The sequence below is a fragment of the Rhipicephalus microplus genome, chromosome 3, assembly GCF_043290135.1.
Source record: "Rhipicephalus microplus isolate Deutch F79 chromosome 3, USDA_Rmic, whole genome shotgun sequence".
Taxonomy (NCBI): Eukaryota; Metazoa; Arthropoda; class Arachnida; order Ixodida; family Ixodidae; genus Rhipicephalus; species Rhipicephalus microplus.
The window spans coordinates 59,946,140-60,007,087 of record NC_134702.1 but is presented as its reverse complement, the minus strand read 5'-3'; the positions used below and the strand labels follow the sequence as shown (position 1 = coordinate 60,007,087).

The following is a 60,948-nucleotide window of genomic DNA, read 5'->3' as shown; positions in this document are numbered from 1 at the left end:
ATCTATTGCATACGGGTAAGCCTGTCCCTCACGTTTATTTTTCAGTATTGCAACTCATGCTCGGACTTTTCGACAACTCAAAGCCTGCTGTTTCAAGCACTTGAAACAATATATGAATAGAGACGTTGCCCTATGACCTCATAACAACTGCTACTTCTATCTCACTTTTTAAACTTTACTTGACTTTCGTTTTTGTTCGCTTGGCTAAGAGGTATGGCGGCGGAAACCTGTCGCCACGTCACTTTACAGTTCTGACCTCACAGTACTGTGACTTGGGCATCTCCCTCGCATAAGCACAAGCCTAAATTCTTATAGACATTGTTGATATTTTACGCGCCCGTGCTTCTGTCGTACGTGTGCTTCACTTAGTCAAGGTGTACAATTGTCATAGCAGAAAACATTGCATACGAATGAAAACAACGTAACAAAAATGCCCGACAGCTGAAAAGAAGTTTCTGGCTGTGGTCACGTGTTGCAAGACCTATTTAAAACTTGTAGATAGTTAGGTTAGGTTCGGCTAGGCTAGGTTAGATTAGGCTAGGTGACTAGTATAACGTGCTACAAGTACAACATATGCGGAAGCTCACAGTAGCCGTGTAAAATTAAAAAAACAGCGAAACCAGTTGATCTAAGCTGGTTTCGATTGAGCTGATTGTGGCCTTCTTGACTGATGCTAGGTATTTCGTTGGCGTAAAATGTAGAGACTAATCAGAGACTGTCAAAGACCCTACAGTAGTGTCCAAGCACCAGAACTAACGCGCAAAGCTGACTCGGGCACTCAAGATCAGGAATTTCGTCGCTCGTATATACTCGACTGGCGCGGGGGCCCAATTTCGCGCTTCGGCTGCGTAGACTGTCTCCGTCGTGGGCGTGTCTGATAAACAACGGCGAATCATACGCAACGCCACGGGGGAGGTCTGTGTGGACACCCGACGTTTTAACACGAGCTTTAAGAGCCTCACTCTTATAAACGGGCTTCGCGATATGTGCAATACCAAAATGTCACGTCATATTGTTATGCAGGTTAGAGCTATGCACCCGCGTAACAGTGGCCGCATTATGGCGCGACGGATAGCTCCACAAATTATCGGCTCAGTAATAACCTGCTCGGTGCAATGAAAGCGCTGCAGTGCCTATTTTTTAACATCCGTGTTTCATTCTTCTTTGCGGCAGATACGTGGATACCATTGTGGTTAGTACGCACAACTTTGCCGTAGCAGGACGAGCTTTTCCTCCCTGCATGTACGACAACGGTGGCATCATGGACGTTGTCGACAAAAACTTGGTGCGTAAACAGCTCGCTCAAAAGTTTCCCCATATCTTTCAGATGTGCGTGTCCGAACTTGCCTTGAAGGAGGCGCCGGCTACATTCTGTGAGAAAATGATTTCTGATTCAAGTGTAAAGACTTTTTTCTTCTTTAGAAAATTGATCCGTATTTGTTTTGCAATTGAGCAAACTTTAATTTACCCTGTAGTGATTAATATATTCTTATCTTATATGTAATTGGATTTGATTTACCTGTGGTACGAACGTCCAGGCCACACGCAATCGTGCTTCTTTTTGCTATCACGCTTACGGGATTCACAGATTTTGACATTTTTAAAAGCTTGATATGCTTGCGTGTTGTTCTGCATTAAGGCCAATTTGATGTGTCATACCCTTGGATACGTCAGTGCGGGGTGAAGCAGCAACTGGTGTAACAGAAATTTCACTGCTCCGAACTCGTAATACAGAAGTATTGTAGAATGACTATTCGAAGACGGCATGGTTTGCGTTGCCTGTAAACCTAAGGGGCCGTACTTATGCGCGTAAGGCAAATGGCGACAAGGTAGTGCTTTCGATCTGTTTCATTCTTTTAGGTGGATGTCCTGAACCGCATCCTAACGGCGGCTCCATTTCTGAGTGCCCGCCTAGTGCCAACCGTGTCGACTGTTGGCAAGAAGTACGTTTTCGAAGATGCGAGCAAAACGGGCGTCGGGGACCGTGTCGACCTGACCAAACCGGTGGAGCGCTTTTCACTCTACAAAGTACGCTTGTTTATAAGGGAGAGCAGTTAGTTCGTAACAATTACAGCATACATGCCTTTCGGGTATTATTGTTGTCGGACTCGCATAAGCATGGACGTCGCATTCGGGAGGTTGACAGTTGTCTCGGCGTTCCCTGAGAATCGCGTTTTGAAACTGTAGCACTTAAAGAACCCTAAATTTAACAATGACGGCAGCACGAGCCTGATACTCTTGACAGATCTCCCCAAATACGAAAATCGACTGTGCAGTGGAATAATGCTCGGCACCCGCCACGATGGCCTATTCGGTACAGGTGTTTGATTGGTGGCACGAAGATTGCGGGATTGAATCCCGGACGCAGTTGCCGTTCCTAGGAATGCTTTTATGTGGCCACCAGATCGAAACTAGTTTCTCACATTGTCTTTAACCTCGTTGTGAACGACGCCCCGCTGCAGTGGTCTAGTGGTTAAGCTACTCGGCTGCCGACCCACAGGTCGCGGGATCGAATCCCGGCTGCGGCGGTTGCATTTCTGATGAAGGCGGAAATGTTGTAGGCCCGTGTGGTCAGGTTTGGGTGCACGTTGAAGAAGCCCAGGTGGTCGAAATTTCCGGAGCCCTCCACTACGGCGTCTCTCGTAATCATATGGTGGTTTTGGGACGATAAACCCCACATATCAATATCAAATCGTTGTGAACCACAATCAGCCACTTCTTACCACAGCTGCCAGTATATTAAGCGTAGCCTAATTACTATTCACAACAAAATATAAACGGTTCCTAAAAGAGCATCCACTTGCTGTTTTTTTTCTCCATTCACGTAGCTTTGTCAAGAGAAGAGTTCCTGGATGATACAGTTGGAGAGCCTAACGAAATGTGAGATAGCCTTCAACAACAACAAGGAATGGATTGGTTTCGAGAGCCCCACTTCTGTCGCCTTCAAGGTGCGTGTCTTTCTAAGCATGGACGCCCACTTCATCTTTTTTACACGTGTGGTTTACTTCCTCAGCGCATTAGAACTGCCAATAATGACGGTAGCTGAGAGCTACGTGCGTCGAGTGTTTAAATATGTGGCCTACTTGCGCACTGAGATCTGAATATGGACAAACGCCAGATATGTACAAACGCCTTCTTTCTGATGAATGGCTCAATTAAATGCACTCGTACCTCGCGAGACACATAAATTTACATTAGGTTTAGTTTTTTATCAGATTCGTGGATATTTGCCAGTTTTTCTGAAGGTAAGTTTGAAGAAAACATCCTTTTTGGAAAGAACAATTAAAAATTAAGGTTCTTTCAAGGGAGCCGTGGGACTGTCAATGTTAACGCTACGTGAGAAACAATGAAGGCAAGAAGATTTTCGTGAGGTGCTTGTTTCTTTGTCAGACACCACCAAATAGACACAACAGTGAAAGCACACGAAAAAGTAGTAATTGCGACGTAGGTTTGAAATTGAAGTGCACCAAAAGAAGCACTGTTTCTGTTGGTGCAATTCAAACTCACTTCCTTCTAAATCATTTGGTATGTGAGAAAAAAATATATCAAGTCAGTCTAGTGCCGCATTTCGATATTTGTTGAGTGACATCATCGCGTTTGGCACACACTTAATTTTTCTTTCGCTTTAGCTTTTTCTACGAAATGGGTAAGTACTGGTCAAAAAAGAATAAAAATAAAAAAATAAAAGTAATAAAATAAATTTCAAAGGCACAGGCATGTTTGGAAAGCTTAGACGAGCACTCAGGTAGCATAAGTGCAAAAAGCGTGAAGCACACCTGTTGCTCTCATTATTACCAAACTCATCAAACCACTTAGTAGAGATGAATGGGAAATGAAGATTACGCACGCGTCTGAATATTGCGAGGACCTGACTTTTTTGCCTGGATCATTCAGCCTTTCTTGCTTGCAACGAAATCTGTCCCCACTAGAAAAAGCTAAAAATGTACCGGTACACATATATTTCGCTAATTTTTAGAGCTTTCTTGTTTCCAAGGTGAACAGATGTACTACATGACTTTTACGTTGGACAATCTAGTGAAAACTTCAGTTGGGTAATATGTTATCTGCCCCGTACTTCATCCAGGCGTGGTTATTAAGGATGCGTACAAAGTGTAGTGGCCTGCCAAAAACGCTAGGTAGCAGAAATAGTTCGGCAGATTTGGATGTGAGTGGGCGAGGAATGTTTTGTAAATGAGTCAAAACATCCGCGCTGAATTTAGTTCGAAGTTCATCAGACGCAGCAGGCCATAAACCTGTTTTACTTGTATGTAGGCTTGGAGTGGTATTGACGATCCGTTTCAGCGTGCACCTAATAAATAGATATAGAAGCCGATGTTCACCACTTATTCTGGCCCCCTCGCTTTTTGTACAATCAGAATTTGCTGAAGTGGAGCGCCCCATAGAGAACAAGTAACGAGTACCGCTCCTAATTTATCCCCACTGGTGCATCCTAGAAATCCGGTGCAACGAAACGTGCACGTTTAATAATCCCGAACACAATGAAGCGATACTGCCTTATTCTTACCGCTTGCTGCGGTCTGTTGGCGCACTGTTTTTATGCCTGTAAGGTTTCATATCACCTATGGGTCACTCGATTCTCGTTTTTCGTCCTGTGTTCAAGAGATTAACACAATCTTGGGAAACAAATGCATAGAAGTCAAGACTCACACCTCCTGTCTATCCGTTTTGCATCTCAACATTCTGCGCTGAGCGCTCGTACCTGTCGTACTAATATAGCCGCAACTCAGCATTCCCTGCGTTATGCAATTTTCTTTGCCGCAGACTGAACTGGTGAAAAAGAAGCATCTCCTGGGCATCGCTGTACTGCACATAGAGCAGGATGACCTGGAAGCCTGCTCGACTGACAAGAAGCCGTACTTGCTGAGTGCTGTTCACGACGGGCTCCATGTGCATTAAGCGAACAATAATAAGGATGGCCACATGTATATGCCGATTGAAAACGTTTCAATCAGAGTGGATTGTAACTTCTTGTTGGTGGCATGTTTCAATATGAGTAATTTTCTGGCGTTACCGACGATAGTGTATAATCCGCCCTGGTGATTTAGCGCTTACGACACTCGGTTGCTGAATCGAAGGTCATGGGTTTGATCCCGGCCTCAATGGCCACATTTTGATAGGGGCGAAAGGCTAGATGCGCGAATTATGTGCACGTTACTGAACACCCAATGGTCGAAATTCCTGGAGACATTCGCTATGTCGTCCCTGATATCAGGTCATAGCTTTGATATGTTAAACCCTAAACAACGTTATTTTGCTGCTAAATAAGGAGGGAGGTGGAGGGTGCGCGGAATAGAATGCACTATTATTGAGGAATAAACTAAGCAAATAGTAACGCAACGAAAGCTTGAATCAATGATTACAGGTGCGTTCTTTAACAATTCTGATGTACTAAAGAGTCATAACTCCTATTATAACGGAAATCCAAGTTAAATAATGTGTTGACGTAGACTGTTGGTGTAACATTTCAGAAACCTGTTATTTTTTTTATTTTGTGCCAATGGAATGGTTAGTTTGAACGAAAAGCACGTTCTATCGTGATGTTAGGGCAACTAAACCACCCTGCTCTGTAAAGGGCCTTGTGACGTAGCATTCGTCATGCCTGCTTTTAAGGCCGCGTTCACACTGAGCATTCCAGCCGCCGAAAGTGCTCCGAATCCGGTTCGGCGGCGGCGAGATCCGCCGAAAGGGCCCTCTCTGCGCCGATCGCTCTCGGACCGATTTTTGCGGCATGTGCCGCCGAATCGGTCACCGCGGACCAATAGGAGCGCTAGACAAGGAATTTTGAAAAATGGCGGCCAAGGCCCACTCACTTGTTATGCTACAGTGCACGTAACTGAATGTTGAAACCAACGGGAGTTTAACCTACTCTGTGCCTACTTCACCTCCGTATTTCGTGAAAGAGGTGACCGAGCTTGCTGTTGGCATGACCGAGCTTGTTGCTGTCTTGCAAAGCAAAACGAACCCACCAACGCCGCTGGCGTCGGTGGTTTTTCTGCTCTTCGTGCATTACAAGACAGCCACTTGCCAGCAAAGTAAGCAGTACTGTCTTTTCTTGCTTCTTGAGTGCGAGAATCGTCGAAGTATACACCACTGGATAGCGTAGTAGCGTTTGCGAGCCGCGACAACAACCGGTTGACAGCGCATCCATCCCGCGTTCGCCCCGTAGTAGATGGCATATTCGGCGGCACGGGGTGCGTCCAGTGCGAACGACGCTGTGTTTCGGCGGCAGGGGAATTTCGGTCGCTGTAGAAAGCGGATGTTTCAGTGTGAACTAGGCATTACTGCTATTTGGCGGGTGCTGTGGAGCATGGTTAGTGAAAGCGGAACTTCAGTTGTTGCAGTGAGTAAAGTGACAGACACTTTTTTTATCAATAGAACTGTTGCGGATTCAGCTGCAGTGATGCCGAACGTAGTCGAACCCCTGACTGTGTATTCAGGCAGATATCAAGACATTAGTGGCATAACATAGCCAGAAAAGAAAGAGGTGAAAAACTGCTATTAGCAGAATGAAAAGTGTAAGTGCCTCAGACAGGCTGGTTGACGTTTCGATAGGAGGAGCTATTCTTGTCAAAGGTGCCTTGTCATCGTCGGAATGTTAGTTTTAAGGAGGCTAGTATTGACGTCATCTACAGTGTTGTTTTCTGTCGTGAGTAGTATAAGTACTAGTAGTTGTACTGAAGTCCTACTACGTCATCGTGATCTTGTTCTAAAATTTCACGCTGACGACGCAAACTGTGCCATACTCTTATCTCGATTTCTGGGTTACTAAAACACCTTTGTTTAAATAAATGCAATTAAAGGGGCTCAAGCACTGACCTTTCGCTCTGGCATAAAATATTATTTGCCTAAAGATATGATAACAAAGGTATGTTGGTTTTATGAGGAAAGAAGCTGATGAAAGCATAAACTTTGTGCAAACATTTTATTTTTATAATTTTTGAACAAAACACAATGTAAGTGCAGTGTCAGAAATGACAGATATTGTTAAAGCAAGGGAGTACATTATTAAATACACTGAAACAATATATTTCCTCAGAGCACAATGAAATTACTATACTGCTTTCTGTACACTCGCAGGTGCGAAAAATGATTCGGCATAGAATGTCCTAGCTATATCTAAAAAGTGAAGTGTGGAGCACGCATTGTGTAGTTTCCCAGTTATAAATGCACTATGAAATGGAATATTCAAAACTAGGAGCGCGAATAAATGGCGTACAAGTGCAGGTCAACTGGCAACAATATCCCCGCCGAGCTGAACTTTGTGTATATTTAGGTGCTGGATTGGTGGAAATGCATTGACGCATGTGACCATGCTTCCATGTTTGAGTTTAATTTAGTTCACTGTACAATTTTCACTGCTTATTTTTATTGGATTTTAAATATACATGCTGACTTATGGATACAACTACATTGCAATTTCTTAGCTGAAAAGAAGGGAAACCTTCCAATCTGCATTGTATACTATTAGCAACGTTATTGTTTCTTAAAGCAGTCGACTTTTGCACGGCATTAAATTTTCTGGCTGTCAGGTACATTATTTTGTGAATATGTTTGATCACAGAAAAAAATAGACGTAGAATGTGAGATAGAATAGTGGTTTTTCCGCCAATATTTCTTTATTTATACGTTCTGAATGAATGAAATTTTCGGTGTGAAATAGGGCTGCGCTCAGATATATCGTCCGTTAACATGAGTGCACGAATGTTTAAGTAACAAGCAACCTTTAATGAAGAATACGTTTTACGCGAGGCAGTGAGATGAGGACTGAAGGATGAATTTTAAGCGGTGCACCCTTGACTGGTAGTTTAGTTAATTTGAATGGTGACTAATAATAAAGAGCAACAAGCGATGTAGTGCTTATAGAGGTGATCGAAGCGTTGCTTGTTAGGAGCAAGCGCTTATAAAAAATTATTGCTCTTAAGTTTCTCAAGTTTCCTTCGATGTATAGTTGGCCCCACAAGGTATGCCTTCGCAATTAGAGTGTAGCACATGTTCACTGATTTTAAGCATTCAGTAGCCTTCCAGGCCATATACAAAAATGCGATAACGGAGTGGTAAGCACTGTCTCACTAATATCTCCGTGCTTGTGATTTGTGGAGCAGCAGGATTTTTAACTGGTATATTGAAAGACAAAGCAGCATTCCTAAGCGTGCCGCACAAAACAAACAGAAAGCAATTTTTATGTTATTACATGTTGCTTATAAACACGCTTTTCTTACCATCAGCAAAATGCGCTATATATGACCGAAAATGCAAAGCCGATGCCACTATCTTCGCCTCGGAGAGCACTACGCTGCTACTAAGAATTAAGCATGCTCAAACATGGTTCTATCAGACCAGCATGATGTTTCGAAAACACAACCACAAGAAAGCACTATATTGTCGAACGCATCATCTGCACATATATTTTCTTGGTTCATAGTGTGAAACACCTTCGGAGAGGGCACATTCGACCTGTTATTCAAAAATTGGTGACACTAATGTCTTCGTGGTAAATTCAACATCTGGAGTTTCTTGAGCGAAGAACAAGCATTCACCCGAATGTACATCATACAATGTTCAATGTCGGGAATTGACGGTTCGGTAGCTACACTCGTTCTAAAAATTTCACAGCCTTGATAGATCCAGATTCATTCACAATGGTGTCGCACAATTCAGTCCTTCCCAGCATGGCGTCCTCGAAGCCAGAATCCCTCCGATCGTGGCACTGAGATGGCAAGTGACTGTGTTGGTTCCACTTCGAAGCGATCGATGAACGAAGTGAAGATACGGAAGCGTCACTGTTCCGGCTGGCATGGTCATGCTGACAGTAATGTAGCGCCAAGTTCCAAGGTGATTCGTAGTACGGCACACACTGTGAAGACGGTGCGTTGACGGGACCCTCTTGCGACGACTCCGTGGATGTCAGCGACTCTAGCGTGGTCGTCGTAGTATCGGTAGAGCCATGCCTCGGAGAGTGCCTCGCCAAAGCAAAGTGAGACTTCCTGAGTCCTCCTGAGCAAGAAATCCTTTGTGGCGAAAACGTCACGCTCATTTCGTGTTCGTCGAAGGCGAATGACCGTCCTCGTTTCAGAACTGGTCGGCGACTGCACGAGGCCACTGGGGAAGAGATGTCAGCGGACAAGTTTCCGTAACTGTGAACTTGCACGACGCTGTCGACTGCGGGGCATCTGTCGTAGGTTTCACCATCACGGGCAAATGACACGCTGCTGTGCGGCTCACGTACGTAGGTCCTCAGCTGGCCGTCCTGGTAAGAGTCAATGTTTTGACGGGTCCAGACTTCTTTGGAAAAGCTGCTGTTGTGAAACCTGTCGTACGTTTCGATCGACTCGTCCCGGTTTGCGAAGCGGCCGCGCATGCGAAAAGACATGCTGCGATCACCTCCGGCATTCGCCGTTGGCTTCACCGCACTAGCTTGTGAGTTTCGATCGAGCATTTTGGGCAACCGTGCCGGCGTAAACTTGCCATCGAAGGACGCCCGTCTGTTGAACCCACTCCTCATGGCAGCTACACGCAGGCTGCGTGTGGTTCTACCCTTGTAACGCGAGTGCTCCTGCTGCCATAGCCTCGGCTCCTCCGTCGTGTTGTCCGCAAAGAGTGGGTGTTGCACGGCGGCGAAAGACTTGCGGAAAGACGAACGCCGCGCGTCAGTGTTGACCGCGACAATCTTCCAGTCACCCGAGTCACTCTGACACAGGGAATGCGTAACGAAGGGCGTTCGGTAGTCGACACTCTCTTCGTGGCGCAAAGAAACAGGGATACCAGACAACTTCAAGTCGTCAGAGAACTTTCTCTCCTCTAGTGGGTCTTGGTGACTGAAATGGTAGCCCCGCGGAGAGAAGAAACTCGGCTTACGCGTCAGCCGGGTGAACATCTTGCGCACATGTTTGCGCATAGCCTTGTTTCTTATGACGTAAAGGTACGGATTGATGAGTGAGGAGCAGAAGAGGAGCAACATGGCGATGGCAGGCAAGTTATAAAGCGCCGTATTGCGTGTATGGGCGTGTGGTTCCACCAGAGTCATGGAAAAGAAGGGAAGGAAGCACGTGGTAAACGACACCACCACCAAGACTCCAGTTCGTACGGCTTTCCACTTGTCACCGAAAATCGAAGACGCTTGACTAAGCGAAGAGGTTCGTTTAGACCAAGCCAATTTCTTCTGCAGGTAAGGTGACTGGTGGTTTCCGACTTCCGGTCGCACTGTAGTTGGCTGGCTCACCTCGTTGCCGATGGCGGTGAAGTTTAGGCGAGTGCAGGCGCTGTTACGGCGGGCCGCCTTGAACATGGAAGCGTATATCCACGTGATGCGAACAAAAGGAAGCAAAAAGCCCACCACGCAGAGCACGCAGGAGTAGGCTACGGTGAGAAAGCCTGCGTCGTGCCAGGTTACGGTGCACATGGCCCAGCTCTCCTGGTACTTAATCTCAGAGACGCCGAAGAGCGGCGGCAATGCGATGACAATGGCGAAGAGCCAAGTTGATACGATGAGGCCACTTGTCCGTTTCTTCGTGATGGTCATCGAATAGTGCAATGGACTGTTGACCGCGCAGTTTCTGTCTACGGCTATGAGGAGAATGGAGAAAACGTTCGCTAGCGTGAAGCACAGGGAGAGGGCACCATGCAGCTTGCACCAAACGTCCCCGAATATCCACTCTCGAAACACGATGGACACGAAAACGAATGGCAGAAGGATGAAAGTCTGTAGGAGGTACACGATTGCCATGTTCAAGACGAACTTGTTTGAAGTCATGCGCACCGAAGGTCGCTGGTAGAAGAGTACAAAGACGAGTCCATTGATAGCAACGCTGGTAACCATGATGACGAGCAGTAGCGTGAAGTGGACTTCGAGACTGATGAAGCTCAGTGACGGCGATGATTGGTCGTCTTCTACGTCGACCGCGGTGGCTGAAGCAAACGCATTCGCATCACTGGACGGCACAAAGGGCAGAAATATCGACGGAGAATCACCCAAGGCAACGGTATCAGGGAAGGCTGGTGCGTGGCTTCGGGCTGTGTGATTGACGTAGATTACACCACTATGAAGAGCAAAGTGTTGTTGAGGAGCACTCAATTCCATATTCTGTGTTCACCGCGGGTACGACGATTAAGTTTGGTAATATTCCATTGGTCGTACTGTCGTGCCTTCATGGATACCTGCGAACATGAAACAAAAAGAAAAAATTCATGTTAGTGTGAGCACCGATGACACTTGCTCAAATTTTACCCATGCTATGCATGTGTAACTTATCAAGCGAATTGTTTACGAACCCAAGACATGCTGTCACAATTTGTATAATTTTAAATGTTTCTTTCGGTAAAGTCGCTATGATAATTGAAATCAAAACATGTTACGGACAGGACAATCAAAATGCATATAGTAAAGTTTATTGCATACTAGTAACCACAGTTAAGGTAAGTACAACTGCACCGGGTAACAAACGGCTTCAATAAGGCGTCCAAATATTATGGGATGTACAAACAAAACCTGCATTACTAATTTCATGCTTCACTGTGTCGCCGCAACTAGCGATCCCTGATAATGTGACGAAATTCCTTTGAACGCTTTCTCACAACAACTTAACATTCAGCCACTACACATTACACCTCGAAGCCAGAATTTTCACCTTCGGGGCCTTGTTCGGAAATCTAAGACCAATGTAACGATGAAAATTAGACTATTTTTTCAATAAAGACAAAAGGCCTTGATTCATTTGTTCACCGTCCTCGTTTTTCTTTCTTTGTAAAACTAAAATACAAATAAAATTACATGTAGAATTTAACTATGTGAGATATAGAAAAAATGTTCCGCACACCACAACTACTACGAAGTTCTTCTCAACACGTTTGGCCGCATCGCAACGACTTTTATAAAATATGATTGTGGGTTCTTTTTCCCGCTACGACCGCCGTGTTTGGCTAAAAATGCCATGCAAGGCCATTGCCACTGTTATAAAAAATTCATATAATTCTTCGCTTAATAATTTATAATTATGTCAGTTCACGCTGGCAATGCAATGAGAATCAGTTTGCGAAAAAAAGGAACTCAATGAGCACGTGCTGCATCAGAAGTGAGTAAGCATAAAACAGGAAATCTACATAACGTAATACAAGATAATATTTACTTGCAGCGCAGTATTTCTTTTATGAACAAGCATGACTTCCCATCATAATATTGTTAAACTTTCTGGTAATTGATCTTTCGAAATGGACCCGTGATAACGCATGGAGAGTTTTTGATGCCAGTTTACATGCTCGGGGAAAATTAGACCAGATAAGTTTTATGAGCCTCCCTTCAACAATGAACGAAAACAAAGAAAATATCCTAGCAGTTACTAATATTTCGACAGCCTAAGGTGCCACTAAAAATAAAATATACAGCAAACCCGTGTTGCACCACAGTTACCTGGAAGTGTCTCGACGATACTTTTGTTTTCTATTTTATCTTCTCTAAAAACGGCAAAAAAGACCACTAAATAAACACGAGTGTCTTAGCGCGGAGCGTTATAGCGTCGTGCAGCTGAGGAGTGGGAACGGAAAATTGGGGCTTGCGATCGAAACGTAAAACAAACCTGGAAGTGCTGTCGCAACAGCAGCGACCACCATTGGCGTCGTGCTCTGCATGCTGCGAGCTTGAATCACCGGCGCCTTTCTGAACATGAATCCGCCAGAGGCTTTTGATGTTGGTCGTGATGTTGTATTTATAATTGAAGTGTACACATTCGTGACATTTTCATTATAAAGTTCTAAAAAATTAGTTTGTTATTCGATAAATTTGGGTTTCTTCACATATTCTTTGCTTTGTTTGTTATAAACCAAGTCTTGCAGACAGGTCTGTACTTAATAAAATGTTCATCTAACGTTTTTTTTATAAGTTCTTATACAAATTGTAATTGTGGCTTCTTCTTTGTTAAAACATTTAAATTATGTGTACATTACTGTCCTTTGCGCTTTATCGTCTGGGATGGGTTACGGCACCTTGTCAGGCATTAATTTGTCTTTTTGCCAACCGTGCCTCTTACTTGTGTCTACTGTACTTTGTGTACGGTACTTTGTACTTTGTAATGTATGTAGAATCTGTACGTGCCAGCTAGAGCCACACTCTCGCTTATGCTACGCGGTGCAGTTTGAAATAAACAAGCGGATTGCGGAAGACGCATCGTTACGAAACGTAGTGTTCAGAGGAGCCTGGCATTGGTCTCAAAATCGGTATATAGTTGATAGAAAGCAATGGTATTTCCTTTCGGTATTCGAAAAGATGGCACAAACGTCATGTTCCCCCATTATTTGCATGCTTCACCAATAACACGAGTGAATACATTGCATTGTGTTCTAATTTTCTGAATTTCGGTGTGGCCTCCGTGCGGTCGCCCACAGAGTCAATCTTTTTCGAAGACTTTAAAAACCCTCTTAAATCAGCCCCTGTAAACCCCCTCGATAAAGGTCCCAAAGCCTCTTTTGACTTTTCTTCGAATCTGAACTTCCTTTCACTGCCTTTGTTCGCGGCCATTTCGTAAGCCTCTGTGACTGGCGAAGCAGTTTAGGTGTTTAGAGCATGATGAGCTAAAAGACTATAGGCCCGTCCCCCGCAGATGTATTCAATGTATTTGTCATATTTTGTACACTTAATGCGAGTAAGAGCTTTAATCTCTCAAACCTAGTTTTCTTCACCGCTAGCGTTGGTGAAGGGCGGTACAATTAGGTAAAAAGAGATAGACAACAGGCATGTCTAAGTAGCGGTGGTCGCCTCACTGCATTTTGAGTGATTTTGGGAAAAGGAGAGGACAAGAGGTGGAAAGAAATCAAAGCAGAGCGCTCAAGCTCCACCATCGCCACCATTAGAGCCAGCTTCCTTCGCTGCCTCTGATTGGATGCGCTTCCTGATTTGGCACAACACGTCACCGACCGCTTCATTCTTATCAGCACGGCTGTATGGTTGCTTTTTTTGTGCCCTTCATTGTATAAGGTATGAAAATGAGACATTCCAGTATATTTGTTTCTTATTCGCTGAATGGCGCTCGCCAGAGTGATATACATCTATACTATATGACTGACAGCTCGTTCTTTTCAGCTCGAGTGTCCGGCGAAGCAAGAAATTGTGCTTCAGTAATTTGAGTGCAAGAAATAATTTACTTGGAGGTGAGGTCGAATTAAGCCAAATGTCTAATGACCACTGCCTCAGTTGAGAGTACGACACAGGGTTGGACATGTCAGGAATCTCATTTCTATCTTTGTTCGAGTTCACGGCAGCTTACTAATATGAGTCGGGTGCTGGTATAGTTCGCATGATCACATTTCAAATAATGCATCTCTTCGTGCACGAATTTGCCACAAAACATTATTCTGCATAAAAGTACGCATACACAACAGAGACAGAAAAAACGCCAGGCCTGCGTGGTACAGGCGTAGCACAGTCGTAGCGAAAGCTAGAAGAGCGGCCTTTCAGAGCCTTTTGAAAACACTCAATGGGTAACTACTTCAAGCATACTTGTTTTGTACCAACTAGGGCATTAATAACAAACTTTTGGATAGTATAGGCCGTCATTTGCTATGCTATTTTTTGTCATTCTTCCGAGAAGCGTCGTTTACACGTTCGAAATTAAAAATATACCAGAAAAGTTTTTTGAGCCTCTCTCTAAAAATGAACGAAAACAAGGAAAATATCCTATAGCCTGACTTGCGCAGCCACTGCATGAACAATTGGCAACAAAATTTATTGCAACTCTTTAGCGAATACCACGCTTCTCAAAAGAATGACGAAAAATAGCATAGCTAATGCCAGCCTATTACTCAAAAGTTTATTATAATGCCCTAGTCGGTACCAAGCCAGTGTGCTTGCAGTAGTTACCAAATGAGTGTTTTGAAAAGGCTCTGAAGGGCCCCTCTTCTAGCTTTCGCTGTGGTTGTGCTGTGCCTACCGCGCAGCATAGTTCAGAGACATGGCATTTTGAAACATATTGGCACTACGAACTGTCATCACGAGGGATTTGGTAGTAACATCGAGGATTCGGTGAAATAAAAATAAATTAGGAATAACAAGTTATAAAAAGTCAGAAGGCGGCCGCTCCAAAGTACGTGCGGTTTCGTAAAGCGACAGAATTAGCAAGCGTCAAACACGCTAAGAAGCTTGTCTTTCAGCGGTGCAGTAACAAAACAGTGACCAGACGGGAAGAAAGAAAGTTACAGAAAAACTTGCTTTTCTGCATTTTACTCTTCACACTGCAGGTTTGGAAATTATAATAGAAGAGCGAAGAACTTTAAACACCGGCAGTCGCTAATTAAAGATACAAAAGGCAAGCATTGAACGCGGTCTGCACGTTGGATTTCCCAGCGCCAAACTACACAGGGTGTTAGTGTTAACTAGCTAAACTGTTTACCCTCATATTTAAAGCCGAAGCGCTTACACATAAGCAGCGAAAGAGGTCACTGAATGCTAAACGTTACGTGACCACTTGGTTTTAATCCACTCGCATCGCGTACCCCACCGCTAATACACTGGGGTATTTGCAGTGTTGCCAGCAATATACGTGTAAATACAGTATTGGAACGTACACATATCTCAAGAAATACAGGCTGCTCCAGCCAACTCTAGCCATAGCAGGTGCTGCGGAACTTGAGAACTGTTCCAGTCGTCGCACAATGCGAAAAGCGTAACGAGTGGGCCATCCAATATACCAACCCATCACAAAAGCTTGTTCTTGTTTCCTCATTAACTGTGGCGAACACCCACTTCAGCCATAGTTCCTGCTCATCGTCAGCCACTGCATGAACAATCAGCACAAAAGTCCTTGCAAGTGTTTAGCGAATACCACGAAAAATAGCATAGCGAATGCCAGACAACTATCCAAATATAATTATTAATAATGACCTTGTGGGTATCAGGCAAGTGTGCTTGCAGTAGTTACCCAAAGAGCATTTCGGAAAGGCTCTTAAAGGCCGCTCTTCCAGCTTTCGCTGGGAATGTGCTGTGCCTTCCGCGCAGGCATGGCATTTTTTGGGGGGATGCTAAGTCTGATAGGAATACGTAGCACGTGACAACTATTCTAGTGATAAGTACTGCTGGATAATACTTATTCGTAACCATACTGATTTTTATTATTATCAATCAACCAATTATTGAATCAATCAGTCAGTCAGTCAGTCGGTCGTTCGGTCAATGAATGAACCAATTAATCAGTTTATTTGTTTATATGCAGGCTGAATCTTTTTTTCTTTTTTTGGTGGATGCGATGTGTGGAGGGAAGAGAGGTTTTCAATTACCTTGCCTTTTTTAGGTCAGTGCGTGTATTTGCATCTGAGCGTGCGAATATAACAGGCCAAATAGCAAAACTTCCATGAAGTCTTTATAGCGACCCTCCCCTTCCTACGGGGGACCCAGAGCCCCTCAGCCTGGCTGCATCAGGTGCACACAGAATTGTCTACAAGCTAGACCTTGGTCCTGCGCTGCAGCGTTCATCTTGAGAGACTCAGGGGTGCACCAATCAGTAAAATTTGCTTTTAAACGACGATACAAATCTAATGCTTGAATGAGTTGTAAATCTCCGCAGCTAACAAAAAGTCTTCTCATCTGAAACCTGGAAGTGACACACGCCCAAAAGTAAGTAAAATTCGCAGTCTTTCGACTCTTAAATTTTTATTCCCCGCCGTGTATACGTTACACCAAAACCATGTTCCTTCAAATAAAAAATTTTAATGTACAACGCAAGCTATAATAACAATAGAAGTATGACCTGAAACGGTGCTTCGGGGCACTTTTTTATTTGTGCACGTCAGTATATCCGAAAAAAGTGGTTTGCTGTTAGAAGAGCAGAAGTGTGGTTGCTGCTTATATATTTCTTGTTAGCATTTTTTTTCTTTGCAGTAAAATAAAATAACATTTCTTGCTATAATTGTCTACTGCAAGGCGCGTCAAACAGTCTGACAACAGTTACAACAGGCTTCCATCGCAGTGTTTTTTCTGCTTCTTTAAAATATATATTCGATGATAAAAACCTAAACCTACACAATGAAGGGAATCTTGTAAAAGAAAAGATACAGGGTGAAGCGTGGTGGGAAGCACTGTTTCGGATAGGCCTGTGTTAGTAGCTCGAAAATTTTCGCAAGTCCTTCTTTAAACTGTAAAGTAAGCACTAAGTGTAGTTTGTAGTGAGCCACTTTTTTTCATAAAATGAACTATGCAATGTAAGCTGAGTAAAAATGATGTTTCACTCTTAACAACGGTTTCATAGGAACGTGCTTTAGCTGTGGTGTCTACAGCGTGGAACACTGAAGCCCCTGTGAAGTGCCACAGAATTCATGGAGGCTTAAATTGATTAGTTTACTTGACGTTTAATTTCTAGAAGCCACTTTATGGATAGGTTAGTTTGTAACAAAACAGAAAACTACAATCTTTCTCACTCGTGATTCAAAGAGCTTTCAACTCATCACTTCCTCTGTGTGACGAGAGTGAGTGAACCGACTGAACTGCGCTTAGGTGGTACCTATAGAGCATATTGTTAAAGGTAAAAGGAATGTGTAAGCAGAGTGGCGAAACGCGCTTCATTTCATTCACCACGGCTGTGAACGGGGTTAAGACCAGTGAAACGATACAGCTTGTGAAACTTCCATCACAGCCTTGCTTCTGCGTTAGTGTCTTTGCGCTACCGTGTATTCGCGTTAAAAAATGCGTTTGTGCACACTTGCTGTGAATGCTGATGTCGCTTGGAAGTCGCGTTGAGCCGAACAGGTTGTTTTTGTTATTTTAAAAGAGATTCCGTGGTCCACACAAAGGCACCGGTCACTCATTGTGACACTGACAGGTTCACGCTTTTACGCATTGTGTCACCTTAATGCTTCTTTCTCAGCGTCGTTCAGAAGGTATTTCTTCGAAAAAGCTAGAAGACTGGAAGCACACGTTCGCACACAATTTTTGTGCCAGTGTATATATAGTATCGTGAGATAGGACCATTTAGATCTGTCGCAAGTATTAGGGAAATAACGTTACTTCCAAAATATGCACTGTCGGCGGCCAAAAACTGCTTGGCTTGCATTTCAGGTGACAAAACTGATTTGGCAGATGACTTGGAACTGGAGCAGTTATGCTCTGAAGCTCTTTTCTATGCAACGAGATATAACCCGCTTTCATGGCATCCTGCAGCAACACAGATCCATGTAACGTAACGTGCTGAAAGCAAATTAAAATGGAAACAACCCTGCGAAGTCAATGGCATAAGAAGTGCCCAGGAATAGCAATATCTGCAATTTTGAGTTAACTCGTCTCATGACAAATACTCGGCTGAACTGACTGTTGAGTTAACGCTGTTCATCGCTGTGATCAACTCTTGCTCAGTTATTCGGGCGTCTGCAATTCGTGCCGCACACTATATGGTCACGCACATTTACTTGTGAACCGCCGCGCTGATAGTATAGCTCTACAAATTACTATACTTTTACTTAGAAGCCCACTTTGATAGAGCCTACTTTGCTGCGGGCTAAAGCTCGCGTCATCTCTTCCGACAGCTTTCGTAATTCGCATCTATCGCATTATCCATATACTCAGACTTCCGAACCGAATGCGCAGCGTATCTCCGGTGTTCAAAAACCGGCAGACAGTCACTAAGAAGATGGAATTTTGGATGGCGCACTTACCACGTACCTCTCACCACTTACGGTTACTGCACTCTGTATATGGCTGCCGAAAGATGCTGTAGTGTGCCCTTAATTTGTTTATGTGTTTTATCTCTTATCTTTGGACTATGCAATTCTTACAATTTCTGAACACATAGAGGCAGGAAAAAAGAAGGCGCGAAGTCATAGATGAGAAGGCGGTTTTGTCAATCTCTCGCATTCTGCCGCGACCCACCGGGAGTTCTCCAATAATATTTGCACCTTTTGAAGTGTTAAAATTTACCAAGATTTTTAAGTTTATCCTTGCAAGTGTATCAAGTTCTTTACGTTCAGATCGACAGTCATGCACACAAACATAAAAGTAAGGCATACAATGAACTGATGTATTTGCAGGGTGGATCCTGTGTTCTTGTGCCTTTCCTGGAATACACGTCCGGTTACTTCTGAGTGGTCAGCTGGAATACAACTAGTGATGAATATAAACAGAGAGCTCTTACGAGCGGAAAAGTTTTATTGCTACCCGCTTCATAAGATTTAAGGATTTGGCCAACGTCCGAAAGAATCAGCGAGCCATATGTATTGCTCCGCGATACATAGGTATGTGCCGGGAAATTAAAGCTAAGCTTTACGGCTATCCTGAAATTCAACGCTAAGACGTAGTTGAAGACCACCTTTTTGATAAATTATCTTTCAGAATTACACAATACGTTCTTATCAGTATTGCTTGAGGACTACACAATACGACCTTATCAGTGTGTCGAGATATTTGGTTGCAAAGTTTTATCGCCGTTCGCATGACCACGCATGCAAAGCAGTAAGGCAGTAAGGAAGGACGTAACGCTAATTCCTAATGTGCAGTGGCATTTGCACGCAGCGTTTAATCTGACAATGGATTAAAGGAGTATAATATTTGATAATAGTTACTGTTGTGCTGCAGGCTGCAGATATCGAGGTATGACTGCTCGCCACATCACCGAGAAGTGGTGAGCCGATCCTTAAAGCCTTGCATGCGTAATCATAACAATCACCATGTCTCGAACCACGGACAAGTTAGAATAATTCAACGAAGTTGAATCGTGCAAAGTATAGGCCTCAGAAAGCATCGTCGTACGCCTCAACTTAGCGCTCACAAATGGTCGTTCAGACATTTCCTATGTTGTTACGTTGCACTCTAATCTCTCGTTCCACCAGTCTCGTAACGCCGTCGGTCATGCGAGCGCGTCAATTAGGCGTCACGCGTAATTGGCGTCACCTTTCCCTCCCCTTGCGGGGCTAGCTAGGATTGTCGTCCACCGGATCACCAAATTAAGTCTTTCTCACTCACTCACTCGCATTTCGCAAGCACCGATGTGAAGACGCCAGTTTATTGATACCGCGGATTTCATTGCTTTTTGGTATTCGCTTTTAGGTCATGAGGGAAACGGCCTTATCCTCACGGTAATTACAGTTTAATTGAGACTCGGCCTTCATTGGGATATAAAACAGACGACTGGTAACTGTCTTCAGAACCTGCTCTAATTCAATTTATCTTCTTTTTAATGCCCCTCCATTATTTCTCGAGCTTCCTATTCCATATGTTGGCACGAGTTAGGAACAAAGCACCTTTTCGGTTTCTTGCTTTTTTCAGACTTCTCCGAGTAACCCACGGAATGATGTTTGCATTAAAAAACGGATAGCAGGAAAGGAGCCACGACCTGTTGTGTCGTTGCCACGTGCCCACCCGTTCAATCTGCAGCCCATTTCCCACCACTGCGAAACAACAAGAACGACCGAATTGATATATTACGCGCGGGTGCCCGGAAAGCCATCATCGGGTTATCTGTTTCAGCTCAGCGAAGGCCCGACCGCAGTAATGACCACGAAAAGGCGGGTCAAGGTGGCCAACCACCGAAAAATATAGGTCACCGAGTAGTTTTTTAGTTGCCGCCACTGATCGGCTAGTGCGCCATATCTGAACAGGCAAGTACAGTTCACAGAGTATATATGGCGCTCTGCATGCGGCATTTTCATGCAATGGCCTTCATGCTCCAGCTTGGTCATTCCAAGTCAGGGTAAGACAACAAATATGGCGCTCACGTCACCACTTCAGCGTTCATGAATGACCTTTTTTTCTAGTTGATATTTTTATGGGCGAAGCTTCTTAGGGTGTGGGTCATTCCCTCCTCTGTAATATGCATCTAGCGAGCTCCTGTTTATGGATTGCTCAATAGATGGCGTTGTGTGTATACGTCCTTGGGGATAACACCACTTTTTGGCGTTAGGGGTTTTCGTTTAGTTGACGCTTTCGTGTAGTTGACAGACAGACAGACAGACAGACAGACAGACAGACAGACAGACAGACAGACAGACAGACAGACAGACAGACAGACAGACAGACAGACAGACAGACAGGCAGGCAGGCAGGCAGGCAGGCAGGCAGGCAGGCAGGCAGGCAGGCAGGCAGGCAGGGAGGGAGGGAGGGAGGCAGACAGATGGACGGATGGATGGACGGAACTTGCTCATCGGGCTTTCATTGGATTTCGGCCGCCAAATTCACGAATATATTTATTTTTTGAACGTGCTTCCTCGATGACTCATCATCTATCCTAATGATATTAATAATTTCATGAAGGCTGAAGTATACCTTAAAATTATGCTAGCGGTATATTTGACAGTGGGAAGTGACTTGTCCAGCTCTAAAGCAGCTTACTGTATTTAATGTGTTTAGAAAAATTTATTTACAGCATGTACAGAACACAAAGGCTTCATATTTCAGGGGCATGTTTGTTATTATTTTTCAGGAGTCTGGGGTACCTTAATGAATTTATTTTACAAGCACAAAATAAAAAGGATGGGAATTTTTTTCGTTTCTAATTTGTCTTTGGTGCAATCTCTGTAGCCGGAGAAAAACGTTTATAACTGGCTCCGATGTAGGTGCCTCTATAAGTGGAGATGGATGTCATTTATAACCGTTTCTTTTTTCATGGGATTTAAATCACGTTCGAGAGCGCCTCTTATCAATGTGGGTCCACACTCGACCACAAGGACCGAAATAGGTCAAGCGTCACGGCTCCCACAACGCCAGCGGGTCACTCAAGCTCCGCGACTCGTTAAGGTATGATTGTGAGAACGGGTTGTGGTGCTTGCAATCCCTATAAATTTAGTTTTGGCATACTCTTTTACTATAAGTGCAACCCTACAGGAAGCGTGAGCCCCAAAAAGGAGATAACCACAAACTTGACCTTTTTATGCAGTTGCAGAGTGAGTGAAGCAACTTTATTAGGTCTACAGTAGACGCCAGTTAAGTGTGCGTCATCCGGGCAGAGTAATTCTTCTTTCTCGCGAGTCATACAGATGGTTCGTTATTTGTAAAAAACAAATAAATAACTTTACGGTGATGAGATTTATCATCAAGCAACTTTAGTAGAGACTAGGTTGCACAGTTTTCAGCGTGGTAATGGTCGCACGATGCTGTATTATTTTGATGGGTAATTAACTTAGTGCGAGAGGAAAAGAGAAAAGTATTAAGTAAACGCCACCAACGAAGAAAGCTACCAATTTGTATTCACGTGTAACGAACCATTAATGACTGTAAAGGGTGAAATATTGAAAACGTTGTAAAATAGATTGTAACATTAAAGCAGGAGCCACAGGATGATGCACCGGCACAAGCAATCTCGCCGTCCTGCCCTGCTGTTTTCTTGCTGTCATGTTGCTAAACATTAATAAAAACTCTGGTATTTACTTTCATTTTTCTTGCAAGCCAGTGGGGCCCTGGTCTTGGGCGCCAAACAATATGCTCCTGAGTGGTCCCTTTCCTACTTTCTTCTCATAAAATAAAGTTTTGCTTATAATTTGTCGCGGCAATGCACGTTTGTTTTTGTAAACAATGTGTCGGCCACAGTCTTTTCGTTTCCGTGAGCCAGCCTGTAATAAAATAACGGATATTTTCAGCAAGAGTAGTTATTGCATCTATTCATACAAAACTAATGATAACATGAGTTCATTAGCTTTCTTTTCAGTATTTACATTCGTTCAGTTTTTGTAAGGCTTGGAAACGGGCATTCTGCTGCCCTTCATCAGCAAATAGCGATAATCTCCAAATAACGCCGTGCTCGTTCTGCACTTTTTGTTTACGCAAAAAAGAAGCAAACAGCAACACTTCCAGAATTCGAGTAAGAGGGCATAAGACTGCGCTGGACGTTGGAGCTGAACCTACAACAGCAGTTTATTTTCGTCTCGCCCATGCTTCTGAAAGCGGCAACTGACTGACGGTTTATTAAAGGTTCAGCGGGCACTAAAGCAACCCTGGATTGCGGTTGCCGCTATGAAGCAAGACATATACTCTCTTACCCTGGCTTTTTTCAGACGCACTCTAGAAGCGTCAATAAAGAAAGGTTTTCTCTCTCAAGTGGTAACCGCTTACTGCAAGCGTTGGAAGCAGTGTTCGCTAGGAATACGTACCACCGCGTATGTGCTGTGTGGTTAGCCGCGAAATCACAGCATCATGCCAGCGTTTTGGTGAGCGGCAAACGGCGCTTTCAAAGCATATAAGAAGGTGTGCCTGCGTAGAATACATTGAAGGCCAGATTACGTAGACTATGTGCAAGCACTCTTTAGTGAAAGAACGAGATGTTGTCTAGTTTTGTGTTTCAAACATCTAAAATTAGTTTCGGTTAACTCAACAAGTACGTTAGAGCTTCTAAATATTTCGCTCGCAAATTTATAGATTCAGTCAGCGCAATTCGGCGAAATAAAGCCAGCGGAAGAAATGCTTCTAACCAAAGCGTACTTCTAGGCTCGTACCACATTGTTTCGCATCCTCTTCTTGCTTTGAACTGTTTTGCACTGTTTTGAATTCGTATTTTGTGCACAGAATGATAACAACTCCATCTTGTGCACTTTTATATACGTCTTTACACCAATATTGAGATTGTTCTCAACAAAACGATGATTTTGCCAAGTTATCAAAGTGAGCAATTATGAAAGAAAGAAACATCAAAAGAAAGAAAGAAAAATCTTTTTTTTTGTCTTTACATCACGATAACTAAAAAAAAAGGCATCAACCAGAAGCAAAAGGCTTCTGATGCCTCCAAAATTTATTTTTTTCAGCGAATAGCGCAAATCCGTCACGGAGGTTGTCGCAACAATAACGTTTTGCGACATTACATAACAAACCAAAGAACATTGTAAACTATTCCATTACATTAATAAATGATTGCTGAAACAAAGATGTTTTATGCAAGGTCGTATACAATCTGCATTTCACGTTACAAGAAAAAGAAACATATAAAAACAACTAAAAAGTTTCTAATGACTTGTACCAGTTCAACTTCAATATTCCGCAGGTTTAATTATTTGAACAGCGTGAAAATGCGCATGTGCACGCCGAATTCCATACGTACTGAGGAATAAAAATTAGCAATGCGTTGATTATAGCTCACTCTAAATATAAGGTGCTTTATTTGGAGGCACTCTTAATAAATATTGTAGGTGGAAGGCACAACGGAACAACGTCTCAAGGCAGGGGTATTCGCTCATTCCGCATAGGACGCGCTCTTTTCAACTATTCATACATCACTGTTCTAGCGTGAGATTAATACTCTGTCGCAGAGGTGTACGTAATCTATAAGCTGCCTAATAATTTTTCGGCTGCTATCGATCAAACATCTTTCTTAGTTGAATAACGCCTAGAAAATGCTGAGTCCGATACGGAAAGTCGTGAGAAATGCTTGGAAGTTTTGTGGCTTTTTTTAAACAGAAGAAGGAAGAAAGCAAAGTAGGAGGAAGAGAACGGCAGGGAGGTTAACCAGCCTATAGGCAGCCGGTTCGCTACCCTGCGCGTGGAAGGGGATGGGCGAGATGAAAGATGGAGATCAGAGATGGAAGAGAGAAAAACACAGCACATTCGGCAGCACAATCTCTATTGCCCAGGTAAGCACCAGACACAAGGCCGTGCCAGTGCTTATTGAGTCCCAAGAAACCCTTGTCAGCGTGATGTTTAGGTGATTTGGACTTTGAAAGCACTGTGGATTACGTGTATTGTGACTTTTGCCTAAACCTGGTATTTTGAATATTGTTCCATAACACATACAAGTTGATTGGTAATCCGTAGAAGTATTTCATGGCTAACAACTCAACGGGGCATGACCATCAACCGTTCCAATGATACCCGGTTTATTTTGCCTGCATCACCCTACACAGCGTTCGCTAAACACTTGCACATTGACGACTTGTCCGCTCCCAGCCAATCACAAAGTCGCTGCATAACTGTACGCCGTAATCTACGTATTGTCTGAGAGATGAAAAGTACGATTCATTTGGTAACTTTTCCGTTATGAGGATTGGCGTGACGTATACATTAATGCGTCAGTATCATGGATGTAAGGCTGCTGCATTAATAAGGCGTACGGAGGCAAGACGTGAATCTCGACTCGATGGAAGTTTAACTTTGCCTGCACCACTTTCCACAGCACTGGCTCAGTACCTCCATAACGAGGACTCTACCGTTTCGAACAAACCAAACATCACCGCCAACCTATAAGCCATAATCTACGAAATGTCGCATAAATAAAACACGCAGTACCTCATGTAATTTTCTCATAATTAAGTCTGACGCAAATGGAAAAAAACACGAACACGTTAGTCTCAAGAGATGACTGCTTGCACCGTTGACACTCGCAATGGTAAGGCGCGCATCTTAGCTTAAGGCACTCCCCTTCTAATTAAGTAAAAAAAGTGCTGAGATATTCAAGATGCTGATGACGTACGGCGAAATCTTGCAAGCCTTCTGAGTTAAAATATGCGTGTTCTGTCTGAAGCAATCTTTTTAACCAAACATTGTAAAAAACGCATGGAAATTTTCGTGTAGTCACAAGAAAAGGTTTGGTGCTGGCTTCAAAACGGTTTTTGTCAATTTTTTGCACGTTACGAACAACACTAAATCCTGCTACCATCTTCATAACTATCTTATTCCTTTTTTTTTGCTTTTAATTCTACGTAATGAATGACCCTAAAAGTATACTCTGGCTCTCGAAGAAGTCGTTCTGCCGTTCACCTGGGAAATCCGCAATATTCTCAGATCATGCTTGGTAGGAGGCTTGCGGTACACATCAGCCTCTGAGACCAAGAATGAAGAGTGTACCAAGCAGACGCCTGAGGCATCGCATACGAAAGATCTGCGGTAACAGAACGAAGAAACCAACCATTTATAGACTAAAAACTCGGTGAGTATCGGTTATGGTGGCGCTTCTTTAGGCATCGACGTTGATGCGTGATCTATCACTGACACTCTTTTAAATTTAAAATGTCAGTAAGCTAGCGGGCCTATCCCATTCAGGAATTCAGACCCTTTTTCAACCTGACGAGCTAGTATTTCGAACAAAGAGAAAAGTCAGCCTCTAAATCACTCAATCTTTGGCTTGCCAATGGACTATACCATAAGTGCTATAGAAAAGAATTCATTTTTTTTATACAGACAATGAACACTAAGAGCACATTCCAATTGATGAGTTGAAGCAAATATGGAAGGTAATTGTCAAGAATTTAAGTGAAATCTCTAATATGTCAGGGCAACACGTGCGCTAGATAGATCACAGGGAAAGTAAATAGAACGTCCAAAAATACAAAAAAAATGCACATAGTTATGCTCTACAGTGACAAAATGATTGCACAAATTTTTGCCCTCGTTTACAGCCCCCCCCCCCCCCCTGTACTTGCGTAGCTTTCAGCGTGCATGCGGTACAAAAAAAAAAAAAGAGATACAGCGCTTAAAGTGTGCGAAAAAATTACGTAACTGTGCTCGTACTTAAACCAATAAATATTCGTGACAAAATACTGTAAAATAATTGAACTATTCGAATGTTGCATGAGAAAGTGTCGCGAGACCAATTCAATGATATAATGTAGAACAGTGCTAAATATACCCCAAACGTTCTGAAAATCCGGATACCCCATATAATGACAAAATAGGTTTTTGGTTTTATATACTGAAAAAAAAAACAATATGCTTGATCTTTCTCGAATACGTTCTTTTTTTTTTCAAGTTAATACACCATTGTCAATGACTGGAAATTTATTAAAGTTAGCGACTCAAGCTACACGTTGTGGAAAATACTGAAACACTATTTCCGGGCTACGAACGTTGCGTAACCTCCATCAAATAGGCTCTTGCTAATGTGAAAAAGAGGAATAAACTGCGTCACTCTTTTTCGCACTCGGATATTAGTGGCTGTCTCAACTTTGCTCTACACTTGCACGTTCTAGGCACCGGGGTAACAATCCTACACATGCGGTAAAAACTGCAACCGATTATCAGTCTATGTAACATTTGTTTGATGTGCAATGCGAGACACATAGAGACAATTAGCTGGTAAAGTTGTTACAAAATAGATACATCAGGGCGACGCTTGTTAGCTTAATAAGAAAAATATATTACAAATTGCTAGCCTCCAAGTTGGATCTCAAAAGAGTGTACACAAGTAGGGCAGCAAATAAAGTGTGAAAACACAGCACAACATGTCCGCTAAAAACCAGTACCCGCACAGGAAAGCAGTGACACTTCGTAACTGTGAACTTCACTCGAGCCCGTTTTGTCAGGAAAATTACAATAGTTGACTCCATGGCCATCAGCTCTTATGGTTTGTCACGTCAATTTTCAAAATAATGTCACCTGGTCTACAATATCAGCAATACTCCCTGATAGTCTGGCACGCTTTGTGCACATCACAATCTACACTATGCTTTGTTTTCTTATGGATGCCGTCCAAGAGATTTCAACTGACTACGTAAACGTATTCAGCTAAAAAATTGCTAACAGGCTATTGGTTCCAGGTAATACCTTCACTTCCCTATTCAAATTTACGGAATAAATAAAGATAACATGTTTTAAAAGCCTCAAAGATTGGGATTCGTTGACGATATAATGGCAGCTGAACATTCAAGCACACCCATTTAAGAGAACTACGATCGCAGTAACCATAGTTTGATATCAGTGCACGCTATGGAAAGATGATCTAAGCGCAGGGGAGGAAGAGCTGGTACGTGTAATAATCACCGAGACACCAATGAATGCGAGTGAAAAAGGACGAATGGTATTGACTTTTATGTAAAGTTAAACAAACAAGGTAAAGAACAGCCGAAAAAAAGCCACAAGCTTTTTCCTACTCACTGAAGTGAACTCGTTCAGAACTTTAATGGGAGAGTACCACTGAGTGTTTCTTTATTTATTTATTTAAAGTACGTTCGATGACGTTTGCAGTGAAGGCAACCCACTGGAAAAGCTCCTAGAGACAATGCCGGATAGGTCGCCTGGGATCACGGCACGGCGAATCGATTGCTCTGTCTGGTGAACTTGGCTGTTTGCACGCCACTCACTCGTACGCGTCTCGTTAAAAATAAGCTCTCCTTTCTCGCGCAACGATTTTGATCGATGCGTTGTGTGGTGAAAGGACGGACAGACTTTTTCCCTCGTGGCCTTCGCCGAGTTCCTCACTTCTAGCTTGTCCTTTTTTTTCAAGCCAGTCTTATTCGTTCATGCAACTGTTGGGCACAATCTATGCATACGCGACGTCATAATGCTAGTGAAAAAAGGTAATTAGGAAAAGTTTTACCGTAGAAAGCCGCATTTGAAAACCTGTTACGTGGCGTCATAAGTTTTCCTTGTTGATAAAATAAACTAAAATGTCGTTCCATCAAAACAATGATGGCTGTATACATATATTTATGGGGGCAAATATTTCACTGCGTCATAGAAATTACAAGAGAGTAACATGCGAAATGGTGCGTTTGTGACTAATGTGTTCACAATGACACAAAAATCACGTTTTATGCAAATTTGTCTCGCGGACGTAGCAAGCATTGTTGCCATAACGCTGGCGCTACATCTGCAGTGTTAAGGCAACATTTCTAATACTGAAGAAATGTTTAGCCCACGTGGGGTGCTACTCGAAATGTATCGGCTTATCTTGCAATAATATGCAAAATTGAGAAGTTATCAAAGGTTGAAAAAATTCCACGCAAATGTAGGCGAAATGAAAACGAAGTGTTTGTGCCTTGCGATGACGAAACTGAAAGATAGGTATATACTTAATCTGTGGCACCAAACATTTGACTCACTGCCAACAATTTAAGGGATCAAATGTCGCACAGCTGCGGCAGCTTCACTTTAGGAGAACTGTTCGATACCTTGCTATAGTATATATTATATTTAACTAAATCATCTTGCCTTGGAAGATAAACCTACTAGCCGACTATTTGTGTATAACACTCTCTTTGCAATTTTTTGACGATGGCAAACACTGGCAACGTGCTCTCAAAGCTAACGCTGTGGGTGTAACGAGTTTTGGCCACTATAAGGTATTTCTTCCGGCCAAGAATGTCACTGTTTCACACAAACCTATTCGTGTAGAAAGTACAGAAATTGCGTACAGCACTAAAATCAGCAATTCACGTTGTTCATACCACATTCTAAAGTTTTGTGTTCAATTACAATTTCCGCCTTACGTTGAAGTACGTTTGAAATATTTTAAAGAAAACATTCATTCTCGTGAATGAGAGCAGCTGCCATAATTCTCATTGTGAAATCACGTGTCAGCACCCAGTGAATTGCATGAAAACGCGTGCTCTTTTTCCAATTGATGGCAAGAAAAAATGTACGTTCAATAACTACACTGACTCGAAGCTGCTTTTTATTTTCCTTCATTTACTCACACCATTGTTACTGTCTGTGCGCTGGCAAAAATAATTACTCCTTATTCAACCCAGATCACTTGTTTTCGCGAGTTCGCAGCTCATTGCTTTTTATCAGATTAATTAGTTTGTAAGTGTAGCCTAGAAGAGCTTGTTACGGGACTACTTAGTATAATACTTCGAGAAAAAGTTGAGATCCGGAAGCACCACCGCAAGAAAGAAGGCGTGTTAAAAGAGCCTTATTTCGTGCCTATTGTTTCTTATGGTGGTGCTTAGCCATGTACGTTTCTCCTCAAAATAAGTTTCGCGAACTGACTACCCACTAACCAAATTGTTCAAGCAGCCAGCTGTACGAAAAACTCAAAGGTATAGCAAAATATTCATGAGATTTCGCGATAGGGTACCGGTTGTTACAATTCCCTAATTTCTTAACATCTCTTTCGGCTGCTTCCCACCTGTTGCACCAACGAGGCACGAAACGTGGGAAAATTTATGCGAGCTTGTGAAGCGAAAACCTGCTATTGTTCACTTCAAGGAAGGACGACAGAGAGCATGCTACTAGCAACACCATATCAATTATACAAGCGTGCGTTCTCCCCACAATACAATAGAGACTTACGATGATGATTGTCGAAAAACAATGGCCCAACTTCCAAAGAATACGAGTTTTTACTGAAGGTACGTGTTAAACTGCACTTTATGTGCAGTTCCCTCTAATGTATTTATAGAAAACTATGGTCCGTGGTACGTGCTTCGATATCCTTCACTGACGCTATATAATATAAGCACGGAAGTTTTCCCGCAAAAGCTTTATCATGTCCACCTAATCATGCGTCTACTTTCGACAAATGCAGCGCTCCACAAGAAAGTTGATAAATTATTTAGCTTAGTATTTTCACATAAACGGGAATAAAATATTCAGCTTAGTTGCCTGACTCTTCTATAATTTATTTCTCTGAAAATTCACGGGCGTCTGGAGTGGCACCTAAAACTGACAAGAGCATCATAGAGACCTTGTTCGGCTCCGGACTATACCGCGTGCCAGCAAACCATAATAATCAATCTGAGATAAAACATAAAGTTTTCTCGTAAAACGAAAAATTCGCTTTCTGTGAGACGCTATTTGGCTGCTCCCTCATATAAATGAGCAAATTTTTGTGCATGAAAGGTCTGTTAGCGCTATAGAGTGGTGGCAAATAGAAATTGATAAGACAATTTTTTCCTGCAGCACACTCACTAACAATATGATCATAATGATTAGTATCGCGATAATAAAATTTCAAAACTATTACATACCTAATAACCTTAAATCGATGAAACTGCAACTTGTATCGGTACACTACCCTACATGGGCACTGATGTGGCTTTCATGAATCGCCAGCTACGCTCGCAGCTTCTGGTTAAAGTTTTCCAGCATAGCAGGAGTTGCATTGCTCGTAACGTAAAGCCAGACTGTTAGGTAAGAGCGTAGTTCGAAAAATGTCACAAGAGTTCAGGCACAACGTATATCTGTGTTATTGCTGTAAATGCCTCGCCTTTCGAGCGGGACAGTCAAAATTGCTAGTTTTTTCTCCGGCAGCAGTTGGTGCCATAAAAACAACGCTTAGAAAAAGTAGCCTTGGTATCAGCTAGGAACAATGATTGGAACGCCTTTTCGTAAGTTTCCGTGCCCCGCTGGTAGTCACTATCAGGTCGCAATGTACAAGCGAAAAAAAAATACCGCTCTACCACTTTCTATACAAAAGCGGTGAGATCAAAGCAGCTGGCATCATCTCGTATGCTCTAGGGGTCAAAAAGCACCATTTGAATACTAATGCAGCCCAAGAACCGCAGAACTCTTGCAAAATGTGAAGTTAGTTTGGCGCTTCATAGGCAACAGAAAATCGCATTCAGTCGCGATCATCTGCTGCCAAATGTTCCAGGTAGCTTATTTTCAGGGTGCATATATCTCAAAAACAGCACTCAGTTTCGAGTATCCAGAGATTGAATGGAATATAAAATAATGAAATAATGAAATATACAAAGAAGTTTTTTTTAAATTTAATAGTGTATTATTCGGCAAGTCTTCGCACTCTGTGCCTAATAAAACAGACTGGGGTTTCGGTAAAACTAGGACATCGTCAAGATTCAATAAGAGTGGCTTACTCTGATGAAGTTATGTTGGGGCTTTCAAGTGCACAGCAGTCGCGCCACAACCTGCCTTAAAGGCCAACTCCGGCGATTTTTCGACCATGTCGGGATAAGAGTGCTTTTATGTTCTTTAGACACTCTTCTCACGAACCCGATAACTGAAATTCTCAAAAAATTTCAACAAAAAATTCTAATTACCAAAAAAAAAATGTAGCGAAACCGAAACCCAACCAAGTGCGCTTCAACGTGTGACGCTGAAATTTGTTTGACGCTGCCGGAACCTGCCTCATTGCACACAATGCCCGTCAGATGGCACTACTTGTCCCCGTCGTCCGCGACGATCGGCTAAAACGCTTACGCTGTTACGGTGAATATATGGCGAATTGTGTGTGGCTCACAACGCAACACCACTTGAAACCTATCGCACGCCCACCAACACGTAAAAAGAAATCACACGCTAAACCAACGAAGCGCCGGCAAAATCTACGCAAGCTATAGCAGAAAAGCAGACGCTCCAGTGGTACATCAGTTCGTCACTACCGCCAGGCAGAACTCGACGTCACACACAATGTTGCTATTAATTCTGGAAAGCGAGGTGAGAATTTGGAGGCAAGCTGTAGAATTCACTAAAAAGAATCTGCGATACTCTCAAGCCTCCAAGTTTGCATGAATGGCGCAAACGTGCAAATGAACATACCCAGTGAAATTCATTGAGATCCACTGCCCTCAAAAAATTGCCGGTATTGGCTTTTTATTCAATGGAGGAGGTTTAAGCCAATCAAGACCAGTTCTCACCCAGCGCTTCTTTTTCATATGTTACTCGCTTCTATCAAACTACCTTTTTTCCGCGATCCCAGCTTGATTGTATGAATCGGTACGCAGAGTTAAAGATCACTTTAATTGGTGGCTTTTGATAACATTCCAATAATTTAGCCGGTATTGGCTTTTTATTCAATGGAGGAGGTTTAAGCCAATCAAGACCAGTTCTCACCCAGCGCTTCGTTTTCATATGTTACTCGCTTCTATCAAGCTACTTTTTTCCCGCGATCCCAGCTTCATTGTATGAATCGGTACGCAGAGTTAAAGATCACATTAATTGGTGGCGTTTGATAACATTCTAATGATTTATTCGATGTAGTTTTCGTACGTAGAAAGGCTATTGCTGGCGTTTTCGGATGAATATGTCTCAACAACGCCAGTGTTTCAAAACACGCTACCCGAAGCTTTGCGTACGCAATCAACTGACGTTTTCGCAAGTTCACATGAATCAAACGCAATCCTAAATACGCATGCTTCATTTCCAAAAGATGTGATGAACGCAAGGTACATGTGTGCTAAATTCCAAAAACTCTTTTGTGTCTAAGAAATTTCTGTCTAATATTCATAGCGCCGGTAGAATTGCAGTACAAGGCATTTGAAGGAAGGGAATAAAGCCATTCAGTGGAAGGGCAATCGCGTATGTTTTTCTACCCTACGTCTGGAAAAGACACTAAAAAGTGGGGAGAAAATTAAGGAGAATATATTAACGTGCTATGTGGAAAAGACCCACATGTCACCCTGAAAAATCAAAGAGCGACTAAACGAAGCCCCCGATTAATAAGGCTTGTAGCGTATATTATACCGCCGTAATTTTTTTAATTTTTGGGGCCAACCTTACGGCACCCCTATTAATAAAAAGCTTCTTTCAGCAGTCAGCTATTTTTTCTTCGTACACGCAGTTCCTGACCACGCGTTAACCTTTTAAATGCCGCACTATGAAGCAATAGGAAAAAAAAAACTGAAATTTATGTTGATAATTTGCATTGGCCTTCTAAATTAACTATGATCAAAAATCCAGCCACATTCACAATGACTAAGCATGTTTTTTCGCATGTTACATTTTTGGAACATTGGCATTTCCCATATGCAAAACACACATTTTCTCTGGAACAACTTTTATTGACTTTTCAGTCGGGTTTTCTCATTCAGGATAACGGAAGAATAATATTTAGCGTCATACGATGTCTCTGAAAAGCATAGATATTTATAACAACACTTCATGAAAGTTTCTTCTTTCATACTACTGGCTGTACTACAGTGAGCAAATCACAAACCGTGGTAAGCGGCAAAGCCTTTCTTGTGCATCTGCTTTTTGCACTGCTGGCACTGATTCATTGTATTCTTCTTGCATTCCGCGCACCTTCCCTGAGTCATTGAGATGATGTAGTGGCCATCAGTGTTTCTGTCCTCATATCTCGGATGAACCCAGGGTCCAGGTCTTACAGTGAGTTTCTGCTTGAGCTGCAGCAAGGACATGGTGACGTCCCGCCGAAAGGCGATGTGCGTCATGGCGGCATCACTACCCTTGTGAATCTCGCAATGGAGGAGCCATCCTGCGACGACAGCTATGTTCAAACCATTGCTGGAAAGGTTCCACCACTATTTCTTGCTCCTCAGTCTCGGTCGATAGCTTGCGAGGAGGCGGTCTATTATATCTACTCCACCCCTGCCGCAATTGTATTTTCTGATCAATTATGGTTGAGGAATGTCCACCTTTTTGTTTGAGCGTCGTGAGGAGCGTTTCGGACTTCCAACAGGCTCTTGACTGAGGTGGTTAGATGAAACTGTGACGACTGCATTGTCATTCCACCTGCATGCGCAGACTGCCCCGTCACGCTTGTAGTGGAAAGATCCTCTTTCTTCCTTTTAGATGTTTTTGAAGCTCTTCAGTGGACAACCACCGGTTCTTGTGGCATGTTCACCCCATACTGGTGTATGGGAGTGCTTTGAAGTATTTGTTTTCCGAGCGTTCGTTGAAGCTTTGCGTCCTTTTCCAGCAGTAAATTGCCGCCCCGCTGGTTTCTTTCGTCGTGGCTCAGGACTCGAACATGCAGAAGACGAATCAACGTCTTCATCGCTGCACTGCATAACTTCAACGTGCCCGCAAACATCATCGGGAACAACTTCAGAAAAGTCGTTTTCGTTCACGTGTTCCTCGTCAGTAATATTGCCATCTTCAACAGGCGGCAATTGGCATACAGACGCACCTTCGTGTTCGTCACCGGGAAGGCTGAACAAAAGGTCAATTGCTGCCTCCAAAGTGAGGAAGCGTTGTGCCATGACCGACAACGAAAGTTATTGCGGTGTAAAGCACAGTGCTAGAAAAAGAAAACCAGCTGCAAGGTAGTTTTCTACCTACATTCACAGGGATTGATGTAGCTAGGCACTGTAGTTCAATGCTGCTCTTTGCACGTGTCTGGCAAACTCAAAATGATGCCCAGGAAAGCTTATGTTCAAGTTTCTGCCAAGCGCCGCCCAGCGGGCGCCATCGACAAGGCAGAAAAAGAAAAAGAACGAGGCGAAATGCCCGCGTGCGTCTACGCTGCGTTTCACACTGTGAAACGCCAATGTTCCAAAAAAGGAACATCCGCACAAAACTCTCAAGCTGAAAACTAGATTGTCTTTGTTATTTTTTTATTGTATTGCCACGTAATCCCGAACTATTTGCCGATATTTTAGTTCTGCTTTGCTCACTGCAATATTACTTTTTCCAGCGGAATAGTGCAACAAACATCTAGTGGTCAAGGAGCGCAAAATATGCATGTTTTTAAAAATTTATCTAATGATTCTCCGTAGGTACATAATAGAAATTAAAACTGCTATGTTTTTCACAAGCATCAATGAGTATGTGTGAACTTATAATATTAAATGCGATATATTGGAGAGGAAATAAAAAATTAGGTTTCGTATGTTCCAATTTTGGAACATTGGCAAGTAAAAGGTTAATAGTAAATGAAAGTGCCTGGAGCCCATACGTCAAATCATTGGCTATTGGAAGGCAGCGCAGCGTCGACCATTAACGCCCATAGCGACAAGGTTTTCGGAGTCAGCTCACGTTCATGGCTCCCTAACCCCGCTCTAAGTGAGACATTAGGCGTAAGGTCAGTTGGTTCAAGGTCGCAAGTTTTCGGAGGCTCTCTTATGCCTTTTTTGTTTTATTGACCATTCGCATCGGTAGGTCTGGTGTGCTGGTTACTGCGAAGGATCACGCGAAGTAAATTTTTAAACTTAGTCTTAGGTTTTTGTTGGACCTTTTTTTATGTGACTTGGTCTTGTATTTTATCGGTGTCGAGATTTGATTTAATGTATTTCATTCTCAAAATCCTGAGAGTGACATAGAATGGTGATAACAATATGGCAATAAGCTTAACCAGGGCAGAGCCTGATATGTAGGATAACCAGCACCGCGGAAAGTTATGTTACAGAGGGTAGAGAAAACTCAATGTTGCAGCCATAGTATTTGTTTTGCTTTGGATGTTGCATACGGTAAATCTGTCTGAAATTCTTATCAAAACGCTGCAGGGTTTTCTTTGGATTTCTAATGTGGGTAGTACCATGGCAAGTACCATTGTCCCACTACCTTCTCAGCAGTGAAAGCGTTTCCGTGCAGGAAATTTAGAGCGACAGAGAAGCGAAGCCTCTCGTTTTATCAAGTCCACCATTAACGCAACAGGTGGTTAATTTAAATGATGGTTCGTATACATTTGCCGTACCACGTACTGAAAGTATGATTTTATTTCCTGCCCTTTCTCTTCATTCTTGAATATATTTTTCTTATTTTAGTGAACTGGTATTCTATTTGCCGTAGTATGACAGACCTATGGCTGGCAGATAATAGGTTGATGAAAGGGTCGCCATTGCGATGTCCGAAACCCGAATCATGTCGTAAGATTTGTATGTTTTTGGCGTTGACAGAGCGGAAATTAGTTTGATGTAAACGGCTAAGTGCCAGTTGGAAGAGAGCACCGAATCGACTATTGTTCCACGCTTGCTCGGTCATTGAGAAATCCGGAGCGCAGAAGTATATGCTTAAGCTACGGTCCCCGTAGTGGTTGTTTGCGCAACCACTAAATATAGCGAAGGGCAAAAGCTGCTGTCACGGCTACGTTCTATACAACAGCGAAAATTGCGAAATCGATGGGGCGTTTAAACGTTCCGGCCATGGACAGTTGCGAAGGGCAAGTTCAACATCGAAATGCTTTTACGGTTTTGAACCACGGGAATAGCCTGATACGACAGTGTCCCCCTCAATAGCGTAATAATTTGTCAATTCTTTAGGCCTCGTTGTAGGTGGATATTGTTTTGAAGTAGCTTAAGACAGAATCAATGAAAGCGAAAAAAAGAGAATGAGAATATTAGTTGAAAGCTCCATGCAATAAGTGTCATGATCTATGCTGCTTGGATCAATGAAATGCCGACTCGATCGCAAAGCAAAGTAGAAGAAAAGAGAAATTATTAAATGGCACAAAGGTCAATCGAAAGAAATTTCTGGTTGGTGGCCTTACAATTGGAAGAGGGGGAAAAATCAGAGAGAACAACCACGAGTGTGAAACAAAAATATATGTAGTAAGAGAGTAGAAAATGTCAGATGCTCTCTATCACGTCACAGCCGGGGACCTACCTTCCAACTGCCTTGACCCACTTCGAGTGCGACGACTGTCGAGGGAAAATTTTGAGATTGTATATGCGGCTAATGATGAGGCAGCTGTTTAGAAATAATGGCATTTACATTTGTTTACATCGGTGCTCTTATGGGTGATGTTTTCCGTGTGTCGCAAAAAGAAAATTATCGTTCAGCCGTCACGCGTTCGATCACCACCAAAGCTCTGAGTGAAAATGGTTGAAGCAAGACAAGCTGAAACGTGTAGTTTTTACACAGTGTTCGCGGTTCCTATTTCCTGTTAACTTTTCAACGGACCAGAAGGGTGAGTTCTGCCTAATTGGTGTGAAACATACGAACTACAAGAAAGAGCCAAACTAGCTGTGTATGGAGCCCAGCCAAGCCAGGACCGACTAGAGGTTGATTGATTGATATGTGGGGTTTTACGTCCCAAAACCACCATATGATTATGAGAGACACCGTAGTGAAGGGCTCCGGAAATTTCGACCGCCTGGGGTTCTTTAACGTGCACCAAAATATGAGTACACGGACCTACAACATTTCCGCCTCCATCGGAAATGCAGCCACGAACCCGCAACCTGCGGGTCAGCAGCCGAGTACCTTAGCCACTAGATCACCGCGGCGGGGCAGGACCGGCTAGAAGCCCAGCAGCTTTGCTGTGACTCAGCCTTGCGTAAATTAATGCAAGCTGCAATGATTTTCTTGCATCGTGTAAAAGGTGATATGGAGCCGAACAAAAATGTGAAGGAACTGGCGCTTTGGATGCAAGATAAATCCACGCAGTGTGCCAACACAGGTAGGCGAGCACAGAAAAATATAACTCAAACGAATGGCTTGCGTACGTTCGAACGATTTCGCTGCATGATTCAACTGTATGACCTCATTAGTCCGCTTCGGTGGTATTGTACTCACGCTGCCCTGCTGCTGACTGTGAACGGCATAGGTTTGATTTCGGCCATGACACGAGCATTTCGATTAGGACGAAACGCTAGAAGAGCGTGTGCTGTGTGACGTAAGTGCACGTTAAAGAGCATCAGGTGGTACAAGCTCCTGTAAGTATCCGTTGCGAGGTGCCCCCAGGCTGCTGGTACACAGAGAGCCACAAATTACCGCTATGTATTGTCCTTTTCTGTCGGAGAGTTCTTGAAAGAAGCCAGGATAAAGCTACTACTGCCGCGCATGCAAATAATCTCACACTTGCAACTTTTTTTTATTATGTCGCTTGAAGTCTTTCTAAAGTTTTGTCAATAAAAGCCGGTGTCATAAGCACGCCTCAAACCGTTACAATAAAAAACTATAAAGTTGGCCCAAGGTGGGTTGTTTATTTTTTCTAGGCAAGGAAAACAAGGCTTATATGGTGGTGTGAAAGCATTCCCGAAATACTATATTAAACACCTCTCAGACTTTTCCTTCCTTTCTATCGTGGCGTTAGAAATCACTGTTAGCAAGTTTTTATCGCTAAAATGATAATACACGCAAGCTGGTAGTCTCAAAAGGATGGCGTCTACAACAAATTGTGTCGCATGATGAACTACATACTGCGTGCCTTTGGATTTTAGCTGGATGTTTAAATTGCTTCTCAAAACTTATTGTATGACTCATTCTGCAAAAACGAGTTTTATATGGCGATACAGTGAAGTAAGCGTCTCGTTGTGTTTTCGTTGAGATGAAGAAATAAAACTTGAACATGTGCCTACAAGACAAACGACGACTGTATTTTGTGTGAACGCGCATTGACATCAATCAACATAAAGCCCTATGTACTCAATGAGTCTACACAGTAGCTCGACGTTATTTATCCATACGCTGAAATTATACATCTGTCGAGGCTTCTCATTTTTGCCCAAGTCACCTCATTCTTGAAACCCTCCAATTAAGTTTATTTAAAAATAATGTTTCTTTCGTTTACAATAGGTTACAATGATTGCACTGGCTCATATCCTTGCCAGCCCATGTTCGTTATGAGGTCTGTGGTTCATCTATTGTAATGGATTTATCTTAGATCTGTGGCAACTCCCAAAAATTAGCAAGTGCCTTGTGTGGGCCAGACATCCAGAATTTCAATAAAGAGCTTTCCGTCCATAAATTGAATTGGCAGCAAAGGGACTCTGTGAAGAGTTTTAATGAAACTTTTCAGTTCCACGTTGTAACTGCCACCACGTTGAGCTAAGCCTGGTCGTAAATCTAGAAGACTTTTTTCGGCTGGTGCACAAATTGCCTGCTTTTTGTATACTTAGATCTTATTTCTTTTCTTGAAAGCATTTACCTTCGGGTGGGTATTTTCACTCATAGGGTGTTTGAATCGTCGAATGAATAATGACTAAAATTAAATACAGACCGACTACTCCACGGAATTACCATTACAATGGCACCTCGGGCTAGAAGCTGAATCTGAAAAAAAAAACTGAGAATGTATGTATAGACTTCCGCGTTCGTAAAATTCCATCATAGAACAGCTTTTTCAAGTTTTGTAGATGATCTGTCAGCTGAGTGTAGATGCCTAGTATTCTAAATGCTAAAATAGGTACGCACATAATGCTTCATCAACATAATACGCCAGCGCGTAAGAATGTTACTCCTCCATTATTCTTGATTTAAGCCTAGCCGGCAAAAAGGAATGTTAACCAAAAGGAACCTTAAAACAAACGCGTTCTTTGAATTGTAAAACCTAATTGTGTGAGAGAGAGAGAGGAAACTTTATTAGAACTTGGCCGGCAGCTTGGTCTTGGTGGCCTCAGATGGCGGCGCTGAGTCCCTGAACTCGGGCGGCATCTTCGGCCTGCCGGACAGCCCAGAGCTGGTCGTTGAGCTCCGAGCTTCTGAGCGCCGCCTCCCAGCGGCGGCATCGCCGACGGAGAAGGTCCCCCGCGGCTCCCGCAGACGGGCCGGCGGCGGGAACGAGTGAGCTCGAGGCTTCCTGTTGCCTGGTATTGGCAGCCGCCATAGGTGCATCGCGAACGGCGGCCGTTTCTCGATCATTGTTATCGGCGCATTCCCAGAGCATGTGGCGCAGCGTTGCTCTGTGCCCGCATGCTTTACATAGATCGGTAATGTGTAAGTGCGGGTAGCAGTGGCGTAAGACGACCGGGCTGGGGTAAGAGTGGGTTTGTAGTAAGCGATAGCTTACGGCATCGTGTCTGTTTAATTTGTCATGCGGTGGCGGGAACTTTCGCCTTTCCAGTCTGTAGTGTTGCGTAATATCTCGGAACGTGATGAGACCATCACCCCACGACCATTGTGGTCTGTGTTGTCGCTGCGTGTCTGTCAAAGTGTCTCGATCCGGCAGATCAGAAGCCCCGTTCTCGGGAGCGGAGGCGGCGGCCACGGAATGTGCCGCGGCTCGGCGAGTGAGACCACGAGCCGCGGCGTGGGCCGCCTCGTTGCCCGGAAGCGGGACATCGGTGTGTGCCGGGGTCCAAAGGAGGAAGACTGTTAAATTTTGTTGTGGCGATCGCGACGCTGAGTCACCATCACCGCACATCTTAAGGATGCGGGCCGCTTCCCGCGAGACGCGGCCGCGCGCGAAGCCGCGGATTGCTGCCTGCGAGTCGCTGATTATGATCGTAGCGTTCGGCACCGTGGCGATTGCTAGGGCTATCGCGGCTTCTTCGGCCGCCTCCATATGTCCAGTGGTCACCGTGGCGCTCACGAGGCATTTGCCCGCACGGTCAACGACCGCAGCGGCGTGTGCGTGTCTCCCGTCCCCATATCTCGCGGCATCTACGTACACAACTTCGTCGCTAGTGCCGTACTTCTTTTGAAGGTCACTAGCTCGCTGGTTACGGCGCCCGACGTGGTGCGTCGGGTGCATATTCTTAGGAAGCGGCGGAAGAATTAGGCGGTCGCGAACCAAGGCAGGAACATCCGCTTTTTCTCCCTGCTGAGTGTGGTACCGGATGCCTAGTGACTCGAGGTTGTGTCGACCCGTCTTAGACCCCGACAAGCGTTCGTTTTGCGAAACGACATGGGCCTCAATTAACTCGTCGAGTGAGTTGTGCAGTCCAAGTTCTAGTAACTTTTCAGTGCTCGCATTCAGTGGAACTCCAATTGCTCTCTTGAAAGCCTTTCGTATTATACATTCGATCTTGTTTTTTTTCTGAGCCTAGCAATTTGAGGTAGGGGGCAACGTATGTTATACGGCTTATTGCGTACGCCTGCACTAGACGGATCGCGCAGTGTTCGTGCATACCAGTACGTCTGTTCGTGGTACGACGTAGGAGTCGGATCGTGTCGTCTACCGAACGACGTAGTCTTCGCACCGTCTCACCATTATGGCCGTTTGCCTGCAGGTGTAACCCCAGAATTCTAATTTTGTCTACGTGTGGAATGGGAGTGCCATCTGCCAATAGAACGCTTATTTTGTAGCACTCCCTTTCCTCGTCGCGCGGGGTTTTGCGACCTCTACTTGTAGGTTTGTAGATTAGAAGTTCCGACTTGGTTGCCGAGCATTCGAGGCCCGTTCCTCGCAAGTACTCCTGAACTTCGTCTACACCTGCCTGGAGCGTACGCTCGACGTGACCATCACAACCTCCGCCGGGAACCCAGAGGGTGATGTCATCCGCGTAGATACTGTGATACAATCCTTGTATGCCTAATAATTTCTCGGGTAGCCCCAATAGAACTAAATTAAAGAGTAATGGCGAAATTTCGAAGCCTTGTGGCGTGCCCCTCGAGCCCATCTCAAATTCTTGCAGTTCCACATCTCCAACGACGACGCGTACGCGTCTGCCGGCAAGGAAGTCACGTATGTAATTATATGTTTTTTGTCCTAGTCCTAATCTTTGAACCCTGTTTAAAATTGCTTCATGTTTAACGCTGTCGAAGGCCTTTTTAATATCTAGGCCAAGGATCGCCTTGGTTGAGCTGGTAATGTCATCAACAATGTGGTGCTTCAGCTGAAGTAACGCGTCTTGTGCGGAGAGATTGCGGCGGAATCCTAGCATGGTGTGCGGAAATACATCGCGGACTTCGAGAAAGTCAGTCACGCGTTTGAGGACTGCGTGCTCCAGAACTTTTCCTACACAAGACGTGAGCGAAATGCCTTAGATTATCAAGCGCAACCTGCTTGCCCGGTTTAGGAATCATGATAACTCGAGCTCTTTTCCACGCTTCAGGAAGAGAACCGCGTTGCCAGCACTCGTTGATATAAGTCACAAATCGGGAGATTGACTCGTCATCTAAGTTGCGGAGAGCCTTGTTCGAAACCCGGTCCAGGCCGGGTGCCAATCGGGTGTTTAGTTCAAAAGGGACTGCCCGAATTTCCGCTTCGCTAAATTCGGCGTCTAGTTGCTCATTAGCAACGCCGTCATAATCTGGGTGTTGGACGCTCTCTGCCGACTTAAAGTAACGGTCACGTATTGCACCGAGCAGGTCGTCGCCTTTATGATCGTTCACAAGTCTCCGAGTTTTATGGCCTTGAGCGGCACGAGTATCTTCCGGATCCAATAGGTGCCGGAAAAGGCGCCAAGCACTCGCCCCGCGCATCTGTCGCTCGAGGCCGTTGCACAGGTCTTCCCATTGTGACCTACAGACTTGGAAGGCATGTTCCTCAATTTCTCTGTCTAACCGTGCTATGCGTTTCCTCAACGCCCGGTTATGTCTTTGGCGTTTCCACCTCTTGAGTAGGGCTTGCTTTGCTTCCCACATGTGTAGGAGCCTGCTGTCGATTACTTCGAGCTTCGCTTCGGGCGGGATGTGGCACGTTACCGCGTCTACGTCCCGATTGAGCGTCGCGGTCCACTCGTCTATATCCGTGATCGGCTCGTCGCCTCGCCCGCCTTCTGCTCTCTTTTTGCGGAACGCGTCCCACTGCACTAATTTGAGTTTACGGCCTGTGCTTTCAGAGTATGTTCTACGGACGCTCGGGCCCGTGTCTACCGTAATCTCTATCAGAGAGTGGTCACTCCCTAAGTCCTCCTGCGTGTTTTGCCAAGACGCCGCTGTGACATTCGACACGAACGCGAGGTCCGGTAGCGTGTCTGCGCTCACGCTGTTACCCCGGCGCGTCGGATCGGCGGGGTTCGCGATCAGTTCAAGCCGTTGGTCTTGCGAGTCTTCCCAAAGGTGTTTGCCCTTGAGCGTTTCACGCGTGTATCCCCAGGCCCCATGGGGCGCATTAAAATCACTCGCAACTAGCAGAGGTGCGCCGTTGGCGGCCGTGCTTGCTCTCCGGAGCATCTCCCCAAATCGGTGCTGTAGCGTGGGTTTACTGTAGACGTTAAGTACAAACAGGCCTCGGCCGCGCTTAGGAATTAATTCTACAAAAACATGCGGTATCCTTACGCACTCAAGTTCGCGCTGCGCCACCATGATGTTACGTCTAACTAGCACGGCGGCGACCGGCGCCGGACGCGGTGGGGGCGACGGCAGCGACCGCGGTCGCGTTGACGACGAGAGCGGATCACCCCGCCCTCGGCGACCCGCGGCCGCCCCCGGCGCCCCACCACGCGCCGAGCGCTGTGTAGCACGTTTTTCTTTCCGCCTGTTGTCCACCACGGCCGCATTTATGGCTTTGTAACCAGCTAGTTTTGCCGGATAATTTGTTTCCTGTAAAAGGATAATGTCCGGTTTCGTCTCACGGCTTCGAATAAATTGCTCAAGATTTCCCCGCTTCCTCCTATATCCCCGGCAGTTCCACTGCCAGATCGTGTACTGTTGTTTGTGAGTGTTAGTGTGAGTGTGCGCGTGTCTAGCCATGGTGATGCTTGTGTTTAATTTAGCCCATCACCATCGAGGCGACTGGGGTGCGGCTGAATCTGCGGCTCGGCGTCTGCAGCGCGTTCTGCTGCTGCTGACTCTGTTGCTGTCTAGCGTAGGGCTTACTCACCGTTCTAATCGGTCTGCCCGCAGATGACGGGAGTCGAGCTTCAATGTTTTCTATGCGCGCCGTGTGCGCGGTGAGGATTTGTGTCATTTGTTCAGAGAGCTTAGCTATCGCACTATTGAACATGTCATTCATCTGTGCCACCTGTTTAGCAAAACGTTCATCGAGGCTGGTCTCGATAGTATCGATTTGTTTCTGTAGCTTATCATAACGGCCAAATCGCTGTGTGGATTCGTGCCTGGCAGGATCTAGTGCTATCCTTTTCGCGATACACGGGCGGTCTTCGCGTCCGCCTGCCCCCTCTCCCGAACTGCTCTCGTCATCCATGTCCATCCTCGCCGCCTCGGGTCTCGATGGAGTCGAAGACCGAGGCGTCGGTGGTGGCGGCGCCGTCGACTGTTGCTGCGGTTGTTGCATTCGTGGAGCCTCTCCTTTCAATGTGGAATTTTCCGCTCTAAGGGCGGCGTTCTCGCGTTTCAGCTCTGAAATTATCGATTGTAATGGTCCTAGGCGTTGTTCTAGCGCTCGCTCTACCGCTAGCTTGAGCTTGCTCCCACCGCCGCCACCGACGGCGGGACCGCCAGGACGTCCCGCCGAAACAACGCCGCCGGCGCGAAGGGCGGCTACATCCGCCCATCTCACCTGCTGCCATGTGCCCATGGGTCCTTGTTGTTGCGGCTGCCGCCACGTCTGATGCTGCTGACTTTGTTGGGTGCCTTGGTTGACAGCTGCGGCGCCCGGAACGGCGCCACCGCGCGTCTTCGACATGCTTCTCGGCCTTGGTGTCCGGCTGCGAGAGCGGGACCGGGATTTACCGCCGCCGCCTCTCGCGTCTCGGCTTGTCGAGCGTCCTCTTCGGGTGGCGTTGGATGAATGATTGTCAAACGCCGGATAATGATTGTAGTAACCTCCGTTGCCTTCGGTGCTAATGCCGCTGTTGTAGATGCTGTCGGACGCTGCGGCCGCTTGCTCTTCTTCACGCCGCTTTCACTCTAGGCGGCGACGCTTGACTATGTAAGGAGTCTTGTATCTCGCCTTGCAGACGCGGTCACCCGTGAGATGATCCTTGCCACACAGTTGACACCGTGGCTCGCAGCGATGGTCAGACGGTGGGTTACTGCTTCCGCAGCCACGGCAAATCTTGTCGGCAGGGTTGGGACACACGTCGGAGCGATGGCCCAGCCTCCCGCACGCGTAGCACACGTCGATGTGCTTTCTGTAGAGGGAGCATCTCACAACCATAGGTACATAGTATACGTGTCTGGGAACATGGAAACCGTCGAACAATACGATGATGTTGTCCGTGGTGCCCATTCGCTTGGCATGCAGCACGCCGGGGTTGCGCTGCGTCACTAGGTTGTTAACGATGTCCTCCGGGCTCTCGTCTTTGGAAATGTTCCTAATCAGGCCCTTGGAAGTGTTCTCCGGGGCGGCCTGATAGGCGTTCGCCTCGAACTCTCGGTTCCCGATGCAAAGCTTGCTGATGGCTTCGTAGCGTTTGGCTCTGTCGGCGGACGGAGTGCTGAGCACCACGACGTTCTGTTTAACGTTGAGGCAGATGCTGTCCTCTCTAGCCGCTTCTCTACCGATACCTGCCGCGTTACGAAGGCAGCAGTAAATGCGATCTATCTTGTATTCAGCCCCGTTGAATCCGCCGCGGGGGTGCACAATGATCCTGTAGTCATCGGGCGGTAGCTCTGGCATTCGGCTCGCCTTAGCGAGGTGCTGCAAGTAACGAGCACACTTCTTTTTATTCTGCGCCGCTGTGGCAGTATCCGGGCCAATCTCAGTAGTCTTCGCGGCAGCCGCCTGTTGCTGCGTCTCCGTCTTCTGGTCTTGCGCTGACTCGGACGCGCCGTCGGCCTGTTTCGTTCTCTTTACGCTGCACCATCTTGCTCCCTCGCCGAAATCTTCCGGCCGAATGTCCTCTCCTTCTACCTCTACGACGTCCATTTAGCCCTGGCAAAGGCCTTGTACGCTGCCGTCGGGGATCGGGAGCTCCGAGGAGGTCCGGCGACACGTTAGGCTTGCAGGCCCCACCGCCGCAGCGGCCGGCCTATGGCGTCGTGCGCAGAGACGCTGGACTTGGCGTTCTTGCTTTCGTGGTGGAATAAAAGGCGCCAATAATTGGCTAAAAAGTGGTCCCACCTGGCAAAACGTGGTGTCAGGGAAGTCCTTGAAACTGCCGCCGATCGATGGTGAGAAGCGTTTTCCACGATAAATTCGACAATCCACCAAAAACATAGGAAAGTTGCGGAGCCGACGCGCAACACGTCCGCACTCCGTGGCCCCCAAGCGGTGTCCCCTATATCCTAATTGTGTGACATTATATTTTTTACAGAGCAAATGATTTTGTGGCTAACAGTCCTAACTGTTGACTGCTTTGTTCGAGCTTTTATTAGATTCAAAAAGTTTAATTATAAAGGCATTATGCAACAGACTTTATTCTGCTAAAATATAACCCCAAGTCATGCATTATATGAAAAATAAAAAGTTCAGAGACAAGCGTTCAGAGCAAAACACTCACGACTGTGATAGCACACATTTCAATACAAGTATATTTGTTAAAACAACATACTATTATGCCGAACTTACAAGGCACTTATAGCAGGCGGCATCAAATACGTCATTGCCGCCATTACTCTTGCGAAAAGGCTGCAGCGCTGACAGGTGTCATCATGTTCCCCGAGCTGCAGTGCCTGTGTGCAGATATACTGTTTCTAGATTCTCCTTTCTTCTTGTCATTTTCGTCTTTTTTTCTGACCTCCTTGTAGGGAAGCAAACCGTACACTTGGTTTAGATAACCTCCTCGTAGTTAGGATTAAGACTATGATGTCATAGGTTGCCAGTGGATGTAGCCCCATAGTTAATCTTCCTATCTTTGTTGCATTTATTTTCCCTCTTTTTTGTGTTTTCGTTTTTTGTACCCTTATCTCATCATCTTTCTCTCAAGCTCAGGGGTAACGAACATAAAGCTTGTAGACTTTTTACTAGCGACCCGTTTCTTTACACGCACCGAAGTTTTCAGACTTCGTTAAATAAAAATAAAAATATTTTCCCGCCGATGGCAATGAATAGAGCCTTGATTGTGTAAGATGCTCAAACTGTCTGGTTTTAAGTATTTTTTTCTTATTGTGAGGCCTCCCAGGCAGCTATTATGAGTTGAAACATTATCACGGAACGAAAACTATATTTGAGAATCAGCATCCTCATTTTACTCTTTGTGGTGATTAGCGCCGTACACGTTTTTTTTTTTTGAAACCTTATGTCGAATTGCCTTCAAAGATGGCCCATATATATAGGAGTCTTGAAAAATGCCTATAGCAACGTAAGGGATGTTTTATTAGAACTCTCCCCACCCATCCTCCTCCAACCATCTTCACTCTCCTTGCCTTTTTTAAAACTCTATTTCAAGACCGGGCTACGTTAGCCCAAATGAGTTATAAACCAGTACAATACCGTGTGTGAGAACGTTGATAAAAGAAGTGTCCCTCTATGTGATTAAAGAGTGATTCCTGAAGTTCCTACGGTTCCATAATATTTTTCTGAATGTTGCATAGCCCCCAAGTTTCTCATGATTCAATAATTGTTTTACAGCAAAAGCTGTTATGAGATAACAACACAGGTTGCCTGCGTAGCGTACTTGTCCGCCGCCGCCACCAACGGTGTCCATAACCACTATATACCGCACGAAACCAGACAATAAACTTGTTTAACAAAGAACAAAAGCGACACAATGGGATTGGAACCAGAGTCTTCTGTGTGCTAGCCCCGTATTCTATCACTGAGCCACGCCGGTCATTGTAACGTCTTCACAAACTGACCATAGGGAGCCTAGATGTCGCGAAAGAAATCGCATTGATATGAGTAATAAAGCTTCATACAACGCAAATGAACAACCAGGTGTCACATATTGCCAAGCGCGCAACGAGTGGTTCGTCGAACGCTCCAACTCTTTACAAAAGCTTGACCTTGTTCACCTATAGCGCATAGTCACTGTATTGGCCTCTGAGGATTACAAAAAGCTTCTGGCATACTGCTTCATTGTCGTGAAGCACAGCACAAAAAAAATGCACCAAGTTCTTTGCGAGTGGGCAGCGGGTACCACGCTTCTACGAAAAATGGCGAAGGACGGCATGGTGAATTCCTGACCACTACACAGTGAATAATGGCGTAGTGGGTCCCATGCAAGTGTGCTTGTGGCAGCTACCCAAAGAGTGTTAAAAAAGGGTGCTCTGAAAGGCCACTCTTCCAGCTTTCGCTGTGACACAGCTGTGAGTGCTACGCAGGATTGATTTTCCTTTACACTTACATAGCAACTATAACCGTAACAATTGAGCAGCCTTTCCCTGCTTATATATTGCATGATTGTGGATCTTGCTTCACTTTTGCAAATATTATTAAAGGCAAATATACAGTGGGGAAATCAAAGGACTGTTGAGCAATGGTGCGGTTTCGCAATTTCCCCAAAGCCACCACTTGGTAGCGTGCCTATTCGCACTTAGTCGAAGCGTTCTCATAACAGGATTCGGCAGCCTATTTCCGCAAGCTATTGACTAACGTTGCGATAGCGGCGTAGGTATGATGTCTCTTTTATTCATCTTTTTTTTTTGCTGGATTGTCATGTAGCGCGACTCGTGAATTGCCACGATGCACGTCAACGGTTCTCAGCGTGGCAACAAAGAAGCCCAAAAGTTTTAGGCTAAAACTTTGTGGGCTAAACCTGTCCTTATATATGCCGTCATATTTAGTCTATAAATTTCATAAGGCAATCTGAGGCTTTTCATTTTCCGGTGAAACTACATCGTAGCCCATCTTGATAATCTTTGTGCAACCAACTCGGCCGAAGAATAGTCGTCGTCATAATAATAGTCGTCGTAAAGAGTCGTCGTAAATAATAATAGTCGTCGTAAATAAAGCTTTTTCATTCCATTCCAATAGTCGTCGTCATAAGTTAATATACCGCGAAATTTCACTATACCTTCCAGGCAACTTGTGACTATGTTTAGTCGAACTGCAATATGCACATTATTATTGCTGTTTATATTGGCTGCAAAATCTGAACTCTAAGGCTGGGTGCCGAATTGCAGGAAGTGAGCTCTTTTGTGTGGTGTCCCATTGTACGTTACCTTCTCATGCTGAATGCGGAATCAATGAAAATAGCATCGACAACAACAAAGCACTGATAACAGTTATAGACACACTAAAAAGTGGTGTAACGTTAGTGCTTCAAAATATCGCATAATAATTTTAAAAAGAGTGCCAGCATTCACACTATTAAAAAAAAACATACAATCTTTTTAACTCACAATTAATGCATAGTCATTTTCTAACACGACTACGATAACAGACAAATGGTGATGGTAGCTCTGTGAATGTTCAGTACTAATATCTCAAAGAGGAAGGATTTTTCCGCAGCATTCTTCTATTGACAAGATATACAATTCTTCAACCTCAAGAACTGCGACTACGTTCCCTGTGCCCAGAGTGGCTTTTCAAGCGCGTAAAAGCCTTATGAATATTCTTGTTTCATTCACATATTGATTTCTTTGAGGTACGCTACTATTCACTTAGTCGTTCATTCCAGCGTCTGAAGAAAATTAAATATGTTGTACTGTGAGGCTTTGTATAGCTCTTACAATGAGCGTTTCATTGTGCCAATACAAAGGCATTTGCTTTCCAGTCGTAATGTGGAAACTAGCCCTAGGCGTATTGCACAAAATATTATCCATTTAGTAATTAACAGCAAACAGGAACAAGCTTATTGGAAGTACACCAGGTGTAATCTATTGACCTTTCAGCTTTGAGAAGGTTACGGATTGCCTGATTTTCATTCAAACTAACCATTCGGGAAATACACAGTTGTTGAAGAACCTTCATTTTTTATATTTAAAGTGTAGAATAAATTATTGCTGATTCAGTCGAAGACATCGTTTCATTAACGCAAAAGACAGCATTGTTTGTCTATGAATGATTCCAACATAAATGCAACTCTAAAGCTTTTTTGCAAGGCTTTATTGCTCTACAGGCAAATCATGCTCTACAGGATATTTTACGCAGTTTTAGGAAGCGTGAACTGCTGCGTCACCCCATGGAATTATAAAAATAGGCGGAAATTTATTCATGGCCACCACAGGAAAAGAGAAAAAAAAAGAACAAAAGCTGCCGAGTGGATCGTAATTTTAAGCGGGAAGTACATTCACAAGACATTCATACACAACACCGGCCTAACGGCGCAGATTGATCGCACACACACACACACACACACACACACACACACGCACGCACACACACACACACACACGCACCACACACACACACACACACACACACACACACACACACACACACACACACACACACGCACACACACACATATATATATATATATATATATATATATATATATATATATATATATATATATATATATATATATGTATGTATATATAATACGCCTTAAAGGCAAGTGCATGCCACAAAAAAAAAGTTCATGCAGTTTTACTCGCAATACATTGTAGTTGCATTGTTGCCTCTGCTGCAAATTATTCCCGCAGTGATTTGTTGCAGTATGGCAATGTTGCAGGCAATGTTTCAGTATAGTAATAAGTTTGGGGTTTATGCCAAACCACACGAAGTGATGCTCAAACACATTTGCATAATTTTTTGGCAATACCTGTGTTGAGATATTGATAATAAGTGTATTTTAGCAAGCTTAATTTATTGGGACAAAGCACTGCATGCAGACTAAAGAATGAAAAAACTACATTTTTAAGGAGCGCACATATTGTGCAGAATAGCTTACCTGTAGGTGGTTCCAAAAAGTGTGGCCATTCTTGCGCTTCTTTTCAGCTTCTTCAGGCGATTCAGGCTCATCGCACGTTTCGAACTACCGGAAAACAATTCACTGATAACAGTTTCACCCAGCAATCACTATCCGAACCATGTAAAGGCTTGCCTAAATGTCAGGTGCAGTTCAGTAAGTTGGTCCTAAATCAACACGTCGCAAAACATTTCTTGTGGCACAGTGACCGGTGTCGTGAAGCCCCAAAAAGTTGATGAGAGGTACATCGTCTTGAAAACGAGGCAGAAGGGGTCGTTGTCTCAAAAGTTTCGAATGACATCAAAGTTGCAGGAATGACACTTCTTGACACTTCATCATCTTTCTTGAAAATATGCGGTGAAATGATACGCCGGGAAAACTTATAAAAGGTCTAATTAATCGAAATAACTCCCAAAGCACTTCCCTGTGATGACATAGATGTAGACGCACGGCTGTCGGCTCCGAGCTCCGACAGCCTCCCATCACTGATCGGGCGCTTCATCCCCACGCTCCCACGCTGGCTCACTCGAACGAAACTGAAACGCTCCCGGGCCCCGCGTGGCTTTCTTATAGAGCTAGGAGCCCGTCCCGGCAGCGGATGGATCGGACACCGGTTAGTTGTCAGGGAAACGCGTCCCGGGCACTCACCAGCCGAAAAAAAAAAGCGCGGTCGAAGCTTCGTGCCATCTGTCGGAGCAGATGGAAAACAACGGTGCGCTTTGGCGACGTGGGTTTCCTGCGTTCACACCGGTGCTATGCGCACGGTCGAGGTTTTCTTTTAGCTGTTTGTTCTACGCCCTGCGTAAATGGTCTAGTTATTTCTGCCATCGAATCTACGTGTAGTTGGTACTACAATCTGGACAATAAGGAATATCTCAGCTGAGTGCATACAAAGTAGTTGAATGAGGTATGTCTTTATGTGCTCAATTGATCGTTCTGACAAGGTTTGTTTGCGACAGTCTCCACTTCTCATCTTGCTTGCCCATAAAAATATTAACCTGTCTAATCTGAAAAGGAAACTAGTATATAAGCACGTCAGGTAGTTGGTATGAGAGGTTTAACATCCTAAAGCGACCATATGATCATGATAGACACCGTAGTGTAGGGCTCCGGAAAATTTCGACCACCTGGCGTTCTTTAACATGCATCCAAACCTGAGCACGCGGGCCTACAGCGCTTTCTCCTCCATCGAAAATGCAGCTACCGCAGCTGGAATTTGATCCCAATACGTGCGGGTGTTCGTGTTCATTTCTTATATTCCTGTAAATGACACAGTCATCTGCATATAATCTGTAATTGCATTGTAGACCCTGCACTCATTATTTTAAACCAGAAATAACAGAGCTCGTAAAACGGATCTTTGTGGCACGCCCGAGGTAACGGTTATTTAAGTTGATTTAACACGGTTGATCAACACTTGCAGTGTCCTTTTGGAGAGCGAAATTCTAATTCAATCGAATAAAGTAGGATGAATAGAAAGTGACAATAATTTATACAAGAACACGTCATGGGAAACAGTATCAAAAGTGTTTTCGAAATCCAGCAAAATGCAGTCTACTTGAAAGCCAATGTAGTAGCAATAGAATAGTTTATGGCATAATTGAACCAAATGCGTTTTACAGGAGAAGCCAGCTTTAAACCCATGTTGACCATAATGGAAGAAACTATTGTTTGGCAGGGGCTTCATCACAGCACTATAAATTATATGTTCTCGTGTTGTTTCAGCAAACTGAAGTAAGCGAGGAGATTGCTGTGAAGTTTTGTGTAGATTGTTTGAGACCACTTTCATGAAATGTAACAACAGCTTTTGCTTTCCGGTGGGTTGGAACTTAACTGCTGTGTTGACAGTTGTTATACAAAATGACTACTAAAAATGGGTAATTTCCTTAGCGCATGTATTAATTACATTCATTGGTATGCCTGTAGAGCCTCCATATGAATTGTTTTTAGGTCATAAGGCAGCTTAAGAACGTTAATATACGTTGTAGTTACCATGAACCTATTCTCGTAGAGTAAATCTGGCGTTGCAGGAGGTAAATTAGTACACCTGTTAGAGAGCACAGATTTTAAATAGTAATAAAAGCGAAAGCCTTCTCGTAATCAATAAAGACTGCTTGATGGCTGACTAAAAGATTGACTGTGAAGCTGACATCCTTCCTATTGAGTTGAATAAATTTGCAGAAATCTTTGAAATTCTCTTCAAAACATCCAGCGAAGAAATGTATATCTGTTTTTTCACTTTATTCGCATGCCTTTTTGCGCAGACAAAGTCACGTATTTCTTTTTAAACTGTCTGACTGTTGTGCTTTGAATACCCGGCGTATAGGGGGCGTTTTCTGCTAATGAAAGTTCGAATTTGATTGTTTAATAATTATTTATCATCACGGAGACAATTGGTCAAGAGCTTGAAAGGAACGTATTCTTCAATCAAGGTCATCAGTTTATCTTCAAAAACAGACTACAATTTATTAATCTTTAGCGACTTGGCGAGTTTACAGAAATCTGGATAAAAGCGACAACGTTGTTCATATAACGAAGCACAGTCACTTTGGTCATAATAGTATACTTTTCGGTGTTATTTGTGAGCTGCTCTTAGTGATTTATAGTGTAGGTACCAACTACGCAATCATGATCACGAATACCTGTGATTACAACTACAACCTGGAGCAACGACTCAGAGTTAGCGAAAACCAAATCCAGAATGCTGGCAGAATAATAACCTTGTATCATGCCCTCAGAAACAAGTTGGGTGAGATAATTAGTCATGACAAGCTCCGAGACGAAAATGTTAGTGAACAAGAGCCGGGGAACTCGGATGTACTATTCTACCAGGATACTAGTGTCATAATAATGTCTCCTCCAAGCATAACATTGCAGTTTATGGTATTTAGAAATCTTGGTAATTCGTCGATTGATTCAGAGTTAGTTGAGCCAACTGTAGAGCACTCTCCACTGCTCAATCGGAACTTGCACCAAACGTACTCAGAATGATGAAAAGTAGCGGACATTTTGTTGCTTTGGAAAAGTTCATTTATAAGAACGGAAATTCTGCCGCCTTGTGTGTCTCTATCAGATCGGTAAACATCATAACCACGCGGACAAATTAGAAATAGATTTATGCAACGAAAATTCACCTCTAATTACAATGAATGAAAGTTTGTGCAGCGAACAGCTCAGCAGCAAATTTATTGACCTTAACTTTCAGGCTGCGACAGTTAATCAAAGCTATAGGTAAAGAGAGATTACTAGAAAATACACATTTAGGACGGGCACTTGTGGATTTTTGGTTAACCAGCTGCGTGCCGCGTAGCTATGTCTTCAGTTTCGTTACCCTGTCTTCAGCTCTGTCATAAACAAGCGTTTTATTTCCAACGTGAAGATTATCTAAGCGCAGTTTGACGGCTAGTTGCAGACGTTGAGCATACTCAGTCAGTGTAGAGCATGCCCGCTTGGTAGCAGCAGAGAAGTCTTCGTGAATCACGTCATCTTGGGGGGAAGTGGTTCTTAAAATTGGAAAAGAAAAGAAAAGTGAACCCCGCAACTGTCTGCAGCTAAGTGCGACACCTCAGCAGTGGTTCACATGGGAAGGGGAATGGGGGATAATAGACTTGAGCGAAGAGAGGAAAGAGAAAGGAGAGAGCGAGCAAAGGAAGGGGGGGGGGGCGCCTAGAAATATAAGTGGTTATATCAGAAGAAAAGAAAAGGAAGGTGCCGACCCGTAACTGTCTCTCTTACGAGGACACCTCAACAGGTCAGCAGAGGAATGGGATATGGGGAATAAAAGATATAGGGAGAAGGAAGGAGGGATAAAAAGAATAGAAGGAAAATAGACGGAGAAGAAGCCGCCAGCCAACGAGAGGAAAAAAGAAGGAGATAGGAAAGTGGGGATCCGGTCGAAGCAGTCCAAGGGCGGGGTGCCACAATGCGAGAGCTGCACGGCATCAGGAGACCGCGGAGGGCGAACCAGTCGGCGGGAGCTACGCTGAAGTCGGAGATCGCGAGGGCACAACCGTCCAGCTTGAAATCCTCCGAGCGAAAATGTCACGTCATCTTTATCGTTCGGCTTAGGTATAAAATAAAAAATTAGTTTTCAACACTAAATCTCAAAAATGAAATGATAAACAACGGATTTCGCCTTCACAGTACTTTCTTAATCTGTGGGCTCGTTCAATACTTTCCTTTTTAACAGGCCGATCAAGCTCTTCCTAAAAAAGACACACACAATAGCAGTTCTTTCAGATTCACACCAGCTTTCATTTGCATGGTCAGGCACTCCAAAGAGTAGCAAGTTGTTCCCGCGAGACTTGTCAGCGCTGTCGAAACTTCACTCAATCTGTCGGCTTTCAGATGAACTCTCTTTCACTGTAGAAGGACCGCCTTGGAGAGCAGCAACGATACGCTGCAGTGCCTAAAGCGAAGTAGCAAAAGCGGGCTGTTGTTACTTTACTTCTTCTTGCTCAGTGCAGCAAACGTGTCTGACCTTGACCTAGCCTGCGAGCGATATCATAAATGCCTTGGAGACTATCACTTTCGTTTTTTCTTCTGCTAGCCGAACCAGGGCCCAAGGCTTAGTTCCCCGTCTCCGGAGAGAAATAAGAGCAATACATCGAAGTCGCGAGTTGTAAACGCACGCTAAAACATGCACTTTTTCGAACACTCAAATGAGCAGTCATGGCACGACATCGCTGTCAAGCATCGATCAGAACATAGGTAAGAAGACGCACAGTTTTTGATAACAAACCTGCACGAAAAGGCGAGGTAAGCTCATGTCAGCAGCATTGTCACGCCCCAGCAGCAGTCCGTCGAGGTAATGTTTAAATAGTGCATACGATTCCGTAGTACCGGTCGACGAAGGTGGTTGCCAGGCCAAACGCTTGAAAGCATCCAACGTTGAAATTTCATCATTGTCTTCCTTAAGTAACGGCGTCAGGATGGGTTCACATGTATTTATGCGCGTATGATCACACTGTGACGACTCGCCTTCGCTGCAGTGAAGAATCCAGAAAGCGGAAACAGCGGGGTCCGAAAAGAACCTGCGCAAAAAGGCGAGGTAAGCCCATGTCGGCAGCGATTTCAAGCTTTCACGATATGATCACGATAGTTTACAATATGATATCCCGCCCTTTGCTTCTCAGTTGTGTAAATTTTCAGATTCCGCGTAAGTTACCCAGAGAAACCCGAGCATTTCATTTACCTGCCAACTTCTATAAACACTGTACTGTTCTCATAATAGAAAGTCTCTATGATATTTACTTTCTTGATCTTGATGTTTTGCAAAGTCCACTTTCATTATCTTAGCTCTGCATATTCTTAGCATAGTCTTACACATACACAATGTACAGATTCGTCCCTTTTTCATCTTTCAGGAAGGTTTCTAGAGAGATGTGTATATTGCCTTTTGTTTTTCACTCCCAATCCACTATAATTGTTTTGTTTTTTGTATTCTTCCCATATTGCACTGATTTGTGTGTGTGTGTGTTTTCACTCTTCTTATTTCGTTTTTCTGAAGAGTGTCTACACTGTATTATTCATTTCTATTGTGTTCTTTGCGTGCGCCTGCCCTAAGCCCTCGTGGAAGCTCCTGGGCACGTTAAATGCATGCGTGGTTTAGTGTAAGCTTCGCTATTTCTTTGAGTTTCTTAATCACGTCAAAATTCATACTTCATTTTTGTAACAATGTCAATTTGTACAACACATGAGAATACACGTAGCTGAAACACTAAAATAAGCTTTATGCCAACTCATGAAGTTAATGCACAACCTACTAAAGAGTCATCTACGTAGTTGTACTGAAGTGTATTCACCCAAGCGATTTTTTTTATGGCCGACCTTCTCAAGCGCATACGTCTAAAAAACAGGAGAGCATGTTTCAAACGCTTGTTATTCCCTTCACTGTTTCATCTACACTCTAAGCCAAAAGGGAGCAACAGGGGTATAGGGGTTGCTCCTTTCAGGGAGCAATTGTATTGCCACTCCCATTACTCCCCTAAAAGGAGTAACAGCAGAGGGAGTAACCGTTGCTCTCCTTCCAGTTCCTCCTTCGGCGAATGAACAGTTACTCCCTCCAGTTCCTCCCTGCAGACCAACAGTTACTTCCACCAGTTGCTCCATGTGAACCAACCTTTACTCCCACCAGTTGCTCTTCTAAGAGCAACAGTTACTCTTTACCGTTCCTCCCACGTGTTCGCAGTTACTCTCTGAAAACCAACTGCACATGCTTCCAGTTACTCCTTGGGGAAATGACTGTTTATCTCGAGTGTGCTTTTCACACGCTTAACACGTGGCGAGAACTCCTTGGAAGAGCACTGCTTGGGTGCTTCTAACACAAAAAGTGGACAATATTGAAAGGAAAATAAATGCTTTATTGTTCTTTTTATGAGGCGACGTGTGAGCACACGTAAAAGTAGACTTCGCCACACCACAGCCAGCACTAAACAAGCACCATAATACATCAAAGGTTTTCTGCGTCATCCGTGGAAAAACAATCTTGAATTTCTAGCATAGGGCAGTCTGTGTCATCATTGGTGAGAGAGGGGCAACTTCTCCAATGCTGAAGGACTCAAGTTTCGCAGCTGGTGTTTCCATCAGGCTAGCACAGTGGAATGTCACCACAGGCATATGTGAAGCATCTCATTGCTGCAAGAAAAAAAAATAGAAGTGTGAGGTTAAACATGCCAGAATCAATAAATAACAATCAGTCACACACACTGCAGCAGCGCTTACATTCTAGGATGTCTACTGCAAAACGAAATGTGAAAAAAAGGAAGGTTCGGCCAAACATTACTTGGCAAGCCATATAAATGCTGATGTGGTAGACTCTTTTCACATGATGTCTCAGACAGCAATATTCTGGAAGAAAATATGCAGCCCCTCAACACCTCAACAAGGCATATTTGTAGCAGTTAAAGATACCCTTAGGTTCAGTTAACTTGTTTCCTATACACAGCTGAGTGACATTTCTATGAGCCCATTCACCAATGTGCATTCTAAGTGAGATCATGTGTGTGGCAAATAACACGTACCGTCCACTCATGTTAAAATACTTACTTAGCTCGTGCACATAGTTGCTCTCCATTCTACTGTTCTATCATACGCTGCTGCGTCTTGAATTGTGCAATACCTGTAGACACAAGCTAAGCATGCAAAGCCTGCTTGAAAGCGACCATTTGCAGAGGCTACATGATAAGCTTCAGTATATTTTTTTGTACCTGACGCAAACGGCTGGACAAAACTATAGACAAATAAATGTAGACCGTGCTACCTTCAAAAAATGCTTTAAATTTAGTAAACTAGGGTGCATTTGTTCACTCGGTTGACGAGTCACAGCCACGAGCCATGTAATTGAAGCAATATATCTTAAGGCATGCACAGATATTCTGATTCTTTGTTTGACAGTGTCACAGATAGCTTGCCAATACATATATATCTGAGAGCAACAAGATGTGAAGCTTTTATTAGTTCAACGTCTTGTTGGTTCACAGCCAAACAGGTTACTGCTCTGTTAGACAAATTGGAATAAGCGCACCATGGTTTCCAAAAAAAGCATTATTAGAAGTTAGCTCCCAGTGTGAATGTCTGCCTATTTATTTTGTACTGCCTTCTACATGTGTCACAAAGACATTTGTTGAGGATGTGCTACCAGTCAAGCCAAGATCGCATACTAGGTCAATGTGATGGAAATACAAACATTAGAAACACTGTTACCTCTTGTAAGAGCATAACACTTCAGTATCTTGGAACAGCAAGGAGGTGCACAAGAAAGTTGAGCCCACTCTTGCAGAACTTTGAACGCGAATTTTTCAGAGTGGGGGAGGTCAACATGCTGTGGCACTTTTAAACCCATGAAACATCTGCAGAAAACAGGGAAAAGTCAAGTCAAGAAACGCTGTTATGAAGGCCTGCGCATGGACAGCTTTGTGAATCTAGGCCCAAGTGTTATGCTTTGTGCAAGCCAAAATCCATGTAAATAGGGAACGCGTACTTTTAGCAGCACCAGCGTAAACAAATCTTGGCAGTTGGCTTTCTAGTACAAACAGCAATCCCTGCAATGAAAACATAAACATTTCATCTTAACGGTAACAGTGTGAGCACACACACGGGCCAGCGGAGCCATGTCAAATTGTCAGTGCTAGTGTAACCATGTGGCATGATAAACTATTTTCTGGCCAACACATGCACATTTTGCCCCTAAAAAGCGATGCTTTCACATACGTAGTACAAAAAGTCTGCACTTACCAAAATTTCCTTGCTTTCTGTGTTTTAGCATCGTTGGGAGCATCTTTATCTGCAGTATAACCATATTTGTGTCATATTCCTGAAAAAAAGTAGTAAAAGACATGCATCAAATATTGTTTCATTTGGTAGGAGTGAAGTCAGGTTAAGAACAGCCAAGTGGGAATCAGCCTAATTATGTGCATGCGGCAAATCCCAAACGGCGTTATTGAGGTTGTCGAAATTTTCGTCGATTGGTATTAACGTCGATATGTGACTTCAACGGCATGCCAAGTTTTCACAGCGCATAGAGATTTCATGATGCAGAATAATGACAACGCTAACGAGAACATACAGCATTTATGATTGTCTTTTACATTATTCAGTTTTGCGAAGGTTTTGCATGATTTAAGAAATCTGAAAGATTTGGGTCATTCCTTCTCCAATTGTCCTGTCCCTATGTAAATTGCTCGCTTGATGGTGCGCTTTTAAAATAGTACGTTCAGCGTAGAGGTGAAACAAGTGACGCAGTGATGTTGGCAGATTTTTTTTTTTTTAGGCGTGTGGGGAGTGGGGTCCGCTTATCTGAATTGGAGCCCGGGAAAGCGAATATGGTCGTCATTATGGGCTCCCTACGACCGGCCTAAAAAAATTCTGTGCGCAACCGCCTGGCTATGCCAGTGAAGTGATGCGACAATGATTTGTTCGCTTACTGATTTTCATACACTTTACAGCTCTAAAAAATGCGGCCCAAGGCCCCAACACTCAGCCGTTAACGTTACATAAAGCCAATGGTAGAAAAGTGCCAGTATGAAGGCAGCTACAACCCCGCCCCAATGTTTTTTCAAGCGAGGTAGTGTTGCGGAAATGAACTTTTAACTGCAAAAGTACACTGGCACTACATTGGTGACAGGGGAAGCAAAAGGGTATGCAGGCGGTAATAAAGTAATTTAGTCCGATACGGCTAGCAATGGATACGGCAAATAAGAAAGAGCAAATCATTTCTCTTTTAATAGCGCAACCACGCAACAATGTATTGTAAGAGCATTAAATGTTGCTGGAAATGCCACTCACCTGCACGCTGACGCATGCACAGTGCTTTGTCCGACGAGCGAACAGGCTTGCAGATAGCTGAAGACGTGTTTACGATGTGTTTGTTCCACCCGGCAGCGAAATCCACAAGAACTTCGCGCCCCATAAAGATAAATATACACTAACCTTCATCACGAGTAAGTAGAAACGCAAACCTGCGACACACACACACGATCAAAACATAGCCCACAAGCTCGCATGTCCATGTGCTCGCCGACCACAGACCATATGAAAATGAGTAAGTAGTGCGAACGCGAACCTAGTTGCGCTGAAAAAAAAAAAAAAACGTCGAGCAGTGGCTGCACAGGCGTCAGCGCAATGTTTTCAGTGTGTTCTCCTAATACACTTATAAAAAAAAAACTGAAGTACACTGAAACTCATAAATAAATATGAAAAATTGAGTGTAATTATTATTTTGTGCTAGTAAACATAAACACTGAATAAAAATTACTTTGTAAATTACATCGCTTACTACGCTGGCGCTACACTTGTTGTGCGGGCGCAGATGGCGCAGATTTGTCATTCTGCCCTCAAACTACACGGTGAAGCGTGCTACTGAGTGTATGGCTGATGAAAAGCGCGTCTGGGTCACTTTTCTTTTTTTTTTCTTCTCCGATATATCTGGGAGGGGGGGGGGGGGGGGCTCTTTATGCATGTGTTTCGGTGCTTGATCGACTTTGACGCCCTTCCTTCGCGGACGAACGGCGTGTCTAGGCTTTTTTTTTTATCGTTGTTTTTCACGTGTTTCGGCGTTCGGTCCGCTTTGACGTGCCAACTCCCCATTCTGCTGCTGCGTGTGTTAGGCACTTGCCGTAGCTGTATTCTCAGACCTTCTGTGTTCCGCCAGCGCTACTATCTTATTATCTGCGGATGCTAAAATAAATCACTGTTTTGGTTTGGTGAAGTTTGGCACACAGAACAAACAATAATCTGGCCCATGAAGGTCAATGTGGGCGGCATGCATATTTGTGTGTGGTGTCCTGCCGGGGAGTAACCGTTGCGTGACGAGAGCATTTACAGCGGTTCCTCCTTCCGTTGCTCCCTTACAAACTTAAGATGAATACAGTTGCTCCCCCATTCTCGAACAAGTCGCCCATCTTGTTCCGCTTGGTCTTTTTGGAGAGTAACAGTCGGTCT

At 44.1% G+C, this 60,948-nt stretch overlaps 2 protein-coding genes across 2 annotated transcripts; one reads left to right on the top strand and one right to left on the bottom strand.

The window, feature by feature from the left end:
- Positions 1-1,176: 1,176 nt before the first annotated feature.
- Positions 1,177-4,991, top strand: LOC142803160 (putative chitinase 1). The gene is made up of 3 exons (XM_075888258.1): positions 1,177-1,285; positions 2,829-2,948; positions 4,783-4,991. The coding sequence occupies exons 1-3, from the start codon at positions 1,241-1,243 to the stop codon at positions 4,915-4,917; spliced, it is 300 nt and encodes a 99-aa protein (XP_075744373.1). The 5' UTR covers positions 1,177-1,240; the 3' UTR covers positions 4,918-4,991.
- Positions 4,992-8,470: 3,479 nt separating this feature from the next.
- On the bottom strand, positions 8,471-50,988 carry LOC119161329 (uncharacterized). The gene is made up of 2 exons (XM_075889616.1): positions 50,491-50,988; positions 8,471-11,175 (listed from the first exon to the last, which is right to left on the bottom strand). The coding sequence occupies exon 2, from the start codon at positions 11,096-11,098 to the stop codon at positions 8,609-8,611; it is 2,490 nt and encodes an 829-aa protein (XP_075745731.1). The 5' UTR covers positions 11,099-11,175; positions 50,491-50,988; the 3' UTR covers positions 8,471-8,608.
- Between the last annotated feature and the right edge of the window lie 9,960 nt (positions 50,989-60,948).

What these genes read in the sequence shown, in the direction of transcription:
- LOC142803160 (XM_075888258.1), top strand. Translation starts at nt 1,241, where the DNA reads ATGTACGACAACGGTGGCATCATGGACGTTGTCGACAAAAACTTG. An exon ending in ACGTTGTCGACAAAAACTTG is followed by an intron (nt 1,286 to 2,828) that starts GTGCGTAAACAG and finishes CCATTCACGTAG; the next exon opens with CTTTGTCAAGAGAAGAGTTC. An exon ending in CCACTTCTGTCGCCTTCAAG is followed by an intron (nt 2,949 to 4,782) that starts GTGCGTGTCTTT and finishes TCTTTGCCGCAG; the next exon opens with ACTGAACTGGTGAAAAAGAA.
- LOC119161329 (XM_075889616.1), bottom strand. Translation starts at nt 11,098, where the DNA reads ATGGAATTGAGTGCTCCTCAACAACACTTTGCTCTTCATAGTGGTGTA.